Raw genomic sequence first — 72089 nt, 5'->3', positions numbered from 1 at the left:
GATTTTTTTTCTCATCGTTAAGGAGAGAAAATCATGAGATGTAGGTTCCGTGTTTTCTGTGATGAAGCGAAGACAGTCGACTTCTGTACTCGCTGAGACAGGGATGGATCCGGTAGCGGTACGAATTTTTGTCGTAGTTCCAATGCCAGAGGGAACCACACGCTATTTGGCCACTTGTGGGGCACTATTGCTGCTTTCCCTTTGAAGAATCTCAGCTTGTCGAGGACCTTCAAAAGGAGGTTGTGCAGAGGGAAAAGGTAAATACTGGACCATGTGTTCCAGTTTAGGGACATGGCGTCCACTGCCTCCGCTAGCGGATCCTTCTATGGGGACACGTAACGATCTATTTTCTTGTTGTCTTTCGTCGCAAAGAGGTCTATTTTCAGCTCCGGGACTTGACTCAAGATGAAGGAGAACGATCCTGCGTCAATTGACCATTCTGACTCTATAGGTGTAAACCTGGATAGAGCGTCCGCTGTCACATTGCGGAACCCTTGAATGTGAACTGCTGACTGGTGCCATTTCTTCCTTTCCGCTGAACGGAATATGGCCAACATCACTTGGTTGATTTGAGGTGACATAGACCCTTGTCGATTCAGGCCTCTCACTATCACCTGCCTGTCTAGAACCAGTTTTTTATGGGTCGAGTGGCGAGGAGATACTTTATTTAGTGTCAGAAGTACTGCCATGGCTTCTAGAAAGTTGATGTGAAATGACTTGAAAAGATTGGACCAAGCTCCTTGGACTCTCTTCTACTAAGAGTGTCCTCCCCAGCCTTCCTTTGAAGCGTCTCTGTGGATAGTTACTGACGGGGAGGTGGTTGAAGAAATATTGATCTCTTCAATTGCTTGGCATTGGACCATGGCTTGAGAAGCGTTCGCAGTCGAGTCGGTAGTGGTCTTATTAGATCTCTTCGCGCGTTTGTTGCGTATTTTCTCCAGACTCCTGTTGCATCCTTTAGCTGTGCTCTTAGCACTGGATCTGTTATCGAAGCAAACTGTAGAGAGCCCAGCACTCTCTCCTGTTCACGTCTTGATATCTGTTTGAATTTCAATAGTCTCTTGACAGATCCTGCTATTTCTTTCCTCATCTTCCCAGGAATGGAAAGTCGACGTGACTCCAAATTCCAGTGGATTCCCAACCACTGAAATCTTTGAGCTGGAGAAAGTCGAGACTTTTTTATGTTGATCTTGAATCCCAGATGTTCCAGGAACTGGATCACTATGTTAGAAGCTTGCATGCATTCTGTCCAGGATGATGCCCACACCAGCCAGTCGTCCAAGTAGGCTACTACTTGGACCAGCTTTAGGCATAATTGATGGACGGCTGCGTTCGCGAGCTTCGTGAAAATCCTTGGGGCTGTGTTTAGCCCGAAAGGCATGGCTCTGAAGGCGTAAAGTTTTCTATGTAACTTGAAGCCTAGGTAGGAGGAGAGGTGACGATTAATTGGAACGTGCCAATAAGCGTCAGACAAGTCTATAGAGACAGCATATGCCCTTTTGGGCAGTAGGGTCCTTATGTGTTGAAGTGTGAGCATTCTGAACTTGAAGTTCACTATGAACTTGTTGAGTGGCGACAAGTCTTGACTGACTCTGAGTTTTTCTGAGTCCTTCTTTGGAACACAAAACAGCCTTCCTTGGAATTTGATGGACTTAACTTTCCGGATTACTCTTTTTTTCTAAGAGCTCTCGGACATATTATTCCAGAACGGGGGTTGAGTGTTGGGAGAATTGAGGAAATTGAGGTGGAGGACTGCTCCAGCTCCAACCTAGTCCATTCTTTATTAGGCTGTGGGCCCAGGGACCGAAGGTCCAACGATCCTTAAATAGCTGTAGTCTCCCTCCTACTGGAATTATCTCACTTCTGGTGTTGTGGACCTGAGGCCTTGCCTCCTTGACTGCATCCTCCCCTGGATCCCCTTCCTCTTGAAGGGCGTCTAGAAGAACCTCTGGCTGTTCCTCTAGCTTTCGAACGAAAGGAAGAAGTCTGCCTTTCGAAGGCTGGGTTAAAAACTGGCGACTGTGTCGCCAATTGTTGAGGTACCAGCTGGTACGTGGTTGGAGGTTGTGCCACTATCTGAGGCACTGAGGTCACAGGAAGTTGTTGTTGTTGTTGCGGTCGGTAGGGTTTAGCCAGCCGAGAGGATGGCCTAGGCCTTTTTGTCTTCTTCCGGAAAAGACTTTCTCTTAAGATCCAAGCACCACTTTTTGAGAAGGTTCCTATTCTCTGTGGCAGCCTTGTCTACTACCTCTTTAACCACTTCGTTGGGAAAGAGGTCTTTACCCCAGATACGAGAGGATATCAGTTTCCTCGATTCGTGCCTCGCCACAGCCGAGGCTCTCCTAGCTTTAATAAAGCTATAGAGATCCTTCGTAACTGTGGCCAGATGGGTTTTGGCCACTACCATGAACTTGTCCTGGTTCTTGGGGTCACTTACCATTGTTTCCAATGTCGTTTGCATTGAAATCGATGCCGCAAGTCTTTCCTTCGTCTCTTGCTCTCTGCGCAAGAGAACATCCGACAGTTTTGGGAAATCCTCACTAAACTGACGTTCAGCAATATCAGCTTCCAGCTTCCAGACTGAGAAGGTAAGGTGGACGTCCTTCCAGTCTTCTTGGTCCAAGGGCAAGGTCAGAGATAACAGCTTGCACTCCTCCAAGGAGGGGCATGGTTTCCCTGCCTCCACCGCCTTTAAGGCTGCTTATATCCCTTTTCCATGAAGGGAAAGGCTCTGGTTGGAGAGGCCACAAAGGAGGGAAGCTTCTTACTCAAGGCTGGCACCTTTGAGTTCGTGAAGCCCCTCTCTTTCATGGAGCCCGCTAGTAACGCCTGTGCTTTACTATGGTCAAGAACTATGACCTCCCTCGGCTTTGTCACCTCCTTTGAGGCTGGCTCCTTCCTAAGACGGACATAGCCCGGATAAGAATGTTTGTTGGGCCAAAATTCCACTTCTTCCAGGGGAATTGCTCCCAACTTTTCTGATATCACGACCTTCCCGGTTGTCATTGGCATGTGTTCGGCATACCTCCAAGTATTGGTGTCCGAGTAAAAAGGAAGATCCTTCATGCTGAGTCGCTTCTGGGGCCCACGTGATGCTGCAAGTCTACGTATCTCCAGTTGCATTGCAGCTTCCTTCTCATCATTCTTTCTTTGAATTTGTTGGATCATCTCAACAATAAAAGAAAGAGTCCTTCCCAATTCATCTGGGATAGCAGACGATGTAGAGGGAACAGGTTCTGGGTCCGGAACCGATGTAACTGACACCTCGTCGATTTCTTCCTCTTCTACTTGAGGAGCCTGGGACAGCTCCTCCTCCTGACCTTCTCCTAGAAGGTCCTTCTCTGTAGAATCTGACACCTTCGACATCTTATCGTCCAATTGGATGTCTTGAAGGGCGGCCGAGACTTCAGAATATACCGGATTCTGGGCAGTTGGTATATCCAACTGAGGCTGAGGAATGACTGCATCAGCCGATGCTTTAGGGAAAAGGTAGGCCCTCATCTTCTCATTTGGAAGGTAGGGGCCTGAGGTGTTTTTTTCTGAAAACCCCTCACCCAGGTTCGTAACTTTTCCCTGGCAGCATCCCTTGACTACGTCGACTTAGGGTTGTCAAATGCCTCGGTAATCAGGTTAGAAAATACAGTACAAACCTCAGGGTCCCAATACCGGAGATCACCTCTGGAGGCTGCGCATGCTGTGTGCCTCCTGCAAAACTGATGCCCACAGAAGTTCTTACTGCAGACATTGCAGAATTTACTCCCGCACTACGGATGGTCCTCCTGTAAAGAGAAGAAAAATCCATGAGTATCAAGTGAAGGCTTTTCACTTAGATTAAAACATGTAGCTTACACAGTAAAGCTATAAGAGAAAGAAGGATAGACATACTTGTATTTCCTGCCCAGCCAATTGCTGTACCCTCCCAAGATATTAAAACTAAGGTTAATTCTATCCTGGAATACCTTATGTAATTTCCTAAACGGAAATTTAAGGTGTAGCTCACACCTTGAAATAAAGTTTTAATATACGGGATAGAATGAATACAGAAAGAACTCACTTTCTATATATTGTACGGTCTCAACAAAAGGCTGTACAAGATAATATTAAGTATGTTGAGAGAACTTTAGTGTCACAACAAACTCTGTACTGTAGTTTTATTAATGTAGTGTGTACTACAATACAAATATAGTAACTACTGTACATCGAATGCTGCTGCGCCTGCCAGCACGCGCCGGTACGTGCCGGCGTGTGCCAGCACGTGCCGGCATGTGCCAGCACGTGCCGGCCGACATTTACCCCTGTATAGTTAAAAAACATACTACCTTTAACTAATAGGCGGCAGGTCACTGGTTCGCAAATGTGTGCCGGCCGGCAATCATTACCGGCCGGCAGCTGAAAACACTAACACACGGCTGCCGGACGCTAATCGTAGTGGCCAGCAGATTTCGGGATGTATTTCCACTGCCGGTAGGCAAAGGTAGCAATGCCCATGTCTGCCGAGAGTGGCTAAGAACCAGAGAACCTCCACCTGCCCAGCTGCCGGCTGTTAAGCCGGCAGCCGGGGTAGGGGTACAAAACACTAGTAAAAGAAACAGTATGGATGTAAGGTTATAAGGCGGCATTGCCAAACGACCTTCCATGCAGAAAGAGTGAACATATAGAAGGGGAGAATGTAGCATTCAGGCTTCCAAGAAATCCATAGCCTGCCGGACTCTACCGGCAGACATGGAAGGGAGACCAAGGGAGGTCTGGGGTTCACTCTGCAAAAGAAAAAGGGTCTCTGCCGGCCGGCAAGTAATTGCCGGTCGGCAGAGAGCTGAGCCGGTCCTCCATCCTAACCTACACTAGGTACGGAAGTAGGACTGCGGCTAAAAGAAAGAAAGAGAGGGGGGGAAAGGGATAAGGGTCTTATAACTTCGTTCTAGCAAGGGACACATTCAGCAGTTAAGGAAGCTCATCCTAACCTAGACTTGTCCATTAGGGAGAAAGACTGGCAATACTTGCTATCCTCCTCCAAACCAGAACAAAGTTAGGTGTAGTTATTTCGCCGGGCAACGAATAAAACTCATTCTCCAGCCCGAGAAAAACAACACAGGACAGTCTGCTAGACCACTAGAGTAAGGAGTCAACTTGTACAGAATCCTTCAGACGTGGACTAGGGAAGCAAAGCTTTCTGTGTCTGCACCTAACCTAGCAAAGGAAACTCATTCTCTATGCTAGGAAGATGCAGACCATAGACTAGAAACTCTGATATTCTGACCCAACCCAAAAAACCAGTCACTCTGGTTATCCGGTCAGGACAGACATATCCTAGTATAGTTATACCTGAATATTATTCAGATAGAACCGCTAGGATTAAGCCTAAGGCTTACTCAGAGGGAGAGAGGGATTGAAATTAGTCTCCGGAGAAGAAAAAAACAATCGGGGATGTGCGAAAGTATACTACTGTACCATAGGCTACTAGCCTAGGTGCGATGAGAATCGATTACCTAAATCACCGAAACTCTCTCGTATACAATATTGGAAACAAAATTCAACAATATCTTACATGTATAAAATATTTGCCAGTAGCTTCAATAACATAACACTCGGAAAAACTTATATCATGCATGAAAGTACTAGGGCCAGACGCCAAGGCTACTAAGCCTCGCGAAGGGCAAGATCGCTTACCCTAAATCGCCGAACTAAAAACTAACGGCATCATATAAGCATTCCTAGAGGAGCTAAATAGCTAGATTATTAAAGCATAACAAACCGGGAACGTCGCTCTAGCTAACTAAATGACCCATATATAGTGGGCAACAGCATCCAGGATACCTCCGGTAGGCAACAGCTCTTGTTTACGTTAATATCACTTTTGATTTAATTCAAAACGACAAGAGCTTACACTTATACACAGTAAAGATAATACTCAACTTTCCAGAGGTAGAAGAGGCCGGAGAAGGCATCAAAATGTTGAATTATATCCAAAATAATGATAGAACACAAGGGAAAACACCGAGTAGTAGAGTTACATGAAAAGGAATAAAGAGGGCGCTACCGCCTTCATCAGATACACTTCTGGAAAGGGAATAGGAGAGAGGCCTTATGATCGGCTCTCTTTTCATTCTCGTTTCAGATTCTTGTCACTGTAACCCCTCGAAGCGTTAATACTGTTCGGGGTAAAGATAGCTATGTGACGTGTCAAAAATACATCCTCTGATATTATGCGATATCCCTGTGAGATTTATTTTGGGATATTCGCTCCAGGAGTTAGAATTCTGGATACCTTAAGGTAAAATTCTCTGGGAATATCACTGTAGTCAAATATACCCTAGGAAGCTACCTATTGGGAACTTCCATCAGGACGACATGGCCTGAGCTCTATATATATATATATATATATATATATATATATATATATATATATATATATATATATATATATATATATATATATATATATATATAAATAAACGTGTGTATATGGAGATTTTTTTACGTATATATATATATATATATATATATATATATATATATATATATATATATATATATATATATATATATATATATATATATATATATATATATATACAAAAAACTTTTTTTTTTGTTTGTTTATATTTGTGTGTTTCTCTTCTGGAAGTAAGTCCGATGAAAAAAAAGATGTTTGTTTTGTTCCGAGATGATATTTTTTTTATTTACATAACAACTTTTATATCAAGTAATTATCTTTCTGCCCATTCTATCTAATATGGTAAACGGAAGAAATGTCATGAAAATAACCGATATTACTTGATTACAAACATGGAATATTTTTTTAGCTTCTTAAGGTGGCTTCAGGAGCAAAGAAAAGTAACTCTATTCATTATTACATACCCATGGAACTTTGTGTAATTGTTTAGAGTATATAGAGCTTCTCTCATGCCAAATTTGAGAAATATTGGTTAATGATTTTTTGTTTTTTTCATTCATATTTTTTTAGAACTTGTAGTACCTTTTATTTCCTGTAATTTGATTATTTAATATTTTTTTTTTGGTAATTTTTACAACACGCTCTCGATTCACTCCAAAATAATGCAATCCTGCAGTTCTTATCTTCTTGCACAGTAACTAGGTGGTTATTTAAATTCTGGGGAAGCAATAATTAGCAAGATATGTTGAGGAAGAAGGAAGGAGTTATAAAAAGAAAATAGCTCGGTTTCCTCACTAAACAACCTGGAACTGGAATGTCAACATAGTCAACCTAAAAGAATTCATGATGCCAGTGTACATATAGAGAAGTTCGTGATGCTAGCGTACATTTGATATGCTGTATATTCAAAGTATACTTAATTAAAAATTAATTAATTACTCAAAAGTGTCCATAAAACATGTAATTTACAAATAATGACACTTTTGAGTAATCACTCAATATCAATTTCCGATAACTATCCATTGCTGCACATGGACCAACTATTTGACATCATACGATTGAGTTGTTAAAAGGCTCTTATCCATTTCCTTTGTACAACAAAGCAAAGTTATTATCAGCTTTTATAACCCTTTTGGGTTATATCAATACACAGTCATTCCAATTTGGTCTAATGAACACACCCGCTACCTTTCAATGAGTGATGGATAACCTTCTAGGGTGAATTGAAGGAGTATGCGTATATGTTGACGATATTGTGATATATTCATTGACCTGGGAAGAGCATCTCCGAAGCCTCGAGAAGGTATTTCAGAAGATGCGGGGAGTATCCCAAACAATTAACCTGGAGAAGAGCGAATTTGGAAAGGCAACAGTTTGGTACTAGGGATTTGTAGTCGGAAGAGGACAAATCCCACAGGCAGCCACTAACGTTGAAGGAATAAGGAAGGCTTCACCCCCACAACGAGAAATTTTTTTTTAATGATTTTTGGGGATGGCAGGATATTAGAGACGTTTTTGCGCAAGTTTTTTTGGGCTGTATTCGCTCCCTTGACGGAGTTGACTAGACCTAAAAAAAAAATTGTATGGACCAGCGAGTGCCAGGAATCTTTTGACAGGATAAAGGCTATATTAACTTCAAAACCCATACTGCAAGCGTAGAATTTCAACAAGAAATTCTTGATCCAAGTGGATTCTTCGGACAATGAGTTAAGATCTGTCCTATTACAAGAAGGCAAGGAAAGAATTCTTCTTCCCGTCTTGTTTATGTCATCAACTGTCGAGCTTGATCAACAGTTGAAAAGGAACTGCTAGCACTAATCACAGCGGTAAAAAGTTTTGAAGTTTCTGTGAACACACCACAGAATAAAGAAATTGCTGTTTACTCGGATCACAATTCTTTGAAATTTTTTGATAAAATAATAAGAGTTTAACTAGAGTGTCATTATGTTTGTTATAATAGTTTATTAATGTAAATAACATATCAGGTAAAGATGACATTGTTGCAGATTATTTATTGTGGCTGAATCAGTGGATTTAGGCCAAGAATAAATAATCTTTTTGCGGAAAGCTTTCTTACGAAGATGGTCTAGTATAAGTGTAAATATATTTTTGGGCTCAGGCCATGTCGTCCTGATGGAAGTTCCTTCTTAGTAGCTTCCTAGGTTATATTTAACTACAGTGATATATCCCAGAGAATTTTACTAAAGGTATCCAGAATTCTAACTCCTGGTGCGAGTATCCCTTTTATTATCTTATAGGGATATCGCATAAGATCAGAGGACATATTCTTGACACGCCACATAGCTATCTACACCCCTAATAACGTTTACGCTTCGCGAGGGGAAGGTGGCAAGAATTGTAGGAGAGCCGTTTTCAAGGCAATAGTCCTACTCGTACTGTAATTGGGCACCAGCATGCTGCCGCGTGGCGCCATCTAGTCATTCTTTCGTTCGTAGCATTCCTGACCGGTATTTATCCCGTGTTATCTCTCACTATTTTGGATTGTTTTGCTACGATGATGTCTTACCCAGCCTTATCTGCCTCTGGAATGTTAAGTATTATCTTTGAATTGTATAAATGTAAGCTCTAGCCAGTTTTTTCCTCGATATCAGTTCGTAATTAAGTAACAAGAGCTGTTGCCAGCCTGATGGCATCTTGGACGCGGTCGTTCTTTGCATGTACATTTAGTTAACCAGAACGACTTTTCCCGGCATTGACTGCTTTAATAACTTTTAGCTATCTAGCAATTTGGCTAGGAATTCTTATATTATGCCATTGTTTTCGTGGATTTGGCAAATTTATGACCGAGCCCCATGAGTGCTAGGCTTCTTAGCCTAGGCACCTACATACTTCATGCATGATATAACCTTCCTGGTAAAGTTTTATTGAAGCTCCGGCAATATTTTACACAATCAAGATATTACTGCTTAAAAATTTTCCTCTTCCAAGATAGTATACGAGAGAGTTTCGGTGACCGATTCTCACTGCGCCTAGGCTACCAGCCTAGGGGCTTTAGTATACTTGCATGAATGTCTCCAATTACCCTTGTATTGTCTTTGAAGTGGAGACTGACACCTCCTATACCTTTTAAGTCGATACCAATCTCCTTGTGATTTTTAAGACCAATTCCTCCTACCTCTGACTAGCCTAGGCTAACCCTAGTTGGCTTTGCCTTGAATTGTATTCTGGCAAATCTTTACTGGAGTGTTCCCGCTTCTTTCTCTCAACCACTGAGTCGGGTTTGAGTTTAGGACGGGACATCAGAGTAGCATGTCTGCGATCAAAAACCATCCGTCTTGGTGAATTGATTTCCAAAGCCAGGTTAGGTTGCCAATGCAGGAGGTTAGACCTCCCTAGGCCATACCCTGGAGGCGTTATATGATAATTCCTCCTCTCCATAGCCTAGCAGACAGTCCTGTGCCGGCAGGTCCTAAGCTGAAGAATTGAATTCTTCCCTTGCTTAGGGTCTCCTACACTAGATTCTGTTCCTCAGTTGAGACAGCGACCTGTGTGCCGCCTTCTCACCCAATCAGACTAACCCAACCTAGGGAATTGAATTCCCTGGCCCCTAAGGTTGTCTTTACTATGGATCAGAATCTTTTAGGTTAGGTAGTGCCTTCTAGGTACTACCTCACCTGCAGGACCCTTGCCACTCCCCTGCTGTCCTTTAGTGTTGGCCTAGCCTTCACACATCCTGGCCATCATTCTACAATCGACCCTATGGGTAGTTTGCGGGATTGGCTCGGGGTTCCCCGAGCTGGCTGCCGGCTGGGATCCTCCCCTATCTTTAGAGTGTTTTTCAGTCATCCCTTGGACTGCCTTCCATGACCCTACTACCAATATGGATAGGCTAGGGATGGATGGAAGCCCAAATATAATTCCCCCTTCTATATGAACCCTCACTCCGAATGAAGGTCTGCAAGGTTGAGCCTTTGCTTTACCCCCATCCATACTTTCTCTTTATCTTACCATCAACCCTGGGCCGGCTGCTGGCAGCTTACGGCTGCTGGCAGCTTACGGCTGCTGGCAGCTTACGGCTGCCGGCAGCCAACTTGGACGACTGTCCGCCATCAGATTGCTCTGCCGCCGCTTGCCATGGGGTGTTGTTGATCGGCAACCAAACGGCAATGGGGACACACTCTGGCCAGCTGCCAGCAACTATGTTGACTGCCAGCAGCCAGTCATCCATGTCTGCAGACATTCTCTCCGCTGGCTGCCGGCGGGTCCACCTTGATAGAGGAACCCACCGCCCTTTATCCATGAAGGCTGTGTATACCTTCAATAGCCCAGGGCCGCCGGCAGGGACTACAGTACTGACTGCGGTGTCGTAGTCACTGTGATATTGATTACTCCGCATGACACATACCGATGTATGGTCTGTGCTGTAGCCCATACAAAATTTATTCCAGCCTATAAGGTGCTTCATGGGCAGCCTATTGTGAGACCACCGCTTCTAGAGAGCGATTCTCTCTGCTTAATTTAATGGTTGATAACCATTATTAAAAAATCCCCAATATTGAACCTTAGAAGACAGAGTTAAAATTACACTTTATATCCAAGGATATTATCTTCCCATATAATTTGTCAAGAATTTAGTGTTCAATATTGAAGGAAGCCATATCAATTGGCTGGACAGGAGGCACATGTGGGTGTCTTTCCCCTTTTTCTAGCTTCCACTATCCTAAGAGAAATAATGTGTATACCACTGTATGATGAAATTTGAGATTTTCACCGAATACTTATATGCTTTTCCTTCTTTACAGGAGGAGCATCCCGATTGCGGGAACCATTTCTGCAAGGTCCGCAGTAAGAACTTTTGTGGCCACGACATGTGCAGGACACATGCGCGCTGCGCAATCACGAAGGGATCTCTGAAATACTGGTACCCACAGGTATGTACCGTTTGTGAAAAACTGGTCAACGAGGCTTTTGATGATCAAAAGTCCACAGAGTCAAAGGATGCAGCAAGAGAGACGCTGTGAAAATGGGTCAGAGGTTTTCAGAAGAACACCACTGGCCCATACCTTCCTAATGAGAAGATGAGGGCTTGTCTGTTCCCTAGGGCATATTCGGATGCAGTTGTTCCCCTAACTCAACCTAAGATTCCCCTCATCCAGATTCCGATAGAATCTGATATGTCCGATGCCTTGAAGGACATCCAACTGGAAGACAACATGTCAGTTGTCTCCCAGTAGACAGAACGAAGTCTCCTAGTGGAAGAGCAGTGTGGAGGATTTATTTTTGTTTTATTTTTATTTTTGTTTTTTTTGCCAAATCCAGAGAGAGAGAGAGAGAGAGAGAGAGAGAGAGAGAGAGAGAGGGAGAGAGAGAGAGAGGGGTAGTTAGTGTATCGATTGTTTGTTGTGAGAAAGACTGTTGGTATAAATGAGGTTGTTTGTTTACTTTTAGCTAGGTTAGGAGAATGGTAAATGTTTTGGAGCGAAGGCTTTTTGATTTGACTGCTGATAGAGGCGGTTGTGTGTGTGATGCTGGATTATATTTATTATTCTTTATTACCAGCGTAGAAGTGTTCATTGGTTTTCTGAGTAAGTACAGTTTTGTTTATATTTGCTTGTCGTGATTGTGAATGATAGGAACAGTTTATTATTTATCTTTGATTATAGTGCGATAGTTTAGTTAGCTAGGAGTGTTTGTAAGTGTTTTTCTTTTTTCATTTTTCTGGCCGTAATTCCTCCTTTGGAGAGAGTTTCCTTGAGTGTTTACTTGATTGTTGACGACTTGGCCTGTAACAGAACTCGTTACGATTGCTCAGATTTATTTACTTGTTGATGACCTGGACTACGATTATGATTATGATTTGATTGCTCTTAACGATTTTATTGATATTGATGCCATAATGACCCAGCCCGTTTGAAGGATTTTCCATCTGGATCACTGATGAATAAGATTGTGATGATGATGAGGATGACTATGATTAATTTGCCCCGATATAGGAAGTGAGTGTGGCAGTTGGACTCGGGGTAGTACCGTTTGCCAATAAGTTGTGGTAGTGGGCTGTGAATGTCTTTTGGGCCTTGTATGGACAACGGTGTCCACATACAAACATATATACTGTGATTATTATTTTAGTTTGTGTTTTTTTTTTGTACTGTTTGTGAACTGTGTCGGTGTTGGGTTTGTGAGGGTTATTTTGAGTATTGGCGACAGTGTTCGTGGTCACACATATATGTACTGAATATTTTGTTTTTGAAGATTTTGGTTTGGTGATTTGTTTGTTTGTCTTTAGTATTAAGGTTTCGCGAATGACATTATTTTAGTTATTTGAATATTTTTTTTGTAATTGTTTTAGTGTGTAAGAAATATAGTATTAAGGTCATATTTTGTTTTTTGTCCTTTTGTCTATGAGTCTGGTTTTAGATAACGTAAGGGGAAAAGTTTGTTTTGTTGAGACAATTGTCAGTAGGTGTGATTCAGGGTGTGGGGCTTGTTCTTGCAACATCCTGCCACAGCAGGAGCGGGAGAATGTCTTACCTCCTGAAGGCGATGCTGAGAAAGCAGAAACTATTTCGGTTTCATCGGCTACGGTGGCTGAGCCTGTCCCGTCGACTTCTTCTTCTGGTCCCTAGGTAGACTCGATCACTAATACACTGCATTTACTTTTGTCCATGTTCCAGGACATGCAAAAGCAGTCGCCCGAGAAGGAGGCTTCTCTACGGACTGAAATGCACCAGCTCGTGTCTACACGTTTAGCCCCCAAGATGGTAAACATCAAAGACCTTCCCGCTTTTTTTGACATCAATCCTTGGAGGTATGCTGAGCACATACCTATGTCAGAGGGGAAGATCTTCCTCTCCGAGAAACTGGGCACTGTCCCAGTAGATGATGTGGTGTTCTGGCCCAGCAAAGGGGCCTACCCGGATTGTTACGTCCGCCTGAGGACGGAACCCCCTTCCAAAGAAGAAACAGAACCTTGTTTACCAAAACCTTGAAGGAGAGTGCCTTCACTAGCTCCAAGGTGCCTTCCCCTTTATGGAAAATGGGGTCAAGGCAGCCTTAAAGACAGTCAAGGCAGGAAAACCTTATCCTACACTTGAGGAGTGTAGACCCTTTTCCCTCGCCCTACCATCTGACGATGCAGACTGGAAGGATGTTTACAACACCTTCTCAGTTTGGAAGCTGGAGGCTGACATCGCCGGACGACAGTTCGGTGAAGACCTCCCAAAGTTGTCGGACTTTCACCTGCGCAGGAAGCAGGAAACGAAAGAACGACTTGCCGCCTCTATGTCTCTACAGACTGGACTAGAGAAAATGGCAAGTGTTCCAGATACCCCAGATATGTACATGGTCTTTGCCAAAGCTCATTTGGCAACGGTCACCAAAGACCTGTACTACTTCATTAAAGCCCGTTGGGATTGAAGAGAGTTCGTGTTCGCCTCGGCTGCAGTGAGGCACGAACCAAGGAAGCTGATAGCCTCCAACTTCTGGGGAAAAGACCTCTCCAAGTGGGGCTTGTTCTCCAAGAGAAAGTCTTCCGCTGAAGAGGGTCCCCAGCCGAAAAGGAAGACAAAACGATCCAGAGTGCCCTCTCGCCCTCCACGACAACAACAGCTTCCCGTGGTCACGGTGCCCCAGACGGTGGCTCAACCACCCACCACTTTTCAGCCAGTGCCCCAACCAATGGCGACTCAGTCGCCCGTCTTAACCCCAGCCTTTGAAAGGCAATCGACGACCTTTCGACCAAAGTCTCGAGGTTCCTATCGAGGTTCCTCTAGACGCCGCTCCAGAGGTAGGGGCAACATAGGTGGACGTGGCTAAGGAGGCAAATCCTCCAGCCAGCACTCCAAGTGAGATGCTACCGGTAGGAGGGAGACTTCTCCTCTTCCGGGATCGCTGGACCTTCGATCCCTGGGCCCGCAGCCTAATCAAGAACGGACTGGGGTGGAGTTGGAATTCAACTCCACCAAACTTCCCTCAGTTCTTCCAACACTCAACCCCCATATTGGAAGAATACGTTCAGGAACTCTTAGACAAAAGAGTTGTAAGGAGGGCAAAGCCCATCAAATTCCAAGGATGGCTGTTCTGTGTTCCGAAGAAAGACTCGGAAATGCTCAGAGTCATTCTGGACTTATCACCACTCAACAAGTTCATGGCGAACAACAAGTTCAGAATGCTGACGCTCCAACACATAAGGACCCTACTGCCCAAATGGGCAGACACAGTCTCTATAGACATGGCGGACGCATACTGGCATGTTCCGATCAACCGCCAAGTTTCCCCATACCTAGGATTCAAACTGCAAAAAAGGCAGTATGTTTTCAGAGCCCTGCCCTTTCGGCTAAACATATCCCGAAGGGTATTCACAAAGCTTGCGAACACAGTCATTCGTCAACTACGCTTAAAGGGGAGTTCAGGTGATTGCCTACCTGGACGACTGGCTGGTATGGGCAGCATCCGAAGAAGAATGCACGCAAGCCTCCAAGGAAGTGATCCAGCTCCTGGAATACTTAGGATTCAAGATCAACTTTGAAAAGTCTCGAATATCTCCAGCTCAGAAGTTCCAATGGCTGGGTGTCCACTGGAACTTACAGTCACACTGCGTCTCCATTCCATCAAAGAAGAGGAGAGAGATAGCGGGATCTGTCAAGAGACTTCTTCAATCCGACGGGATATCAAGAAGGCAGCAGGAGAGAGTGTTGGGGTCCCTCCAGTTCACCTCAGTGACAGACCCAGTATTGAGAGCTCAATTAAAAGATGCATCATGAGTTTAGAAAAAATACGCATCAAATACCCGAAGAGATCTGAAAAGACCGATACCAACTAGTCAGCGATCCCTCCTTAGGCCATGGTCGGAGGCCAAGTACCTGAAGAAGAATGTACCCTTACAACCGCCTCCATCTTCAGTCACCGTTCACACGGATGCCTCAAAGGAAGGGTGGGGAGGCCTCTCTCACCATCAGAAAGTCCAAGTAACCTGGTCCTCCCTCTTCAAGACCTTCCACATCAACATTCTGGAAGCCATGGCAGTTTTTCTCTCACTGAAAAAACGGAAACTTCGCTGCTCAACCCATATCCGACTGGTACTAGACAGCGAGGTTGTAATGAGATGCCTGAATCGACAGGGCTCGAGATCACCTCAAATCAACCAAGTGATATTGGCCATCTTCCGCCTGGCGGAGAAGAAGATATGGCACTTATCAGCAGTCCACCTTCAAGGGTTCCGCAATGTGACGGCGCACGCTCTATCCAGGCTCAACCCGATAGAGTCAGAATGGTCCCTAGACGCAAGATCATTCTCCATCATCTTATGCAAAGTCCCAGGACTGCAGATAGACCTCTTTGCAACGAGCGATAACAAGAAGCTACCCCGGTATGTAGCCCCGTACGAGGATCCTTTAGCGAAATCATCGGACGCGATGTCTCTAGACTGGAAGTGATGGTCCAAGATCTACCTGTTCCCTCCAACCAACCTTCTGCTGAAAGTCCTCAACAAACTGAGATCCTTTCACAGAACAGCAGCAATAGGGGCCCATAAATGGCCCAACAGCGTATGGTTCCCCCTGATAACGGAACTACGCCTGAAGCTGATCTCGTTGTCGGATTCAGTTCTGACTCAGCAAGCGCAGAAGTCGACTGTCTCAGCTTCATCACAGAAAACCCAGAACCTTTATCTCATGATTTTCTCACCTTAGCAGTCAAGAAAAGGTTTTGGATTTCAAGGGACAGTATTAACTTTCTAGAAGAATACAAGTCAAAATCAACGAGAAGACAATACGAGTCTTCCTGGAAGAAATGGGTCGCCTTTGTCAAGGCAAAGAATCCAAAGGATATTTCAACGGATTTCTGTTTATCCTTCTTCATCCATCTCCATGAACAAGGTTTAGCAGCCAACAGGATTGCCACGTGCAAATCTGCTCTGACCAGACCCTTGCTGTATGCCTTCCAGGTAGACTTCTCCAAGGATATCTTCAACAAGATTCCAAAAGCCTGCGCTAAAATTCAGCCCACAGCTCCTCCGAGGCCCATTTCATGGTCCTTGGATAAGGTTCTTCACTTGGCATCAACCTTGAAAAACGAAGACTGCTCTCTAAAAGACTTGACTCAAAAAGTGATATTCTTATTTGCAATAGCCTCAGAAGCCAGAGTTAGCGAAATAGTGGCCCTCTTGAAGGGTGATGGCCACATTCAGTTCACAGACTGCAGAGAACTGAACCTTTTTCCGGACCCAGCTTTTCTCGCCAAGAACGAGCTGTCCACTAAGAGGTGGGGTCCCTGGAGAATCTGCCCTCTGAAGGAAGAAGCATCCCTATGCCCAGTGGAATGCCTAAAGGTCTATCTTCGTAGAACTTCAGACTTTAGGGGAGGTCAGCTTTTCAGGGGAGAAACATCAGGTTCAACATTAACCTTAAAACAACTAAGGGCGAAGATCACCTACTTTATTCGCAGAGCGGATCCAGACAGTACACCCGGAGGTCATGATCCGAGAAAAGCTGCTTCGTCTCTGAATTTCTTTCAAAATATGTCTTTTGAAAGTCTTCGCACTTACACTGGATAGAAGTCATCCAGGGTCTTCTTCAAGCATTACGCGAAACAATTACAGGAAATCAAACATTATGTGGTGGCAGCAGGTAGTGTACTAAAACCTGCCGCTTGATTTCTGCGAAGAACAATGCACTAATTGTGACTTTTTAATGAAGGGTGTACATGGTGGACTCTTACGGTGTATCATGTTGAGTGATGTATCTAGTACATTGCACTATGGACTGTTGTAATTACACGGGTGACAAAAAGCATAAAAGACTGATACATGTGCCATGCATATTTATATACAAGTGTTCCTTTTGTAACAACAGAATCCATAGTGAAATATTCCATATTTCCCATAGAGTGGCTTGAGTTTCCTTTTCAGATGAAACCTTATTAATTTTTCTGTTATTACTAATTATGCTTTCTCACACAAATTTTCAGTGAAAATTGTTATTGATTTTACATGTTACAACCCTTGATTTCTATATTCTATTTGTTAATAAACATAGTTAGGAATCTTTTAGGAATCTCATTTTGCCCCAGATATCCTAAAATAAAAATAAAGGGTGTTAGAGCTACTTTTTATCCTCTTATTTTTGGAAAAATATCCAGAACAAAGGTTATTACTGTTCCAAGCAAACAATCATCAGATTATATGCTATGCTACTGAGTTTAGTCCCTAGTAATGACTGATTGTACCAACCTGTTTACCTTACTGATTCAAAGTTTCTTACATGAATGTAAACCTGTCTATCTTGTCTCCAATGAACAAACAGACTCGGGAGGTATCAGTTACCTGCACCGATCAATTCCATTCAGAGTACAAACTATGCCTCATGTATATGAGGATACTAATATACAACTTGTTTGCTAGACTTGTTCCTTGAACTCACAATCCCCGGGTTTTTCTCCTAGAGTCTTCCAAGACTCTTCCCTGTAGGGGGTAGGAAGAACTGACATAGTCCATGATCAGTTGAATGGTGTATGACGGTAACACCAGGTGTCTCTGGGTCTAGACGACCAAGGAAAATTTATCTCAAGATGATTGGCACTATTGAAAATCCACAGATACATTAATGCTCTGGTAAATTTCCATCAGGACGACATGGCCTGAGCCCAAAAAACAGATTTTGAGCGAAGCAAAAAATCTATTTTTTGGTGAGGTAGCCATATCGTCCTGATGGACCAACCCTCTTTTGACAATGGATAAATTAATCCCTCCCTAATATTCTGTATCTGTAGCACCTAAGTAATGCTACAAAGAATGACTAGATGGTGCCACGCGGCGGCGTGCTGGGGCCCAATTACAGTACGAGTAGGAGTATTGCCTTAATAACGGCTCTCCTACAATTCTTGCCACCTTCCCCTATCGAAGTGTAAATGCTATTAGGGGTGTAGATAGCTATGTGGCGTGTCAAGAATACGTCCTCTGATCTTATGCGATATCCCTATAAGATATTACAAGGGATACTCGTGCCAGGAGTTAGAATTCTGGATACCTTTAGTAAAACTCTCTGGGATATATCACTGTAGTTAAATATAATCTATGAAGCTACTAAGAAGGAAATTCCATCAACCCGACATGGCTTCCTCACCCAAAAATAGATTTTTCGCTTCGCTTAAAATCCGTTTTTTCATGTATTTCCTTTTTGGATTTAATAAATGTATAGCCAGATCGTAAGGTGGGTTCCACTGAGGGAGAATTAAGTAATGAATGTAAATTACATAAGACATTCGTTATTATGTCAGTTGTATTTTCACATAGTTCGATATTAGTAAATTAACGTTATTAATTGAGGTGATAACTTCTTATTTTAAAGCAGTTTTGATACGAAGTTTTATATAATGTTAAAGTATGCTGTATGACAAACGAGGAAAGAGTGCGAGGGATTTTGTCATGTTTCCCACATGATTAGGAAAAGTAAGAAATTTCTAAACAAAGAGAAAGTGTTGACTCGACACGTTCGTTGGGACTCGTCATTTACTTGACCAATTGGCAACGTTGGTGCCTAAAGCCTGCACTAAGCTTTCTGATAATACCCTGGAATGATCTAAAATAATTAGTTTTACATATATATATATATATATATATATATATATATATATATATTTTTATATAAATATAAATAAATAAATATATATATATATATATATATATATATATATATATATATATATATATATATATATATATATATATATATATATATATATATATATATATATATATATTTATATATATAAATATATATATATATATATATATATATATATATATATATATATATATATATATATATATATATGTATGTGTGTGTATATATATATATATATATATATATATATATATATATATATATATATATATATATATATATATATGTATATATATATATATATATATATATATATATATATATATATATATATATATATATATATATATATATATATATATATATATATATATATATTTATATATATATATATATATATATATATATATATATATATATATATATATATTTATAATTATTTATATATATATATATATATATATATATGTATATATATTTATATTTATATATAAATATATATATATATATATATATATATATATATATATATATATATATATATATATATATATATATATATATATATATATATATATTATATATATATATATATATATATATATATATATATATATATATTTGTATGTAAATATCACCCACGAACGGCATTTAATAACAAATTCTCTCTTGGGAATATATATATATATATATATATATATATATATATATATATATATATATATACTTGGAATTCATTTTATGGTATAGCTTCTGGCCGGGTGGAGATTCGAACCCCTACCTGTGCGGCTGGAAACTATGCCTACAGTGACTCTACCGAGTGAGCTATCAAGAGAGATAAAAGTTTATGACAAATCTCCGTACATATTCCTGTCGAATTCAGGAATCTGTTCATAGACTTTAAATAAACCCATCTCCACCATGATAGCTGATTTGTGAGTTTGTAACAGTTGGTTATTTTAAATGAACATATATCACAAGCACACGTGATTTCAATCAATGTAAATATCACCAACTAACAGCATTTAATACCAAATTCTATCTTGGGGATATATATCCACTTGGAATTTGTTTATGGTAATAGCTTCTGGCGGGGTGGAGATTCGAACCCCCACCTGTGCGGCTGGAAACTATGCCTGCAGTGACTCTACCAAGTGAGCTATCAAGAGAGATAAAAGTTTATGACAAATCTCCGTACATATTCCTGTCGAATTCAGGAATCTGTTCATAGACTTGAAATAAACCCATCTCCACCATGATAGCTGAATCGTGAGTTTGTAACACGTGGTTATTTTAAATGAACATATATCACAAGCACACGTGATTTCAATCAATGTAAATATCACCCACGAACGGCATTTAATACCGAATTCTATCTTGGGAATATATATCTACTTGGAATTCATTTTATGGTAACAGCTTCTGGCCGGGTGGAGACTCGAACCCCCACCTGTGCGGCTGGAAACTATGCCTGCAGTGACTCTAACAAGTGAGCTATCAAGAGAGATAAAAGTTTATGACAAATATCCATACATATTCCTGTCGAATTCAGGAATCTGTTTATAGACTTGAAATAAACCCATCTCCACCATGATAGCTGAATTTTGAGTTTGTAACACGTTGTTATTCAAAATGAACATATATCACAAGCACACATAATTCCAATCAATGTAAATATCACTCTCAAACGGCATTTAATACCGAATTCTATCTAGGGAATATATATCCACTTGGAATTCATTTTATGGTAACAGCTTCTGGCCAGGTGGAGATTCGAACCCCCACCTGTGCGGCTGGAAACTATGCCTACAGTGACTCTACTGAGTGAGCTATCAAGAGAGATAAAAGTTTATGACAAATCTCCTACATATTCCTGTCGAATTCAGGAATCTGTTCATAGACTTAAAATAAACCCATCTCCACCATGATAGCTGAATCGTGAGTTTGTAACACGTGGTTATTTTAAATGAACATATATCACAAGCACACGTGATTTCAATCAATGTAAATATCACCCACGAACGGCATTTAATACCGAATTCTCTCTTGGGAATATATATCCACTTGGAATTCATTTTATGGTAACAGCTTCTGGCCGGGTGGAGATTCGACCCCCACCTGTGCGGCTGGAAACTATGCCTACAGTGACTCTACCGAGTGAGCTATCAAGAGAGATAAAAGTTTATGACAAATCTCCGTACATATTCCTGTCGAATTCAGGAATCTGTTCATAGATTTAAAATAAATCCATCTCCACCATGATAGCTGAATCGTGAGTTTGTAACACGTGGTTATTTTAAATGAACATATATCACAAGCACACGTGATTTCAATCAATGTAAATATCACCCACGAACGGCATTTAATACCGAATTCAATCTTGGGAATATATATCCACTTGGAATTCATTTTATGGTAACAGCTTCTGGCCGGGTGGAGATTCGAACCCCCTCCTGTGCGGCTGGAAACTATGCCTAGAGTGACTCTACCGAGTGAGCTATAAAGAGAGATAAAAGTTTATGACAAATCTCCGTACATATTCCTGTCGAATTCAGGAATCTGTTCATAGACTTGAAATAAACCCATCTCCACCATGATAGCTGAATCGTGAGTTTGTAACACGTGGTTATTTTAAATGAACATATATCACAAGCACACGTGATTTCAATCAATGTAAATATCACCCACGAACGGCATTTAATACCGAATTCTATCTTGGGAATATATATCCACTTGGAATTCATTTTATGGTAACAGCTTCTGGCCGGGTGGAGATTCGAACCCCCACCTGTGCGGCTGGAAACTATGCCTACAGTGACTCTACCGAGTGAGCTATCAAGAGAGATAAAAGTTTATGACAAATCTCCGTACATATTCCTGTCGAATTCAGGAATCTGTTCATAGACTTGAAATAAACCATCTCCACCATGATAGCTGAATCGTGAGTTTGTAACACGTGGTATTTTAAATGAACATATATCACAAGCACATATGATTTCAATCAATGTAAATATCACCCACGAACGGCATTTAATACCGAATTCTATCTTGGGAATATATATCCACTTGGAATTTATTTATGGTAACAGCTTCTGGCCGGGTGGAGATTCGAACCCCCACCTGTGCGGCTGGAAACTATGCCTACAGTGACTCTACCGAGTGAGCTATCAAGAGAGATAAAAGTTTATGAAAAATCTCCGTACATATTCCTGTCGAATTCAGGAATCTGTTCATAGACTTGAAATAAACCATCTCCACCATGATAGCTGAATCGTGAGTTTGTAACACATGGTTATTTTAAATGAACATATATCACAAGCACACGTGATTTCAATCAATGTAAATATCACCCACGAACGGCATTTAATACCGAATTCTATCTTGGGAATATATATCCACTTGGAATTCATTTTATGGTAACAGCTTCTGGCCGGGTGGAGATTCGAACCCCCACCTGTGCGGCTGGAAACTATGCCTACAGTGACTCTACCGAGTGAGCTATCAAGAGAGATAAAAGTTTATGACAAATCTCCGTACATATTCCTATTGAATTCAGGAATCTGTTCATAGACTTGAAATAAACCCATCTCCACCATGATAGCTGAATCGTGAGTTTGTAACACGTGGTTATTTTAAATGAACATATATCACAAGCACACGTGATTTCAATCAATGTAAATATCACCCACGAACGGCATTTAATACCGAATTCTATCTTGGGAATATATATCCACTTGGAATTCATTTTATGGTAACAGCTTCTGGCCGGGTGGAGATTCGAACCCCCACCTGTGCGGCTGGAAACTATGCCTACAGTGACTCTACCGAGTGAGCTATCAAGAGAGATAAAAGTTTATGACAAATCTCCGTATATATTCCTGTCGAATTCAGGAATCTGTTCATAGACTTGAAATAAACCCATCTCCACCATGATAGCTGAATTGTGAGTTTGTAACACGTTGTTATTTTAAATGAACATATATCACAAGCACACGTGATTTCAATCAATGTAAATATCACCACGAACAGCATTTAATACCGAATTCTATCTTGGGAATATATATCCACTTGGAATTCATTTTATGGTAACAGCTTCTGGCCGGGTGGAGATTCGAACCCCCACCTGTGCGGCTGGAAACTATGCCTACAGTGACTCTACCGAGTGAGCTATCAAGAGAGATAAAAGTTTATGACAAATCTCCGTACATATTCCTGTCGAATTCAGGAATCTGTTCATAGACTTGAAATAAACCATCTCCACCATGATAGCTGAATCGTGAGTTTGTAACACGTGGTTATTTTAAATGAACATATATCACAAGCACACGTGATTTCAATCAATGTAAATATCACCCACGAACGGCATTTAATACCGAATTCTATCTTGGGAATATATATCCACTTGGAATTCATTTTAGGTAACAGCTTCTGGCCGGGTGGAGATTCAAACCCCCACCTGTGCGGCTGGAAACTATGCCTACAGTGACTCTACCGAGTGAGCTATCAAGAGAGATAAAAGTTTATGACAAATCTCCGTACATATTCCTGTCGAATTCAGGAATCTGTTCATAGACTTGAAATAAATCCATCTCCACCATGATAGCTGAATTGTGAGTTTGTAACACGTGGTTATTTTAAATGAACATATATCACAAGCACACGTGATTTCAATCAATGTAAATATCACCCACGAACGGCATTTAATACCGAATTCTATCTTGGGAATATATATCCACTTAGAATTCATTTATGGTAACAGCTTCTGGCCGGGTGGAGATTCGAACCCCCACCTGTGCGGCTGGAAACTATGCCTACAGTGACTCTACCGAGTGAGCTATCAAGAGAGATAAAAGTTTATGACAAATCTCCGTACATATTCCTGTCGAATTCAGGAATCTGTTCATAGACTTGAAATAAACCCATCTCCACCATGATAGCTGAATTGTGAGTTTGTAACACGTTGTTATTTTAAATGAACATATATCACAAGCACACGTGATTTCAATCAATGTAAATATCACCCACGAACGGCATTTAATACCGAATTCTATCTTGGGAATATATATCCACTTGGAATTCATTTTATGGTAACAGCTTCTGGCCGGGTGGAGATTCGAACCCCCACCTGTGCGGCTGGAAACTATGCCTACAGTGACTCTACCGAGTGAGCTATCAAGAGAGATAAAAGTTTATGACAAATCTCCGTACATATTCCTGTCGAATTCAGGAATCTGTTCATAGACTTGAAATAAACCCATCTCCACCATGATAGCTGAATCGTGAGTTTGTAACACGTGGTTATTTTAAATGAACATATATCACAAGCACAAGTGATTTCAATCAATGTAAATATCACCCACGAACGGCATTTAATACCGAATTCTATCTTGGGAATATATATCCACTTGGAATTCATTTTATGGTAACAGCTTCTGGCCGGGTGGAGATTCGAACCCCCACCTGTGCGGCTGGAAACTATGCCTACAGTGACTCTACGAGTGAGCTATCAAGAGAGATAAAAGTTTATGACAAATCTCCGTACATATTCCTGTCGAATTCAGGAATCTGTTCATAGACTTAAAATAAACCCATCTCCACCATGATAGCTGAATCGTGAGTTTGTAACACGTGGTTATTTTAAATGAACATATATCACAAGCACACGTGATTTCAATCAATGTAAATATCACCCACGAACGGCATTTAATACCGAATTCTATCTTGGGAATATATATCCACTTGGAATTCATTTTATGGTAACAGCTTCTGGCCGGGTGGAGATTCGAACCCCCACCTGTGCGGCTGGAAACTATGCCTACAGTGACTCTACCGAGTGAGCTATCAAGAGAGATAAAAGTTTATGACAAATCTCCGTACATATTCCTGTCGAATTCAGGTATCTGTTCAAGACTTGAAATAAACCCATCTCCACCATGATAGCTGAATTGTGAGTTTGTAACACGTGGTTATTTTAAATGAACATATATCACAAGCACACGTGATTTCAATCAATGTAAATATCACCCACGAACGGCATTTAATACCGAATTCTATCTTGGGAATATATATCCACTTGGAATTCATTTTATGGTAACAGCTTCTGGCCGGGTGGAGATTCGAACCCCCACCTGTGCGGCTGGAAACTATGCCTACAGTGACTCTACCGAGTGAGCTATCAAGAGAGATAAAAGTTTATGACAAATCTCCGTACATATTCCTGTCGAATTCAGGAATCTGTTCATAGACTTAAAATAGACCCATCTCCACCATGATAGCTGAATCGTGAGTTTGTAACACGTGGTTATTTTAAATGAACATATATCACAAGCACACGTGATTTCAATCAATGTAAATATCACCCACGAACGGCATTTAATACCGAATTCTATCTTGGGAATATATATCCACTTGGAATTAATTTTATGGTAACAGCTTCTGGCCGGGTGGAGATTCGAACCCCCACCTGTGCGGCTGGAAACTATGCCTACAGTGACTCTACCGAGTGAGCTATCAAGAGAGATAAAAGTTTATGACAAATCTCCGTACATATTCCTGTCGAATTCAGGAATCTGTTCATAGACTTGAAATAAACCCATCTCCACCATGATAGCTGAATCGTGAGTTTGTAACACGTGGTTATTTTAAATGAACATATATCACAAGCACACGTGATTTCAATCAATGTAAATATCACCCACGAACGGCATTTAATACCGAATTCTATCTTGGGAATATATATCCACTTGGAATTCATTTTATGGTAACAGCTTCTGGCCGGGTGGAGATTCGAACCCCCACCTGTGCGGCTGGAAACTATGCCTACAGTGACTCTACCGAGTGAGCTATCAAGAGAAATAAAAGTTTATGACAAATCTCCGTACATATTCCTGTCGAATTCAGGAATCTGTTCATAGACTTGAAATAAACCCATCTCCACCATGATAGCTGAATTGTGAGTTTGTAACACGTGGTTATTTTAAATGAACAATATATCACAAGCACACGTGATTTCAATCAATGTAAATATCACCCACGAACGGCATTTAATACCGAATTCTATCTTGGGAATATATATCCACTTAGAATTATTTTATGGTAACAGCTTCTGGCTGGGTGGAGATTCGAACCCCCACCTGTGCGGCTGGAAACTATGCCTACAGTGACTCTACCGAGTGAGCTATCAAGAGAGATAAAAGTTTATGACAAATCTCCGTACATATTCCTGTTGAATTCAGGAATCTGTTCATAGACTTGAAATAAACCCATCTCCACCATGATAGCTGAATCGTGAGTTTGTAACACGTGTTTATTTTAAATGAACATATATCACAAGCACACGTGATTTCAATCAATGTAAATATCACCCACGAACGGCATTTAATACCGAATTCTATCTCGGAATATATATCCACTTGGAATTCATTTTATGGTAACAGCTTCTGGCCGGGTGGAGATTCGAACCCCCACCTGTGCGGCTGGAAACTATGCCTACAGTGACTCTACCGAGTGAGCTATCAAGAGAGATAAAAGTTTATGACAAATCTCCGTACATATTCCTGTCGAATTCAGGAATCTGTTCATAGACTTGAAATAAAACCCATCTCCACCATGATAGCTGAATCGTGAGTTTGTAACACGTGGTTATTTTAAATGAACATATATCACAAGCACAAGTGATTTCAATCAATGTAAATATCACCCCTCGAACGGCATTTAATACCGAATTCTATCTTGGGAATATATATCCACTTGGAATTAATTTTATGGTAACAGCTTCTGGCCGGGTGGAGATTCAAACCCCCACCTGTGCGGCTGGAAACTATGCCTACAGTGACTCTACCGAGTGAGCTATCAAGAGAGATAAAAGTTTATGACAAATCTCCGTACATATTCCTGTCGAATTCAGGAATCTGTTCATAGACTTAAAATAAACCCATCTCCACCATGATAGCTGAATCGTGAGTTTGTAACACGTGGTTATTTTAAATGAACATATATCACAAGCACACGTGATTTCAATCAATGTAAATATCACCCACGAACGGCATTTAATACCGAATTCTATCTTGGGAATATATATCCACTTGGAATTCATTTTATGGTAACAGCTTCTGGCCGGGTGGAGATTCGAACCCCCACCTGTGCGGCTGGAAACTATGCCTACAGTGACTCTACCGAGTGAGCTATCAAGAGAGATAAAAGTTTATGACAAATCTCCGTACATATTCCTGTCGAATTCAGGAATCTGTTCATAGACTTGAAATAAACCATCTCCACCATGATAGCTGAATTGTGAGTTTGTAACACGTTATTTTAAATGAACATATATCACAAGCACACGTGATTTCAATCAATGTAAATATCACCCACGAACGGCATTTAATACCGAATTCTATCTTGGGAATATATATCCACTTGGAATTCATTTTATGGTAACAGCTTCTGGCCGGGTGGAGATTCGAACCCCCACCTGTGCGGCTGGAAACTATGCCTACAGTGACTCTACCGAGTGAGCTATCAAGAGAGATAAAAGTTTATGACAAATCTCCGTACATATTCCTGTCGAATTAAGGAATCTGTTCATAGACTTGAAATAAACCCATCTCCACCATGATAGCTGAATTGTGAGTTTGTAACACGTTGTTATTTTAAATGAATATATATCACAAGCACACGTGATTTCAATCAATGTAAATATCACCCACGAACGGCATTTAATACCGAATTCTATCTTGGGAATATATATCCACTTAGAATTAATTTTTTGGTAACAGCTTCTGGCCGGGTGGAGATTCGAACCCCCACCTGTGCGGCTGGAAACTATGCCTACAGTGACTCTACCGAGTGAGCTATCAAGAGAGATAAAAGTTTATGACAAATCTCCGTACATATTCCTGTCGAATTCAGGAATCTGTTCATAGACTTGAAATAAACCCATCTCCACCATGATAGCTGAATCGTGAGTTTGTAACACGTGTTTATTTTGAATGAACATATATCACAAGCACAAGTGATTTCAATCAATGTAAATATCACCCACGAACGGCATTTAATACCGAATTCTATCTTCGGAATATATATCCACTTGGAATTCATTTTATGGTAACAGCTTCTGGCCGGGTGGAGATTCAAACCCCCACCCCACCTGTGCGGCTGGAAACTATGCTTGCAGTGACTCTACAGAGTGAGCTATCAAGAGAAATAAAAGTTTATGACAAATCTCCATACATATTCCTGTCGAATTCAGGAATCTGTTCATAGACATGAAATAAATCCATCTCCACCATGATAGCTGAATTGTGAGTTTGTAACACGTTATTTTAAATGAATATATATCACAAGCACACGTGATTTCAATCAATGTAAATATCACCCACGAACGGCATTTAATACCGAATTCTATCTTGGGAATATATATCCACTTAGAATTAATATTTTGGTAACAGCTTCTGGCTGGGTGGAGATTCGAACCCCCACCTGTGCGGCTGGAAACTATGCCTACAGTGACTCTACCGAGTGAGCTATCAAGAGAGATAAAAGTTTATGACAAATCTCCGTACATATTCCTGTTGAATTCAGGAATCTGTTCATAGACTTGAAATAAACCCATCTCCACCATGATAGCTGAATCGTGAGTTTGTAACACGTGTTTATTTTGAATGAACATATATCACAAGCACAAGTGATTTCAATCAATGTAAATATCACCCATGAACGGCATTTAATACCGAATTCTATCTTCGGAATATATATCCACTTGGAATTCATTTTATGGTAACAGCTTCTGGCCGGGTGGAGATTCGAACCGCCACCTTTGCGGCTGGAAACTATGCCTACATTGACTCTACCGAGTGAGCTATCAAGAGAGATAAAAGTTTATGACAAATCTCCGTATATATTCAAGTCGAGTTCAGGAATCTGTTCATAGACTTAAAATAGACCCATCTCCACCATGATAGCTGAATCGTGAGTTTGCAACACGTGGTTATTTTAAATGAACATATATCACAAGCACAAGTGATTTCAATCAATTTAAATATCCCCCTCGAACAGCATTTAATACCGAATTCTATCTTGGGAATATATATCCACATGGAATTAATTTTATGGTAACAGCTTCTGGCCGGGTGGAGATTCGAACCCCCACTTGTGCGGCTGGAAACTATGCCTACAGTGACTCTACCGAGTGAGCTATCAAGAGAGATAAAAGTTTATGACAAATCTCCGTACATATTCCCGTCGAATTCAGGAATCTGTTCATAGACTTAAAATAAACCCATCTCCACCATGATAGCTGAATCGTGAGTTTCTAGCACGTGGTTATTTTTAATGAACATATATCAAAAGCACACGTGATTTCAATCAATGTAAATATCACCCACGACCGGCATTTAATACCGAATTCTATCTTGGGAATATATATCTACTTGGAATTCATTTTATTGTAACAGCATTTGGCCGGTTGGAGATTCGAGCCCCCACCTGTGCGGCTAGAAACTATGCCTACAGTGACTCTACCGAGTGAGCGATCAAGAGAAATAAAAGTTTATGACAAATCTCCGTACATACTCCTGTCGAATTCAGGTATCTGTTAAAAGACTTGAAATAAACCAATCTCCGCCATGATAGCTGAATTGTGATTTTGTAACACGTGGTTATTTTAAATGAACATATATCACAAGCACACGTGATTTCAATCTATGTGAATATCACCCACGAACGGCATTTAATACCGAATTCTATCTTGGGAATATATATCCACTTGGAATTCATTTTATGGTAACAGCTTCTGGCTGGGTGGAGATTTGAACCCCCACCTGTTCGGCTGGAAACTATGCCAACAGTGACTCTACCGAGAGAGCTATCAGGAGAGATAAAAGTTTATGACAAATCTCCGTACATATTCCTGTCGAATTAAGGAATCTGTTCATAGACTTGAAATAAACCCATCTCCACCATGATAGCTGAATTGTGAGTTTGTAACACGTTGTTTTTTTAAATGAATATATATCACAAGCACACGTGATTTCAATCAATGTAAATATCACCCACGAACGGCATTTAATACCGAATTCTATCTTGGGAATATATATCCACTTAGAATTAATTTTTTGGTAACAGCTTCTGGCCGGGTGGAGATTCGAACCCCCACCTGTGCGGCTGGAAACTATGCCTACAGTGACTCTACCGAGTGAGCTATCAAGAGAGATAAAAGTTTATGACAAATCTCCGTACATATTCCTGTCGAATTCAGGAATCTGTTCATAGACTTGAAATAAACCCATCTCCACCATGATAGCTGAATCGTGAGTTTGTAACACGTGTTTATTTTGAATGAACATATATCACAAGCACAAGTGATTTCAATCAATGTAAATATCACCCACGAACGGCATTTAATACCGAATTCTATCTTCGGAATATATATCCACTTGGAATTCATTTTATGGTAACAGCTTCTGGCCGGGTGGAGATTCAAACCCCCACCCCACCTGTGCGGCTGGAAACTATGCTTGCAGTGACTCTACAGAGTGAGCTATCAAGAGAAATAAAAGTTTATGACAAATCTCCATACATATTCCTGTCGAATTCAGGAATCTGTTCATAGACATGAAATAAATCCATCTCCACCATGATAGCTGAATTGTGAGTTTGTAACACGTTATTTTAAATGAATATATATCACAAGCACACGTGATTTCAATCAATGTAAATATCACCCACGAACGGCATTTAATACCGAATTCTATCTTGGGAATATATATCCACTTAGAATTAATATTTTGGTAACAGCTTCTGGCTGGGTGGAGATTCGAACCCCCACCTGTGCGGCTGGAAACTATGCCTACAGTGACTCTACCGAGTGAGCTATCAAGAGAGATAAAAGTTTATGACAAATCTCCGTACATATTCCTGTTGAATTCAGGAATCTGTTCATAGACTTGAAATAAACCCATCTCCACCATGATAGCTGAATCGTGAGTTTGTAACACGTGTTTATTTTGAATGAACATATATCACAAGCACAAGTGATTTCAATCAATGTAAATATCACCCATGAACGGCATTTAATACCGAATTCTATCTTCGGAATATATATCCACTTGGAATTCATTTTATGGTAACAGCTTCTGGCCGGGTGGAGATTCGAACCGCCACCTTTGCGGCTGGAAACTATGCCTACATTGACTCTACCGAGTGAGCTATCAAGAGAGATAAAAGTTTATGACAAATCTCCGTATATATTCAAGTCGAGTTCAGGAATCTGTTCATAGACTTAAAATAGACCCATCTCCACCATGATAGCTGAATCGTGAGTTTGCAACACGTGGTTATTTTAAATGAACATATATCACAAGCACAAGTGATTTCAATCAATTTAAATATCCCCCTCGAACAGCATTTAATACCGAATTCTATCTTGGGAATATATATCCACTTGGAATTAATTTTATGGTAACAGCTTCTGGCCGGGTGGAGATTCGAACCCCCACTTGTGCGGCTGGAAACTATGCCTACAGTGACTCTACCGAGTGAGCTATCAAGAGAGATAAAAGTTTATGACAAATCTCCGTACATATTCCCGTCGAATTCAGGAATCTGTTCATAGACTTAAAATAAACCCATCTCCACCATGATAGCTGAATCGTGAGTTTCTAGCACGTGGTTATTTTTAATGAACATATATCAAAAGCACACGTGATTTCAATCAATGTAAATATCACCCACGAACGGCATTTAATACCGAATTCTATCTTGGGAATATATATCTACTTGGAATTCATTTTATTGTAACAGCATTTGGCCGGTTGGAGATTCGAGCCCCCACCTGTGCGGCTAGAAACTATGCCTACAGTGACTCTACCGAGTGAGCGATCAAGAGAAATAAAAGTTTATGACAAATCTCCGTACATATTCCTGTCGAATTCAGGTATCTGTTCAAGACTTGAAATAAACCATCTCCACCATGATAGCTGAATTGTGAGTTTGTAACACGTGGTTATTTTAAATGAACATATATCACAAGCACACGTGATTTCAATCAATGTAAATATCACCCACGAACGGCATTTAATACCGAATTCTATCTTGGGAATATATATCCACTTGGAATTCATTTTATGGTAACAGCTTCTGGCTGGGTGGAGATTCGAACCCCCACCTGTGCGGCTGGAAACTATGCCTACAGTGACTCTACCGAGTGAGCTATCAAGAGAGATAAAAGTTTATGACAAATCTCCGTACATATTCCTGTCGAATTCAGGAATCTGTTCATAGACTTGAAATAAACCCATCTCCACCATGATAGCTGAATTGTGAGTTTGTAACACGTTGTTATTTTAAATGAATATATATCACAAGCACACGTGATTTCAATCAATGTAAATATCACCCACGAACGGCATTTAATACCGAATTCTATCTTGGGAATATATATCCACTTGGAATTCATTTTATGGTAACAGCTTCTGGCCGGGTGGAGATTCGAACCCCCACCTGTGCGGCTGGAAACTATGCCTACAGTGACTCTACCGAGTGAGCTATCAAGAGAGATAAAAGTTTATGACAAATCTCCGTACATATTCCTGTCGAATTCAGGAATCTGTTCATAGACTTAAAATAGACCCATCTCCACCATGATAGCTGAATCGTGAGTTTGTAACACGTGGTTATTTTAAATGAACATATATCACAAGCACAAGTGATTTCAATCAATGTAAATATCACCCACGAACGGCATTTAATACCGAATTCTATCTTGGGAATATATATCCACTTGGAATTCATTTTATGGTAACAGCTTCTGGCCGGGTGGAGATTCGAACCCCCACCTGTGCGGCTGGAAACTATGCTACAGTGACTCTACCGAGTGAGCTATCAAGAGAGATAAAAGTTTATGACAAATCTCCGTACATATTCCTGTCGAATTCAGGAATCTGTTCATAGACTTGAAATAAACCCATCTCCACCATGATAGCTGAATCGTGAGTTTCTAACACGTGGTTATTTTAAATGAACATATATCACAAGCACACGTGATTTCAATCAATGTAAATATCACCCACGAACGGCATTTAATACCGAATTCTATCTTGGGAATATATATCCACTTGGAATTCATTTTATTGGTAACAGCTTCTGGCCGGTGGAGATTCGAACCCCCACCTGTGCGGCTGGAAACTATGCCTACAGTGACTCTACCGAGTGAGCTATCAAGAGAGATAAAAGTTTATGACAAATCTCCGTACATATTCCTGTCGAATTCAGGAATCTGTTCAAGACTTGAAATAAACCCATCTCCACCATGATAGCTGAATTGTGAGTTTGTAACACGTGGTTATTTTAAATGAACATATATCACAAGCACACGTGATTTCAATCAATGTAAATATCACCCACGAACGGCATTTAATACCGAATTCTATCTTGGGAATATATATCCACTTGGAATTCATTTTATGGTAACAGCTTCTGGCCGGGTGGAGATTCGAACCCCACCTGTGCGGCTGGAAACTATGCCTACAGTGACTCTACCGAGTGAGCTATCAAGAGAGATAAAAGTTTATGACAAATCTCCGTATATATTCCTGTCGAATTCAGGAATCTGTTCATAGACTTAAAATAAACCCATCTCCACCATGATAGCTGAATCGTGAGTTTGTAACACGTGGTTATTTTAAATGAACATATATCACAAGCACACGTGATTTCAATCAATGTAAATATCACCCACGAACGGCATTTAATACCGAATTCTATCTTGGGAATATATATCCACTTGGAATTAATTTTATGGTAACAGCTTCTGGCCGGGTGGAGATTCGAACCCCCACCTGTGCGGCTGGAAACTATGCCTACAGTGACTCTACCGAGTGAGCTATCAAGAGAGATAAAAGTTTATGACAAATCTCCGTACATATTCCTGTCGAATTCAGGAATCTGTTCATAGACTTGAAATAAACCCATCTCCACCATGATAGCTGAATCGTGAGTTTGTAACACGTGGTTATTTTAATGAACATATATCACAAGCACACGTGATTTCAATCAATGTAAATATCACCCACGAACGGCATTTAATACCGAATTCTATCTTGGGAATATATATCCACTTGGAATTCATTTTATGGTAACAGCTTCTGGCCGGGTGGAGATTCGAACCCCCACCTGTGCGGCTGGAAACTATGCCTACAGTGACTCTACCGAGTGAGCTATCAAGAGAAATAAAAGTTTATGACAAATCTCCGTACATATTCCTGTCGAATTCAGGAATCTGTTCATAGACTTGAAATAAACCCATCTCCACCATGATAGCTGAATTGTGAGTTTGTAACACGTGGTTATTTTAAATGAACATATATCACAAGCACACGTGATTTCAATCAATGTAAATATCACCCACGAACGGCATTTAATACCGAATTCTATCTTGGGAATATATATCCACTTGGAATTCATTTTATGGTAACAGCTTCTGGCTGGGTGGAGATTCGAACCCCCACCTGTGCGGCTGGAAACTATGCCTACAGTGACTCTACCGAGTGAGCTATCAAGAGAGATAAAAGTTTATGACAAATCTCCGTACATATTCCTGTCGAATTCAGGAATCTGTTCATAGACTTGAAATAAACCCATCTCCACCATGATAGCTGAATCGTGAGTTTGTAACACGTGGTTATTTTAAATGAACATATATCACAAGCACACGTGATTTCAATCAATGTAAATATCACCCACGAACGGCATTTAATACCGAATTCTATCTTGGGAATATATATCCACTTGGAATTCATTTTATGGTAACAGCTTCTGGCCGGGTGGAGATTCGAACCCCCACCTGTGCGGCTGGAAACTATGCCTACAGTGACTCTACCGAGTGAGCTATCAAGAGAGATAAAAGTTTATGACAAATCTCCGTACATATTCCTGTCGAATTCAGGAATCTGTTCATAGACTTAAAATAGACCCATCTCCACCATGATAGCTGAATCGTGAGTTTGTAACACGTGGTTATTTTAAATGAACATATATCACAAGCACACGTGATTTCAATCAATGTAAATATCCCCCTCGAACAGCATTTAATACCGAATTCTATCTTGGGAATATATATCCACTTGGAATTAATTTTATGGTAACAGCTTCTGGCCGGGTGGAGATTCGAACCCCCACCTGTGCGGCTGGAAACTATGCCTACAGTGACTCTACCGAGTGAGCTATCAAGAGAGATAAAAGTTTATGACAAATCTCCGTACATATTCCTGTCGAATTCAGGAATCTGTTCATAGACTTAAAATAAACCCATCTCCACCATGATAGCTGAATCGTGAGTTTCTAACACGTGGTTATTTTAAATGAACATATATCACAAGCACACGTGATTTCAATCAATGTAAATATCACCCACGAACGGCATTTAATACCGAATTCTATCTTGGGAATATATATCCACTTGGAATTCATTTTATGGTAACAGCTTCTGGCCGGGTGGAGATTCGAACCCCCACCTGTGCGGCTGGAAACTATGCCTACAGTGACTCTACCGAGTGAGCTATCAAGAGAGATAAAAGTTTATGACAAATCTCCGTACATATTCCTGTCGAATTCAGGAATCTGTTCATAGACTTGAAATAAACCATCTCCACCATGATAGCTGAATTGTGAGTTTGTAACACGTGGTTATTTTAAATGAACATATATCACAAGCACACGTGATTTCAATCAATGTAAATATCACCCACGAACGGCATTTAATACCGAATTCTATCTTGGGAATATATATCCACTTGGAATTCATTTTATGGTAACAGCTTCTGGCCGGGTGGAGATTCGAACCCCCACCTGTGCGGCTGGAAACTATGCCTACAGTGACTCTACCGAGTGAGCTATCAAGAGAGATAAAAGTTTATGACAAATCTCCGTACATATTCCTGTCGAATTCAGGAATCTGTTCATAGACTTGAAATAAACCCATCTCCACCATGATAGCTGAATTGTGAGTTTGTAACACGTTGTTATTTTAAATGAATATATATCACAAGCACACGTGATTTCAATCAATGTAAATATCACCCACGAACGGCATTTAATACCGAATTCTATCTTGGGAATATATATCCACTTGGAATTAATTTTTATGGTAACAGCTTCTGGCCGGGTGGAGATTCGAACCCCCACCTGTGCGGCTGGAAACTATGCCTACAGTGACTCTACCGAGTGAGCTATCAAGAGAGATAAAAGTTTATGACAAATCTCCGTACATATTCCTGTCGAATTCAGGAATCTGTTCATAGACTTGAAATAAACCCATCTCCACCATGATAGCTGAATCGTGAGTTTGTAACACGTGTTATTTTGAATGAACATATATCACAAGCACAAGTGATTTCAATCAATGTAAATATCACCCACGAACGGCATTTAATACCGAATTCTATCTTCGGAATATATATCCACTTGGAATTCATTTTATGGTAACAGCTTCTGGCCGGGTGGAGATTCAAACCCCCACCCCACCTGTGCGGCTGGAAACTATGCTTACAGTGACTCTACCAGAGTGAGCTATCAAGAGAAATAAAAGTTTATGACAAATCTCCATACATATTCCTGTCGAATTCAGGAATCTGTTCATAGACATGAAATAAATCCATCTCCACCATGATAGCTGAATTGTGAGTTTGTAACACGTTATTTTAAATGAATATATATCACAAGCACACGTGATTTCAATCAATGTAAATATCACCCACGAACGGCATTTAATACCGAATTCTATCTTGGGAATATATATCCACTTAGAATTAATATTTTGGTAACAGCTTCTGGCTGGGTGGAGATTCGAACCCCCACCTGTGCGGCTGGAAACTATGCCTACAGTGACTCTACCGAGTGAGCTATCAAGAGAGATAAAAGTTTATGACAAATCTCCGTACATATTCCTGTTGAATTCAGGAATCTGTTCATAGACTTGAAATAAACCCATCTCCACCATGATAGCTGAATCGTGAGTTTGTAACACGTGTTTATTTTGAATGAACATATATCACAAGCACAAGTGATTTCAATCAATGTAAATATCACCCATGAACGGCATTTAATACCGAATTCTATCTTCGGAATATATATCCACTTGGAATTCATTTTATGGTAACAGCTTCTGGCCGGGTGGAGATTCGAACCGCCACCTTTGCGGCTGGAAACTATGCCTACATTGACTCTACCGAGTGAGCTATCAAGAGAGATAAAAGTTTATGACAAATCTCCGTATATATTCAAGTCGAGTTCAGGAATCTGTTCATAGACTTAAAATAGACCCATCTCCACCATGATAGCTGAATCGTGAGTTTGCAACACGTGGTTATTTTAAATGAACATATATCACAAGCACAAGTGATTTCAATCAATTTAAATATCCCCCTCGAACAGCATTTAATACCGAATTCTATCTTGGGAATATATATCCACTTGGAATTAATTTTATGGTAACAGCTTCTGGCCGGGTGGAGATTCGAACCCCCACTTGTGCGGCTGGAAACTATGCCTACAGTGACTCTACCGAGTGAGCTATCAAGAGAGATAAAAGTTTATGACAAATCTCCGTACATATTCCCGTCGAATTCAGGAATCTGTTCATAGACTTAAAATAAACCCATCTCCACCATGATAGCTGAATCGTGAGTTTCTAGCACGTGGTTATTTTTAATGAACATATATCAAAAGCACACGTGATTTCAATCAATGTAAATATCACCCACGACCGGCATTTAATACCGAATTCTATCTTGGGAATATATATCTACTTGGAATTCATTTTATTGTAACAGCATTTGGCCGGTTGGAGATTCGAGCCCCCACCTGTGCGGCTAGAAACTATGCCTACAGTGACTCTACCGAGTGAGCGATCAAGAGAAATAAAAGTTTATGACAAATCTCCGTACATACTCCTGTCGAATTCAGGTATCTGTTAAAAGACTTGAAATAAACCAATCTCCGCCATGATAGCTGAATTGTGATTTTGTAACACGTGGTTATTTTAAATGAACATATATCACAAGCACACGTGATTTCAATCTATGTGAATATCACCCACGAACGGCATTTAATACCGAATTCTATCTTGGGAATATATATCCACTTGGAATTCATTTTATGGTAACAGCTTCTGGCTGGGTGGAGATTTGAACCCCCACCTGTTCGGCTGGAAACTATGCCAACAGTGACTCTACCGAGAGAGCTATCAGGAGAGATAAAAGTTTATGACAAATCTCCGTACATATTCCTGTCGAATTCAGGAATCTGTTCATAGACTTGAAATAAACCCATCTCCACCATGATAGCTGAATTGTGAGTTTGTAACACGTGGTTATTTTAAATGAACATATATCACAAGCACACGTGATTTCAATCAATGTAAATATCACCCACGAACGGCATTTAATACCGAATTCTATCTTGGGAATATATATCCACTTGGAATTCATTTTATGGTAACAGCTTCTGGCCGGGTGGAGATTCGAACCCCCACCTGTGCGGCTGGAAACTATGCCTACAGTGACTCTACCGAGTGAGCTATCAAGAGAGATAAAAGTTTATGACAAATCTCCGTACATATTCCTGTCGAATTCAGGAATCTGTTCATAGACTTGAAATAAACCCATCTCCACCATGATAGCTGAATCGTGAGTTTGTAACACGTGGTTATTTTAAATGAACATATATCACAAGCACACGTGATTTCAATCAATGTAAATATCACCCACGAACGGCATTTAATACCGAATTCTATCTTGGGAATATATATCCACTTGGAATTCATTTTATGGTAACAGCTTCTGGCCGGGTGGAGATTGAACCCCCACCTGTGCGGCTGGAAACTATGCCTACAGTGACTCTACCGAGAGTGAGCTATCAAGAGAGATAAAAGTTTATGACAAATCTCCGTACATATTCCTGTCGAATTCAGGAATCTGTTCATAGACTTAAAATAAACCCATCTCCACCATGATAGCTGAATTGTGAGTTTGTAACACGTGGTTATTTTAAATGAACATATATCACAAGCACACGTGATTTCAATCAATGTAAATATCACCCACGAACGGCATTTAATACCGAATTCTATCTTGGGAATATATATCCACTTAGAATTAATTTTATGGTAACAGCTTCTGGCCGGGTGGAGATTCGAACCCCCACCTGTGCGGCTGGAAACTATGCCTACAGTGACTCTACCGAGTGAGCTATCAAGAGAGATAAAAGTTTATGACAAATCTCCGTACATATTCCTGTTGAATTCAGGAATCTGTTCATAGACTTGAAATAAACCCATCTCCACCATGATAGCTGAATCGTGAGTTTGTAACACGTGTTTATTTTGAATGAACATATATCACAAGCACAAGTGATTTCAATCAATGTAAATATCACCCACGAACGGCATTTAATACCGAATTCTATCTTCGGAATATATATCCACTTGGAATTCATTTTATGGTAACAGCTTCTGGCCGGGTGGAGATTCGAACCCCCACCTGTGCGGCTGGAAACTATGCCTACAGTGACTCTACCGAGTGAGCTATCAAGAGAGATAAAAGTTTATGACAAATCTCCGTACATATTCCTGTCGAATTCAGGAATCTGTTCATAGACTTGAAATAAACCCATCTCCACCATGATAGCTGAATCGTGAGTTTGTAACACGTGGTTATTTTAAATGAACATATATCACAAGCACACGTGATTTCAATCAATGTAAATATCACCCACGAACGGCATTTAATACCGAATTCTATCTTGGGAATATATATCCACTTGGAATTAATTTTATGGTAACAGCTTCTGGCCGGGTGGAGATTCGAACCCCCACCTGTGCGGCTGGAAACTATGCCTACAGTGACTCTACCGAGTGAGCTATCAAGAGAGATAAAAGTTTATGACAAATCTCCGTACATATTCCTGTCGAATTCAGGAATCTGTTCATAGACTTAAAATAAACCCATCTCCACCATGATAGCTGAATCGTGAGTTTGTAACACGTGGTTATTTTAAATGAACATATATCACAAGCACACGTGATTTCAATCAATGTAAATATCACCCACGAACGGCATTTAATACCGAATTCTATCTTGGGAATATATATCCACTTGGAATTCATTTTATGTAACAGCTTCTGGCCGGGTGGAGATTCGAACCCCCACCTGTGCGGCTGGAAACTATGCCTACAGTGACTCTACCGAGTGAGCTATCAAGAGAGATAAAAGTTTATGACAAATCTCCGTACATATTCCTGTCGAATTCAGGTATCTGTTCAAGACTTGAAATAAACCCATCTCCACCATGATAGCTGAATTGTGAGTTTGTAACACGTGGTTATTTTAAATGAACATATATCACAAGCACACGTGATTTCAATCAATGTAAATATCACCCACGAACGGCATTTAATACCGAATTCTATCTTGGGAATATATATCCACTTGGAATTCATTTTATGGTAACAGCTTCTGGCCGGGTGGAGATTCGAACCCCCACCTGTGCGGCTGGAAACTATGCCTACAGTGACTCTACCGAGTGAGCTATCAAGAGAGATAAAAGTTTATGACAAATCTCCGTACATATTCCTGTCGAATTCAGGAATCTGTTCATAGACTTGAAATAAACCCATCTCCACCATGATAGCTGAATTGTGAGTTTGTAACACGTGTTATTTTAAATGAACATATATCACAAGCACACGTGATTTCAATCAATGTAAATATCACCCACGAACGGCATTTAATACCGAATTCTATCTTGGGAATATATATCCACTTGGAATTCATTTTATGGTAACAGCTTCTGGCCGGGTGGAGATTCGACCCCCACCTGTGCGGCTGGAAACTATGCCTACAGTGACTCTACCGAGTGAGCTATCAAGAGAGATAAAAGTTTATGACAAATCTCCGTACATATTCCTGTCGAATTCAGGAATCTGTTCATAGACTTGAAATAAATCCATCTCCACCATGATAGCTGAATCGTGAGTTTGTAACACGTGGTTATTTTAAATGAACATATATCACAAGCACACGTGATTTCAATCAATGTAAATATCACCCACGAACGGCATTTAATACCGAATTCTATCTTGGGAATATATATCCACTTGGAATTAATTTTATGGTAACAGCTTCTGGCCGGGTGGAGATTCGAACCCCCACCTGTGCGGCTGGAAACTATGCCTACAGTGACTCTACCGAGTGAGCTATCAAGAGAGATAAAAGTTTATGACAAATCTCCGTACATATTCCTGTCGAATTCAGGAATCTGTTCATAGACTTGAAATAAACCCATCTCCACCATGATAGCTGAATCGTGAGTTTGTAACACGTGGTTATTTTAAATGAACATATATCACAAGCACACGTGATTTCAATCAATGTAAATATCACCCACGAACGGCATTTAATACCGAATTCTATCTTGGGAATATATATCCACTTGGAATTCATTTTATTGGTAACAGCTTCTGGCCGGGTGGAGATTCGAACCCCCACCTGTGCGGCTGGAAACTATGCCTACAGTGACTCTACCGAGTGAGCTATCAAGAGAGATAAAAGTTTATGACAAATCTCCGTACATATTCCTGTCGAATTCAGGAATCTGTTCATAGACTTGAAATAAACCCATCTCCACCATGATAGCTGAATCGTGAGTTTGTAACACGTGGTTATTTTAAATGAACATATATCACAAGCACACGTGATTTCAATCAATGTAAATATCACCCACGAACGGCATTTAATACCGAATTCTATCTTGGGAATATATATCCACTTGGAATTCATTTTATGGTAACAGCTTCTGGCCGGGTGGAGATTCGAACCCCACCTGTGCGGCTGGAAACTATGCCTACAGTGACTCTACCGAGTGAGCTATCAAGAGAGATAAAAGTTTATGACAAATCTCCGTACATATTCCTGTCGAATTCAGGAATCTGTTCATAGACTTAAAATAAACCCATCTCCACCATGATAGCTGAATCGTGAGTTTGTAACACGTGGTTATTTTAAATGAACATATATCACAAGCACACGTGATTTCAATCAATGTAAATATCACCCACGAACGGCATTTAATACCGAATTCTATCTTGGGAATATATATCCACTTGGAATTCATTTTATGGTAACAGCTTCTGGCCGGGTGGAGATTCGAACCCCCACCTGTGCGGCTGGAAACTATGCCTACAGTGACTCTACCGAGTGAGCTATCAAGAGAGATAAAAGTTTATGACAAATCTCCGTACATATTCCTGTCGAATTCAGGAATCTGTTCATAGACTTGAAATAAACCCATCTCCACCATGATAGCTGAATCGTGAGTTTGTAACACGTGGTTATTTTAAATGAACATATATCACAAGCACACGTGATTTCAATCAATGTAAATATCACCCACGAACGGCATTTAATACCGAATTCTATCTTGGGAATATATATCCACTTGGAATTCATTTTATGGTAACAGCTTCTGGCCGGGTGGAGATTCGAACCCCCACCTGTGCGGCTGGAAACTATGCCTACAGTGACTCTACCGAGTGAGCTATCAAGAGAGATAAAAGTTTATGACAAATCTCCGTACATATTCCTGTCGAATTCAGGAATCTGTTCATAGACTTGAAATAAACCCATCTCCACCATGATAGCTGAATCGTGAGTTTGTAACACGTGGTTATTTTAAATGAACATATATCACAAGCACACGTGATTTCAATCAATGTAAATATCACCCACGAACGGCATTTAATACCGAATTCTATCTTGGGAATATATATCCACTTGGAATTCATTTTATGGTAACAGCTTCTGGCCGGGTGGAGATTCGAACCCCCACCTGTGCGGCTGGAAACTATGCCTACAGTGACTCTACCGAGTGAGCTATCAAGAGAGATAAAAGTTTATGACAAATCTCCGTACATATTCCTGTCGAATTCAGGAATCTGTTCATAGACTTGAAATAAACCCATCTCCACCATGATAGCTGAATCGTGAGTTTGTAACACGTGGTTATTTTAATGAACATATATCACAAGCACACGTGATTTCAATCAATGTAAATATCACCCACGAACGGCATTTAATACCGAATTCTATCTTGGGAATATATATCCACTTGGAATTCATTTTATGGTAACAGCTTCTGGCCGGGTGGAGATTCGAACCCCCACCTGTGCGGCTGGAAACTATGCCTACAGTGACTCTACCGAGTGAGCTATCAAGAGAGATAAAAGTTTATGACAAATCTCCGTACATATTCCTGTCGAATTCAGGAATCTGTTCATAGACTTGAAATAAACCCATCTCCACCATGATAGCTGAATCGTGAGTTTGTAACACGTGGTTATTTTAAATGAACATATATCACAAGCACACGTGATTTCAATCAATGTAAATATCACCCACGAACGGCATTTAATACCGAATTCTATCTTGGGAATATATATCCACTTGGAATTATTTTATGGTAACAGCTTCTGGCTGGGTGGAGATTCGAACCCCCACCTGTGCGGCTGGAAACTATGCCTACAGTGACTCTACCGAGTGAGCTATCAAGAGAGATAAAAGTTTATGACAAATCTCCGTACATATTCCTGTCGAATTCAGGAATCTGTTCATAGACTTGAAATAAACCCATCTCCACCATGATAGCTGAATCGTGAGTTTGTAACACGTGGTTATTTTAAATGAACATATATCACAAGCACACGTGATTTCAATCAATGTAAATATCACCCACGAACGGCATTTAATACCGAATTCTATCTTGGGAATATATATCCACTTGGAATTCATTTTATGGTAACAGCTTCTGGCCGGGTGGAGATTCGAACCCCCACCTGTGCGGCTGGAAACTATGCCTACAGTGACTCTACCGAGTGAGCTATCAAGAGAGATAAAAGTTTATGACAAATCTCCGTACATATTCCTGTCGAATTCAGGAATCTGTTCATAGACTTGAAATAAACCCATCTCCACCATGATAGCTGAATCGTGAGTTTGTAACACGTGGTTATTTTAAATGAACATATATCACAAGCACACGTGATTTCAATCAATGTAAATATCACCCACGAACGGCATTTAATACCGAATTCTATCTTGGGAATATATATCCACTTGGAATTCATTTTATGGTAACAGCTTCTGGCCGGGTGGAGATTCGAACCCCCACCTGTGCGGCTGGAAACTATGCCTACAGTGACTCTACCGAGTGAGCTATCAAGAGAGATAAAAGTTTATGACAAATCTCCGTACATATTCCTGTCGAATTCAGGAATCTGTTCATAGACTTAAAATAAACCCATCTCCACCATGATAGCTGAATCGTGAGTTTGTAACACGTGGTTATTTTAAATGAACATATATCACAAGCACACGTGATTTCAATCAATGTAAATATCACCCACGAACGGCATTTAATACCGAATTCTATCTTGGGAATATATATCCACTTGGAATTCATTTTATGGTAACAGCTTCTGGCCGGGTGGAGATTCGAACCCCCACCTGTGCGGCTGGAAACTATGCCTACAGTGACTCTACCGAGTGAGCTATCAAGAGAGATAAAAGTTTATGACAAATCTCCGTACATATTCCTGTCGAATTCAGGAATCTGTTCATAGACTTGAAATAAACCATCTCCACCATGATAGCTGAATGTGAGTTTGTAACACGTGGTTATTTTAAATGAACATATATCACAAGCACACGTGATTTCAATCAATGTAAATATCACCCACGAACGGCATTTAATACCGAATTCTATCTTGGGAATATATATCCACTTGGAATTCATTTTATGGTAACAGCTTCTGGCCGGGTGGAGATTCGAACCCCCACCTGTGCGGCTGGAAACTATGCCTACAGTGACTCTACCGAGTGAGCTATCAAGAGAGATAAAAGTTTATGACAAATCTCCGTACATATTCCTGTCGAATTCAGGAATCTGTTCATAGACTTGAAATAAACCCATCTCCACCATGATAGCTGAATTGTGAGTTTGTAACACGTTGTTATTTTAAATGAACATATATCACAAGCACACGTGATTTCAATCAATGTAAATATCACCCACGAACGGCATTTAATACCGAATTCTATCTTGGGAATATATATCCACTTAGAATTAATTTTTGGTAACAGCTTCTGGCCGGGTGGAGATTCGAACCCCCACCTGTGCGGCTGGAAACTATGCCTACAGTGACTCTACCGAGTGAGCTATCAAGAGAGATAAAAGTTTATGACAAATCTCCGTACATATTCCTGTCGAATTCAGGAATCTGTTCATAGACTTGAAATAAACCCATCTCCACCATGATAGCTGAATCGTGAGTTTGTAACACGTGTTATTTTGAATGAACATATATCACAAGCACAAGTGATTTCAATCAATGTAAATATCACCCACGAACGGCATTTAATACCGAATTCTATCTTCGGAATATATATCCACTTGGAATTCATTTTATGGTAACAGCTTCTGGCCGGGTGGAGATTCAAACCCCCACCTGTGCGGCTGGAAACTATGCCTACAGTGACTCTACCGAGTGAGCTATCAAGAGAAATAAAAGTTTATGACAAATCTCCATACATATTCCTGTCGAATTCAGGAATCTGTTCATAGACATGAAATAAATCCATCTCCACCATGATAGCTGAATTGTGAGTTTGTAACACGTTATTTTAAATGAATATATATCACAAGCACACGTGATTTCAATCAATGTAAATATCACCCACGAACGGCATTTAATACCGAATTCTATCTTGGGAATATATATCCACTTAGAATTAATATTTTGGTAACAGCTTCTGGCTGGGTGGAGATTCGAACCCCCACCTGTGCGGCTGGAAACTATGCCTACAGTGACTCTACCGAGTGAGCTATCAAGAGAGATAAAAGTTTATGACAAATCTCCGTACATATTCCTGTTGAATTCAGGAATCTGTTCATAGACTTGAAATAAACCCATCTCCACCATGATAGCTGAATCGTGAGTTTGTAACACGTGTTTATTTTGAATGAACATATATCACAAGCACAAGTGATTTCAATCAATGTAAATATCACCCATGAACGGCATTTAATACCGAATTCTATCTTCGGAATATATATCCACTTGGAATTCATTTTATGGTAACAGCTTCTGGCCGGGTGGAGATTCGAACCGCCACCTTTGCGGCTGGAAACTATGCCTACATTGACTCTACCGAGTGAGCTATCAAGAGAGATAAAAGTTTATGACAAATCTCCGTATATATTCAAGTCGAGTTCAGGAATCTGTTCATAGACTTAAAATAGACCCATCTCCACCATGATAGCTGAATCGTGAGTTTGCAACACGTGGTTATTTTAAATGAACATATATCACAAGCACAAGTGATTTCAATCAATTTAAATATCCCCCTCGAACAGCATTTAATACCGAATTCTATCTTGGGAATATATATCCACTTGGAATTAATTTTATGGTAACAGCTTCTGGCCGGGTGGAGATTCGAACCCCCACTTGTGCGGCTGGAAACTATGCCTACAGTGACTCTACCGAGTGAGCTATCAAGAGAGATAAAAGTTTATGACAAATCTCCGTACATATTCCCGTCGAATTCAGGAATCTGTTCATAGACTTAAAATAAACCCATCTCCACCATGATAGCTGAATCGTGAGTTTCTAGCACGTGGTTATTTTTAATGAACATATATCAAAAGCACACGTGATTTCAATCAATGTAAATATCACCCACGAACGGCATTTAATACCGAATTCTATCTTGGGAATATATATCTACTTGGAATTCATTTTATTGTAACAGCATTTGGCCGGTTGGAGATTCGAGCCCCCACCTGTGCGGCTAGAAACTATGCCTACAGTGACTCTACCGAGTGAGCGATCAAGAGAAATAAAAGTTTATGACAAATCTCCGTACATACTCCTGTCGAATTCAGGTATCTGTTAAAAGACTTGAAATAAACCAATCTCCGCCATGATAGCTGAATTGTGATTTTGTAACACGTGGTTATTTTAAATGAACATATATCACAAGCACACGTGATTTCAATCTATGTGAATATCACCCACGAACGGCATTTAATACCGAATTCTATCTTGGGAATATATATCCACTTGGAATTCATTTTATGGTAACAGCTTCTGGCTGGGTGGAGATTTGAACCCCCACCTGTTCGGCTGGAAACTATGCCAACAGTGACTCTACCGAGAGAGCTATCAGGAGAGATAAAAGTTTATGACAAATCTCCGTACATATTCCTGTCGAATTCAGGAATCTGTTCATAGACTTGAAATAAACCCATCTCCACCATGATAGCTGAATTGTGAGTTTGTAACACGTGGTTATTTTAAATGAACATATATCACAAGCACACGTGATTTCAATCAATGTAAATATCACCCACGAACGGCATTTAATACCGAATTCTATCTTGGGAATATATATCCACTTGGAATTAATTTTTATGGTAACAGCTTCTGGCCGGGTGGAGATTCGAACCCCCACCTGTGCGGCTGGAAACTATGCCTACAGTGACTCTACCGAGTGAGCTATCAAGAGAGATAAAAGTTTATGACAAATCTCCGTACATATTCCTGTCGAATTCAGGAATCTGTTCATAGACTTGAAATAAACCCATCTCCACCATGATAGCTGAATCGTGAGTTTGTAACACGTGGTTATTTTAAATGAACATATATCACAAGCACAGTGATTTCAATCAATGTAAATATCACCCACGAACGGCATTTAATACCGAATTCTATCTTGGGAATATATATCCACTTGGAATTCATTTTATGGTAACAGCTTCTGGCCGGGTGGAGATTCAAACCCCCACCCCACCTGTGCGGCTGGAAACTATGCCTACAGTGACTCTACCGAGTGAGCTATCAAGAGAAATAAAAGTTTATGACAAATCTCCGTACATATTCCTGTCGAATTCAGGAATCTGTTCATAGACTTGAAATAAATCCATCTCCACCATGATAGCTGAATTGTGAGTTTGTAACACGTTATTTTAAATGAACATAATATCACAAGCACACGTGATTTCAATCAATGTAAATATCACCCACGAACGGCATTTAATACCGAATTCTATCTTGGGAATATATATCCACTTGGAATTAATATTTTGGTAACAGCTTCTGGCTGGGTGGAGATTCGAACCCCCACCTGTGCGGCTGGAAACTATGCCTACAGTGACTCTACCGAGTGAGCTATCAAGAGAGATAAAAGTTTATGACAAATCTCCGTACATATTCCTGTTGAATTCAGGAATCTGTTCATAGACTTGAAATAAACCCATCTCCACCATGATAGCTGAATCGTGAGTTTGTAACACGTGTTTATTTTAAATGAACATATATCACAAGCACAACGTGATTTCAATCAATGTAAATATCACCCACGAACGGCATTTAATACCGAATTCTATCTTCGGAATATATATCCACTTGGAATTCATTTTATGGTAACAGCTTCTGGCCGGGTGGAGATTCGAACCCCACCTTGTGCGGCTGGAAACTATGCCTACAGTGACTCTACCGAGTGAGCTATCAAGAGAGATAAAAGTTTATGACAAATCTCCGTATATATTCCTGTCGAATTCAGGAATCTGTTCATAGACTTGAAATAACCCATCTCCACCATGATAGCTGAATCGTGAGTTTGTAACACGTGGTTATTTTAAATGAACATATATCACAAGCACAAGTGATTTCAATCAATGTAAATATCCCCCTCGAACGGCATTTAATACCGAATTCTATCTTGGGAATATATATCCACTTGGAATTAATTTTATGGTAACAGCTTCTGGCCGGGTGGAGATTCGAACCCCCACCTGTGCGGCTGGAAACTATGCCTACAGTGACTCTACCGAGTGAGCTATCAAGAGAGATAAAAGTTTATGACAAATCTCCGTACATATTCCCTGTCGAATTCAGGAATCTGTTCATAGACTTAAAATAAACCCATCTCCACCATGATAGCTGAATCGTGAGTTTGTAACACGTGGTTATTTTAAATGAACATATATCACAAGCACACGTGATTTCAATCAATGTAAATATCACCCACGAACGGCATTTAATACCGAATTCTATCTTGGGAATATATATCTACTTGGAATTCATTTTATTGTAACAGCTTCTGGCCGGTGGAGATTCGACCCCCACCTGTGCGGCTGGAAACTATGCCTACAGTGACTCTACCGAGTGAGCTATCAAGAGAGATAAAAGTTTATGACAAATCTCCGTACATATTCCTGTCGAATTCAGGTATCTGTTAAAAGACTTGAAATAAACCATCTCCACCATGATAGCTGAATTGTGAGTTTGTAACACGTGGTTATTTTAAATGAACATATATCACAAGCACACGTGATTTCAATCAATGTAAATATCACCCACGAACGGCATTTAATACCGAATTCTATCTTGGGAATATATATCCACTTGGAATTCATTTTATGGTAACAGCTTCTGGCTGGGTGGAGATTGAACCCCCACCTGTGCGGCTGGAAACTATGCCTACAGTGACTCTACCGAGTGAGCTATCAAGAGAGATAAAAGTTTATGACAAATCTCCGTACATATTCCTGTCGAATTCAGGAATCTGTTCATAGACTTGAAATAAACCCATCTCCACCATGATAGCTGAATTGTGAGTTTGTAACACGTTGTTATTTTAAATGAATATATATCACAAGCACACGTGATTTCAATCAATGTAAATATCACCCACGAACGGCATTTAATACCGAATTCTATCTTGGGAATATATATCCACTTGGAATTAATTTTTTGGTAACAGCTTCTGGCCGGGTGGAGATTCGAACCCCCACCTGTGCGGCTGGAAACTATGCCTACAGTGACTCTACCGAGTGAGCTATCAAGAGAGATAAAAGTTTATGACAAATCTCCGTACATATTCCTGTCGAATTCAGGAATCTGTTCATAGACTTGAAATAAACCCATCTCCACCATGATAGCTGAATCGTGAGTTTGTAACACGTGGTTATTTTGAATGAACATATATCACAAGCACAAGTGATTTCAATCAATGTAAATATCACCCACGAACGGCATTTAATACCGAATTCTATCTTGGGAATATATATCCACTTGGAATTCATTTTATGGTAACAGCTTCTGGCCGGGTGGAGATTCAAACCCCCACCCCACCTGTGCGGCTGGAAACTATGCTTACAGTGACTCTACCAGAGTGAGCTATCAAGAGAAATAAAAGTTTATGACAAATCTCCATACATATTCCTGTCGAATTCAGGAATCTGTTCATAGACATGAAATAAATCCATCTCCACCATGATAGCTGAATTGTGAGTTTGTAACACGTTATTTTAAATGAATATATATCACAAGCACACGTGATTTCAATCAATGTAAATATCACCCACGAACGGCATTTAATACCGAATTCTATCTTGGGAATATATATCCACTTAGAATTAATATTTTGGTAACAGCTTCTGGCTGGGTGGAGATTCGAACCCCCACCTGTGCGGCTGGAAACTATGCCTACAGTGACTCTACCGAGTGAGCTATCAAGAGAGATAAAAGTTTATGACAAATCTCCGTACATATTCCTGTTGAATTCAGGAATCTGTTCATAGACTTGAAATAAACCCATCTCCACCATGATAGCTGAATCGTGAGTTTGTAACACGTGTTTATTTTGAATGAACATATATCACAAGCACAAGTGATTTCAATCAATGTAAATATCACCCATGAACGGCATTTAATACCGAATTCTATCTTCGGAATATATATCCACTTGGAATTCATTTTATGGTAACAGCTTCTGGCCGGGTGGAGATTCGAACCGCCACCTTTGCGGCTGGAAACTATGCCTACATTGACTCTACCGAGTGAGCTATCAAGAGAGATAAAAGTTTATGACAAATCTCCGTATATATTCAAGTCGAGTTCAGGAATCTGTTCATAGACTTAAAATAGACCCATCTCCACCATGATAGCTGAATCGTGAGTTTGCAACACGTGGTTATTTTAAATGAACATATATCACAAGCACAAGTGATTTCAATCAATTTAAATATCCCCCTCGAACAGCATTTAATACCGAATTCTATCTTGGGAATATATATCCACTTGGAATTAATTTTATGGTAACAGCTTCTGGCCGGGTGGAGATTCGAACCCCCACTTGTGCGGCTGGAAACTATGCCTACAGTGACTCTACCGAGTGAGCTATCAAGAGAGATAAAAGTTTATGACAAATCTCCGTACATATTCCCGTCGAATTCAGGAATCTGTTCATAGACTTAAAATAAACCCATCTCCACCATGATAGCTGAATCGTGAGTTTCTAGCACGTGGTTATTTTTAATGAACATATATCAAAAGCACACGTGATTTCAATCAATGTAAATATCACCCACGACCGGCATTTAATACCGAATTCTATCTTGGGAATATATATCTACTTGGAATTCATTTTATTGTAACAGCATTTGGCCGGTTGGAGATTCGAGCCCCCACCTGTGCGGCTAGAAACTATGCCTACAGTGACTCTACCGAGTGAGCGATCAAGAGAAATAAAAGTTTATGACAAATCTCCGTACATACTCCTGTCGAATTCAGGTATCTGTTAAAAGACTTGAAATAAACCAATCTCCGCCATGATAGCTGAATTGTGATTTTGTAACACGTGGTTATTTTAAATGAACATATATCACAAGCACACGTGATTTCAATCTATGTGAATATCACCCACGAACGGCATTTAATACCGAATTCTATCTTGGGAATATATATCCACTTGGAATTCATTTTATGGTAACAGCTTCTGGCTGGGTGGAGATTTGAACCCCCACCTGTTCGGCTGGAAACTATGCCAACAGTGACTCTACCGAGAGAGCTATCAGGAGAGATAAAAGTTTATGACAAATCTCCGTACATATTCCTGTCGAATTCAGGAATCTGTTCATAGACTTGAAATAAACCCATCTCCACCATGATAGCTGAATTGTGAGTTTGTAACACGTGTTATTTTAAATGAACATATATCACAAGCACACGTGATTTCAATCAATGTAAATATCACCCACGAACGGCATTTAATACCGAATTCTATCTTGGGAATATATATCCACTTGGAATTATTTTATGGTAACAGCTTCTGGCCGGGTGGAGATTCGAACCCCCACCTGTGCGGCTGGAAACTATGCCTACAGTGACTCTACCGAGTGAGCTATCAAGAGAGATAAAAGTTTATGACAAATCTCCGTACATATTCCTGTCGAATTCAGGAATCTGTTCATAGACTTGAAATAAACCCATCTCCACCATGATAGCTGAATCGTGAGTTTGTAACACGTGGTTATTTTAAATGAACATATATCACAAGCACAGTGATTTCAATCAATGTAAATATCACCCACGAACGGCATTTAATACCGAATTCTATCTTGGGAATATATATCCACTTGGAATTCATTTTATGGTAACAGCTTCTGGCCGGGTGGAGATTCAAACCCCCAACCTGTGCGGCTGGAAACTATGCTACAGTGACTCTACCAGAGTGAGCTATCAAGAGAGATAAAAGTTTATGACAAATCTCCGTACATATTCCTGTCGAATTCAGGAATCTGTTCATAGACTTAAAATAAACCCATCTCCACCATGATAGCTGAATGTGAGTTTGTAACACGTGGTTATTTTAAATGAACATATATCACAAGCACACGTGATTTCAATCAATGTAAATATCACCCACGAACGGCATTTAATACCGAATTCTATCTTGGGAATATATATCCACTTGGAATTCATTTTATGGTAACAGCTTCTGGCCGGGTGGAGATTCGAACCCCCACCTGTGCGGCTGGAAACTATGCCTACAGTGACTCTACCGAGTGAGCTATCAAGAGAGATAAAAGTTTATGACAAATCTCCGTACATATTCCTGTTGAATTCAGGAATCTGTTCATAGACTTGAAATAAACCCATCTCCACCATGATAGCTGAATCGTGAGTTTGTAACACGTGGTTATTTTAAATGAACATATATCACAAGCACACGTGATTTCAATCAATGTAAATATCACCCACGAACGGCATTTAATACCGAATTCTATCTTGGGAATATATATCCACTTGGAATTCATTTTATGGTAACAGCTTCTGGCCGGGTGGAGATTCGAACCCCACCTTGTGCGGCTGGAAACTATGCCTACAGTGACTCTACCGAGTGAGCTATCAAGAGAGATAAAAGTTTATGACAAATCTCCGTATATATTCCTGTCGAATTCAGGAATCTGTTCATAGACTTAAAATAAACCCATCTCCACCATGATAGCTGAATCGTGAGTTTGTAACACGTGGTTATTTTAAATGAACATATATCACAAGCACACGTGATTTCAATCAATGTAAATATCACCCACGAACGGCATTTAATACCGAATTCTATCTTGGGAATATATATCCACTTGGAATTAATTTTATGGTAACAGCTTCTGGCCGGGTGGAGATTCGAACCCCCACCTGTGCGGCTGGAAACTATGCCTACAGTGACTCTACCGAGTGAGCTATCAAGAGAGATAAAAGTTTATGACAAATCTCCGTACATATTCCTGTCGAATTCAGGAATCTGTTCATAGACTTAAAATAAACCCATCTCCACCATGATAGCTGAATCGTGAGTTTGTAACACGTGGTTATTTTAAATGAACATATATCACAAGCACACGTGATTTCAATCAATGTAAATATCACCCACGAACGGCATTTAATACCGAATTCTATCTTGGGAATATATATCCACTTGGAATTCATTTTATGTAACAGCTTCTGGCCGGGTGGAGATTCGAACCCCCACCTGTGCGGCTGGAAACTATGCCTACAGTGACTCTACCGAGTGAGCTATCAAGAGAGATAAAAGTTTATGACAAATCTCCGTACATATTCCTGTCGAATTCAGGTATCTGTTCAAAGACTTGAAATAAACCCATCTCCACCATGATAGCTGAATTGTGAGTTTGTAACACGTGGTTATTTTAAATGAACATATATCACAAGCACACGTGATTTCAATCAATGTAAATATCACCCACGAACGGCATTTAATACCGAATTCTATCTTGGGAATATATATCCACTTGGAATTCATTTTATGGTAACAGCTTCTGGCTGGGTGGAGATTCGAACCCCCACCTGTGCGGCTGGAAACTATGCCTACAGTGACTCTACCGAGTGAGCTATCAAGAGAGATAAAAGTTTATGACAAATCTCCGTACATATTCCTGTCGAATTCAGGAATCTGTTCATAGACTTGAAATAAACCCATCTCCACCATGATAGCTGAATTGTGAGTTTGTAACACGTTGTTATTTTAAATGAATATATATCACAAGCACACGTGATTTCAATCAATGTAAATATCACCCACGAACGGCATTTAATACCGAATTCTATCTTCGGAATATATATCCACTTGGAATTCATTTTATGGTAACAGCTTCTGGCCGGGTGGAGATTCGAACCCCCACCTGTGCGGCTGGAAACTATGCCTACAGTGACTCTACCGAGTGAGCTATCAAGAGAGATAAAAGTTTATGACAAATCTCCGTACATATTCCTGTCGATTCAGGAATCTGTTCATAGACTTAAAATAGACCCATCTCCACCATGATAGCTGAATCGTGAGTTTGCAACACGTGGTTATTTTAAATGAACATATATCACAAGCACACAGTGATTTCAATCAATGTAAATATCCCCTCGAACAGCATTTAATACCGAATTCTATCTTGGGAATATATATCCACTTGGAATTAATTTTATGGTAACAGCTTCTGGCCGGGTGGAGATTCGAACCCCCACCTGTGCGGCTGGAAACTATGCCTACAGTGACTCTACCGAGTGAGCTATCAAGAGAGATAAAAGTTTATGACAAATCTCCGTACATATTCCCTGTCGAATTCAGGAATCTGTTCATAGACTTGAAATAAACCCATCTCCACCATGATAGCTGAATCGTGAGTTTCTAGCACGTGGTTATTTTTAATGAACATATATCAAAAGCACACGTGATTTCAATCAATGTAAATATCACCCACGAACGGCATTTAATACCGAATTCTATCTTGGGAATATATATCCACTTGGAATTCATTTTATTGGTAACAGCTTCTGGCCGGTTGGAGATTCGAAGCCCCCACCTGTGCGGCTGGAAACTATGCCTACAGTGACTCTACCGAGTGAGCTATCAAGAGAGATAAAAGTTTATGACAAATCTCCGTACATATTCCTGTCGAATTCAGGAATCTGTTCATAGACTTGAAATAAACCATCTCCACCATGATAGCTGAATCGTGATTTTGTAACACGTGGTTATTTTAAATGAACATATATCACAAGCACACGTGATTTCAATCTATGTAAATATCACCCACGAACGGCATTTAATACCGAATTCTATCTTGGGAATATATATCCACTTGGAATTCATTTTATGGTAACAGCTTCTGGCCGGGTGGAGATTCGAACCCCACCTGTGCGGCTGGAAACTATGCCTACAGTGACTCTACCGAGTGAGCTATCAAGAGAGATAAAAGTTTATGACAAATCTCCGTATATATTCCTGTCGAATTCAGGAATCTGTTCATAGACTTAAAATAAACCCATCTCCACCATGATAGCTGAATCGTGAGTTTGTAACACGTGGTTATTTTAAATGAACATATATCACAAGCACACGTGATTTCAATCAATGTAAATATCACCCACGAACGGCATTTAATACCGAATTCTATCTTGGGAATATATATCCACTTGGAATTCATTTTATGGTAACAGCTTCTGGCCGGGTGGAGATTCGAACCCCCACCTGTGCGGCTGGAAACTATGCCTACAGTGACTCTACCGAGTGAGCTATCAAGAGAGATAAAAGTTTATGACAAATCTCCGTACATATTCCTGTCGAATTCAGGAATCTGTTCATAGACTTGAAATAAACCCATCTCCACCATGATAGCTGAATCGTGAGTTTGTAACACGTGGTTATTTTAAATGAACATATATCACAAGCACACGTGATTTCAATCAATGTAAATATCACCCACGAACGGCATTTAATACCGAATTCTATCTTGGGAATATATATCCACTTGGAATTCATTTTATGGTAACAGCTTCTGGCCGGGTGGAGATTCGAACCCCCACCTGTGCGGCTGGAAACTATGCCTACAGTGACTCTACCGAGTGAGCTATCAAGAGAGATAAAAGTTTATGACAAATCTCCGTACATATTCCTGTCGAATTCAGGAATCTGTTCATAGACTTAAAATAAACCCATCTCCACCATGATAGCTGAATTGTGAGTTTGTAACACGTGGTTATTTTAAATGAACATATATCACAAGCACACGTGATTTCAATTAATGTAAATATCACCCACGAACGGCATTTAATACCGAATTCTATCTTGGGAATATATATCCACTTGGAATTCATTTTATGGTAACAGCTTCTGGCTGGGTGGAGATTTGAACCCCCACCTGTGCGGCTGGAAACTATGCCTACAGTGACTCTACCGAGTGAGCTATCAAGAGAGATAAAAGTTTATGACAAATCTCCGTACATATTCCTGTCGAATTCAGGAATCTGTTCATAGACTTGAAATAAACCCATCTCCACCATGATAGCTGAATGTGAGTTTGTAACACGTGGTTATTTTAAATGAACATATATCACAAGCACACGTGATTTCAATCAATGTAAATATCACCCACGAACGGCATTTAATACCGAATTCTATCTTGGGAATATATATCCACTTGGAATTCATTTTATGGTAACAGCTTCTGGCCGGGTGGAGATTCGAACCCCCACCTGTGCGGCTGGAAACTATGCCTACAGTGACTCTACCGAGTGAGCTATCAAGAGAGATAAAAGTTTATGACAAATCTCCGTACATATTCCTGTCGAATTCAGGAATCTGTTCATAGACTTAAAATAGACCCATCTCCACCATGATAGCTGAATCGTGAGTTTGTAACACGTGGTTATTTTAAATGAACATATATCACAAGCACACGTGATTTCAATCAATGTAAATATCACCCACGAACGGCATTTAATACCGAATTCTATCTTGGGAATATATATCCACTTGGAATTCATTTTATGGTAACAGCTTCTGGCCGGGTGGAGATTCGAACCCCCACCTGTGCGGCTGGAAACTATGCCTACATTGACTCTACCGAAGTGAGCTATCAAGAGAGATAAAAGTTTATGACAAATCTCCGTACATATTCCTGTCGAGTTCAGGAATCTGTTCATAGACTTAAAATAGACCCATCTCCACCATGATAGCTGAATCGTGAGTTTCTAACACGTGGTTATTTTAAATGAACATATATCACAAGCACACGTGATTTCAATCAATGTAAATATCACCCACGAACAGCATTTAATACCGAATTCTATCTTGGGAATATATATCCACTTGGAATTCATTTTATGGTAACAGCTTCTGGCCGGGTGGAGATTCGAACCCCCACCTGTGCGGCTGGAAACTATGCCTACAGTGACTCTACCGAGTAGCTATCAAGAGAGATAAAAGTTTATGACAAATCTCCGTACATATTCCTGTCGAATTCAGGAATCTGTTCATAGACTTGAAATAAACCCATCTCCACCATGATAGCTGAATCGTGAGTTTGTAACACGTGGTTATTTTAAATGAACATATATCACAAGCACACGTGATTTCAATCAATGTAAATATCACCCACGAACGGCATTTAATACCGAATTCTATCTTGGGAATATATATCCACTTGGAATTCATTTTATGGTAACAGCTTCTGGCCGGGTGGAGATTCGAACCCCCACCTGTGCGGCTGGAAACTATGCCTACAGTGACTCTACCGAGTGAGCTATCAAGAGAGATAAAAGTTTATGACAAATCTCCGTACATATACTCCTGTCGAATTCAGGAATCTGTTCATAGACTTGAAATAAACCATCTCCACCATGATAGCTGAATTGTGAGTTTGTAACACGTGGTTATTTTAAATGAACATATATCACAAGCACACGTGATTTCAATCAATGTAAATATCACCCACGAACGGCATTTAATACCGAATTCTATCTTGGGAATATATATCCACTTGGAATTCATTTTATGGTAACAGCTTCTGGCCGGGTGGAGATTCGAACCCCCACCTGTGCGGCTGGAAACTATGCCTACAGTGACTCTACCGAGTGAGCTATCAAGAGAGATAAAAGTTTATGACAAATCTCCGTACATATTCCTGTCGAATTCAGGAATCTGTTCATAGACTTGAAATAAACCCATCTCCACCATGATAGCTGAATGTGAGTTTGTAACACGTGGTTATTTTAAATGAACATATATCACAAGCACACGTGATTCAATCAATGTAAATATCACCCACGAACGGCATTTAATACCGAATTCTATCTTGGGAATATATATCCACTTGGAATTCATTTTATGGTAACAGCTTCTGGCCGGGTGGAGATTCGAACCCCCACCTGTGCGGCTGGAAACTATGCCTACAGTGACTCTACCGAGTGAGCTATCAAGAGAGATAAAAGTTTATGACAAATCTCCGTACATATTCCTGTCGAATTCAGGAATCTGTTCATAGACTTGAAATAAACCCATCTCCACCATGATAGCTGAATCGTGAGTTTGTAACACGTGGTTATTTTAAATGAACATATATCACAAGCACACGTGATTTCAATCAATGTAAATATCACCCACGAACGGCATTTAATACCGAATTCTATCTTGGGAATATATATCCACTTGGAATTCATTTTATGGTAACAGCTTCTGGCCGGGTGGAGATTCGAACCCCCACCTGTGCGGCTGGAAACTATGCCTACAGTGACTCTACCGAGTGAGCTATCAAGAGAGATAAAAGTTTATGACAAATCTCCGTACATATTCCTGTCGAATTCAGGAATCTGTTCATAGACTTGAAATAAACCCATCTCCACCATGATAGCTGAATCGTGAGTTTGTAACACGTGGTTATTTTAAATGAACATATATCACAAGCACACGTGAGTTCAATCAATGTAAATATCACCCACGAACGGCATTTAATACCGAATTCTATCTTGGGAATATATATCCACTTGGAATTCATTTTATGGTAACAGCTTCTGGCCGGGTGGAGATTCGAACCCCCACCTGTGCGGCTGGAAACTATGCCTACAGTGACTCTACCGAGCGAGCTATCAAGAGAGATAAAAGTTTATGACAAATCTCCGTACATATTCCTGTTGAATTCAGGAATCTGTTCATAGACTTAAATAGACCCATCTCCACCATGATAGCTGAATCGTGAGTTTGTAACACGTGGTTATTTTAAATGAACATATATCACAAGCACACGTGATTTCAATCAATGTAAATATCACCCACGAACGGCATTTAATACCGAATTCTATCTTGGGAATATATATCCACTTGGAATTCATTTTATGGTAACAGCTTCTGGCCGGGTGGAGATTCGAACCCCCACCTGTGCGGCTGGAAACTATGCCTACAGTGACTCTACCGAGTGAGCTATCAAGAGAGATAAAAGTTTATGACAAATCTCCGTACACATTCCTGTCGAATTCAGGAATCTGTTCATAGACTTGAAATAACCCATCTCCACCATGATAGCTGAATCGTGAGTTTGTAACACGTGGTTATTTTAAATGAACATATATCACAAGCACACGTGATTTCAATCAATGTAAATATCACCCACGAACGGCATTTAATACCGAATTCTATCTTGGGAATATATATCCACTTGGAATTCATTTTATGGTAACAGCTTCTGGCCGGGTGGAGATTCGAACCCCCACCTGTGCGGCTGGAAACTATGCCTACAGTGACTCTACCGAGTGAGCTATCAGAGAGATAAAAGTTTATGACAAATCTCCGTACATATTCCTGTCGAATTCAGGAATCTGTTCATAGACTTGAAATAAACCCATCTCCACCATGATAGCTGAATCGTGAGTTTGTAACACGTGGTTATTTTAAATGAACATATATCACAAGCACACGTGATTTCAATCAATGTAAATATCACCCACGAACGGCATTTAATACCGAATTCTATCTTGGGAATATATATCCACTTGGAATTCATTTTATGGTAACAGCTTCTGGCCGGGTGGAGATTCGAACCCCCACCTGTGCGGCTGGAAACTATGCCTACAGTGACTCTACCGAGTGAGCTATCAAGAGAGATAAAAGTTTATGACAAATCTCCGTACATATTCCTGTCGAATTCAGGAATCTGTTCATAGACTTAAAATAACCCATCTCCACCATGATAGCTGAATCGTGAGTTTGTAACACGTGGTTATTTTAAATGAACATATATCACAAGCACACGTGATTTCAATCAATGTAAATATCACCCACGAACGGCATTTAATACCGAATTCTATCTTGGGAATATATATCCACTTGGAATTCATTTTATGGTAACAGCTTCTGGCCGGGTGGAGATTCGAACCCCCACCTGTGCGGCTGGAAACTATGCCTACAGTGACTCTACCGAGTGAGCTATCAAGAGAGATAAAAGTTTATGACAAATCTCCGTACATATTCCTGTCGAATTCAGGAATCTGTTCATAGACTTGAAATAAACCCATCTCCACCATGATAGCTGAATCGTGAGTTTGTAACACGTGGTTATTTTAAATGAACATATATCACAAGCACACGTGATTTCAATCAATGTAAATATCACCCACGAACGGCATTTAATACCGAATTCTATCTTGGGAATATATATCCACTTGGAATTCATTTTATGGTAACAGCTTCTGGCCGGGTGGAGATTCGAACCCCACCTGTGCGGCTGGAAACTATGCCTACATTGACTCTACCGAGAGAGCTATCAAGAGAGATAAAAGTTTATGACAAATCTCCGTACATATTCCTGTCGAATTCAGGAATCTGTTCATAGACTTAAAATAACCCATCTCCACCATGATAGCTGAATCGTGAGTTTGTAACACGTGGTTATTTTAAATGAACATATATCACAAGCACACGTGATTTCAATCAATGTAAATATCACCCACGAACGGCATTTAATACCGAATTCTATCTTGGGAATATATATCCACTTGGAATTCATTTTATGGTAACAGCTTCTGGCCGGGTGGAGATTCGAACCCCCACCTGTGCGGCTGGAAACTATGCCTACAGTGACTCTACCGAGTGAGCTATCAAGAGAGATAAAAGTTTATGACAAATCTCCGTACATATTCCTGTCGAATTCAGGAATCTGTTCATAGACTTGAAATAAACCCATCTCCACCATGATAGCTGAATCGTGAGTTTGTAACACGTGGTTATTTTAAATGAACATATATCACAAGCACACGTGATTTCAATCAATGTAAATATCACCCACGAACGGCATTTAATACCGAATTCTATCTTGGGAATATATATCCACTTGGAATTCATTTTATGGTAACAGCTTCTGGCCGGGTGGAGATTCGAACCCCCACCTGTGCGGCTGGAAACTATGCCTACAGTGACTCTACCGAGTGAGCTATCAAGAGAGATAAAAGTTTATGACAAATCTCCGTACATATTCCTGTGAATTCAGGAATCTGTTCATAGACTTGAAATAAACCCATCTCCACCATGATAGCTGAATCGTGAGTTTGTAACACGTGGTTATTTTAAATGAACATATATCACAAGCACACGTGATTTCAATCAATGTAAATATCACCCACGAACGGCATTTAATACCGAATTCTATCTTGGGAATATATATCCACTTGGAATTCATTTTATGGTAACAGCTTCTGGCCGGGTGGAGATTCGAACCCCCACCTGTGCGGCTGGAAACTATGCCTACAGTGACTCTACCGAGTGAGCTATCAAGAGAGATAAAAGTTTATGACAAATCTCCGTACATATTCCTGTCGAATTCAGGAATCTGTTCATAGACTTGAAATAAACCCATCTCCACCATGATAGCTGAATCGTGAGTTTGTAACACGTGGTTATTTTAAATGAACATATATCACAAGCACACGTGATTTCAATCAATGTAAATATCACCCACGAACGGCATTTAATACCGAATTCTATCTTGGGAATATATATCCACTTGGAATTCATTTTATGGTAACAGCTTCTGGCCGGGTGGAGATTCGAACCCCCACCTGTGCGGCTGGAAACTATGCCTACAGTGACTCTACCGAGTGAGCTATCAAGAGAGATAAAAGTTTATGACAAATCTCCGTACATATTCCTGTCGAATTCAGGAATCTGTTCATAGACTTGAAATAAACCCATCTCCACCATGATAGCTGAATCGTGAGTTTGTAACACGTGGTTATTTTAAATGAACATATATCACAAGCACACGTGATTTCAATCAATGTAAATATCACCCACGAACGGCATTTAATACCGAATTCTATCTTGGGAATATATATCCACTTGGAATTCATTTTATGGTAACAGCTTCTGGCCGGGTGGAGATTCGAACCCCCACCTGTGCGGCTGGAAACTATGCCTACAGTGACTCTACCGAGTGAGCTATCAAGAGAGATAAAAGTTTATGACAAATCTCCGTACATATTCCTGTCGAATTCAGGAATCTGTTCATAGACTTAAATAGACCCATCTCCACCATGATAGCTGAATCGTGAGTTTGTAACACGTGGTTATTTTAAATGAACATATATCACAAGCACACGTGATTCAATTAATGTAAATATCACCCACGAACGGCATTTAATACCGAATTCTATCTTGGGAATATATATCTACTTGGAATTCATTTTATTGTAACAGCTTCTGGCCGGGTGGAGATTCGAGCCCCCACCTGTGCGGCTGGAAACTATGCCTACAGTGACTCTACCGAGTGAGCTATCAAGAGAGATAAAAGTTTATGACAAATCTCCGTACATATTCCTGTCGAATTCAGGAATCTGTTCAAAGACTTGAAATAACCCATCTCCACCATGATAGCTGAATTGTGAGTTTGTAACACGTGGTTATTTTAAATGAACATATATCACAAGCACACGTGATTTCAATCAATGTAAATATCACCCACGAACGGCATTTAATACCGAATTCTATCTTGGGAATATATATCCACTTGGAATTCATTTTATGGTAACAGCTTCTGGCCGGGTGGAGATTCGAACCCCCACCTGTGCGGCTGGAAACTATGCCTACAGTGACTCTACCGAGTGAGCTATCAAGAGAGATAAAAGTTTATGACAAATCTCCGTACATATTCCTGTCGAATTCAGGAATCTGTTCATAGACTTGAAATAAACCCATCTCCACCATGATAGCTGAATCGTGAGTTTGTAACACGTGGTTATTTTAAATGAACATATATCACAAGCACACGTGATTTCAATCAATGTAAATATCACCCACGAACGGCATTTAATACCGAATTCTATCTTGGGAATATATATCCACTTGGAATTCATTTTATGGTAACAGCTTCTGGCCGGGTGGAGATTCGAACCCCCACCTGTGCGGCTGGAAACTATGCCTACAGTGACTCTACCGAGAGAGCTATCAGGAGAGATAAAAGTTTATGACAAATCTCCGTACATATTCCTGTCGAGTTCAGGAATCTGTTCATAGACTTAAAATAGACCCATCTCCACCATGATAGCTGAATCGTGAGTTTGTAACACGTGGTTATTTTAAATGAACATATATCACAAGCACACGTGATTTCAATCAATGTAAATATCACCCACGAACGGCATTTAATACCGAATTCTATCTTGGGAATATATATCCACTTGGAATTCATTTTATGGTAACAGCTTCTGGCCGGGTGGAGATTCGAACCCCCACCTGTGCGGCTGGAAACTATGCCTACAGTGACTCTACCGAGTGAGCTATCAAGAGAGATAAAAGTTTATGACAAATCTCCGTACATATTCCTGTCGAATTCAGGAATCTGTTCATAGACTTGAAATAAACCCATCTCCACCATGATAGCTGAATCGTGAGTTTGTAACACGTGGTTATTTTAAATGAACATATATCACAAGCACACGTGATTTCAATCAATGTAAATATCACCCACGAACGGCATTTAATACCGAATTCTATCTTGGGAATATATATCCACTTGGAATTCATTTTATGGTAACAGCTTCTGGCCGGGTGGAGATTCGAACCCCACCTGTGCGGCTGGAAACTATGCCTACAGTGACTCTACCGAGTGAGCTATCAAGAGAGATAAAAGTTTATGACAAATCTCCGTACATATTCCTGTCGAATTCAGGAATCTGTTCATAGACTTGAAATAACCCATCTCCACCATGATAGCTGAATCGTGAGTTTGTAACACGTGGTTATTTTAAATGAACATATATCACAAGCACACGTGATTTCAATCAATGTAAATATCACCCACGAACGGCATTTAATACCGAATTCTATCTTGGGAATATATATCCACTTGGAATTCATTTTATGGTAACAGCTTCTGGCCGGGTGGAGATTCGAACCCCCACCTGTGCGGCTGGAAACTATGCCTACAGTGACTCTACCGAGTGAGCTATCAAGAGAGATAAAAGTTTATGACAAATCTCCGTACATATTCCTGTCGAATTCAGGAATCTGTTCATAGACTTGAAATAAACCCATCTCCACCATGATAGCTGAATCGTGAGTTTGTAACACGTGGTTATTTTAAATGAACATATATCACAAGCACACGTGATTTCAATCAATGTAAATATCACCCACGAACGGCATTTAATACCGAATTCTATCTTGGGAATATATATCCACTTGGAATTCATTTTATGGTAACAGCTTCTGGCCGGGTGGAGATTCGAACCCCCACCTGTGCGGCTGGAAACTATGCCTACAGTGACTCTACCGAGTGAGCTATCAAGAGAGATAAAAGTTTATGACAAATCTCCGTACATATTCCTTGAATTCAGGAATCTGTTCATAGACTTGAAATAAACCCATCTCCACCATGATAGCTGAATGTGAGTTTGTAACACGTGGTTATTTTAAATGAACATATATCACAAGCACACGTGATTCAATCAATGTAAATATCACCCACGAACGGCATTTAATACCGAATTCTATCTTGGGAATATATATCCACTTGGAATTCATTTTATGGTAACAGCTTCTGGCCGGGTGGAGATTCGAACCCCCACCTGTGCGGCTGGAAACTATGCCTACAGTGACTCTACCGAGTGAGCTATCAAGAGAGATAAAAGTTTATGACAAATCTCCGTACATATTCCTGTCGAATTCAGGAATCTGTTCATAGACTTGAATAAATCCATCTCCACCATGATAGCTGAATCGTGAGTTTGTAACACGTGGTTATTTTAAATGAACATATATCACAAGCACACGTGATTTCAATCAATGTAAATATCACCCACGAACGGCATTTAATACCGAATTCTATCTTGGGAATATATATCCACTTGGAATTCATTTTATGGTAACAGCTTCTGGCCGGGTGGAGATTTGAACCCCCACCTGTGCGGCTGGAAACTATGCCTACAGTGACTCTACCGAGTGAGCTATCAAGAGAGATAAAAGTTTATGACAAATCTCCGTACATATTCCTGTCGAATTCAGGAATCTGTTCATAGACTTGAAATAAACCCATCTCCACCATGATAGCTGAATCGTGAGTTTGTAACACGTGGTTATTTTAAATGAACATATATCACAAGCACACGTGATTTCAATCAATGTAAATATCACCCACGAACGGCATTTAATACCGAATTCTATCTTGGGAATATATATCCACTTGGAATTCATTTTATGGTAACAGCTTCTGGCCGGGTGGAGATTCGAACCCCCACCTGTGCGGCTGGAAACTATGCCTACAGTGACTCTACCGAGTGAGCTATCAAGAGAGATAAAAGTTTATGACAAATCTCCGTACATATTCCTGTTGAATTCAGGAATCTGTTCATAGACTTTAAATAGACCCATCTCCACCATGATAGATGAATCGTGAGTTTATAACACGTGGTTATTTTAATTGAACATATATCACAAGCACATGTGATTGCCAATTAATGTAAATATCAGCCACGAACGGCATTTAATACCAAATTATATCTTGGGAATATATATCTACTTGGAATTCATTTTATTGTAACAGCTTCTTGCCGGGTGGAGATTCGAGCCCCCACCTCTGCGGCTGGAAACTATGCCTACAGTGACTCTACCGAGTAAGCTACCAAGAGAAATAAAAGTTTATGACAAATCTCCGTACATATCCTGTCGAATTCAGGTAGCTGTTCAAAGACTTGAAATAACCCCATCTCCACCATGATAGCTGAATTGTGAGTTTGTAACACGTGGTTATTTTAAATGAACATATATCACAAGCACACGTGATTTCGATCAATGTAAATATCACCCACGAACGGCATTTAATACCGAATTCTATCTTGGGAATATATATCCACTTGGAATTCATTTTATGGTAACAGCTTCTGGCCGGGTGGAGATTCGAACCCCCACCTGTGCGGCTGGAAACTATGCCTACAGTGACTCTACCGAGAGAGCTATCAGGAGAGATAAAAGTTTATGACAAATCTCCGTACATATTCCTGTCGAATTCAGGAATCTGTTCATAGACTTGAAATAAACCCATCTCCACCATGATAGCGGAATCGTGAGTTTGTAACACGTGGTTATTTTAAATGAACATATATCACAAGCACACGTGATATCAATCAATGTAAATATCACCCACAAACGGCATTTAATACCGAATTCTATCTTGGGAATATAAATCCACTTGGAATTCATTTTATGGTAACAGCTTCTGGCCGGGTGGAGATTTGAACCCCCACCTGTGCGGCTGGAAACTATGCCTACAGTGACTCTACCAAGAGAGCTATCAGGAGAGATAAAAGTTTATGACAAATCTCCATACATATTCCCGTCGAGTTCAGGAATCTGTTCATAGACTTAAAATAGACCCATCTCCACCATGATAGCTGAATCGTGAGTTTCTAACACGTGGTTATTTTAAATGAACATATATCACAAGCACACTTGATTTCAATCAATGTAAATATCACCCACGAATGGCATTTAATACCGAATTCTTTCTTGGGAATATATATCCACTTGGAATTCATTTTATGGTAACAGCTTCTGGCCGGGTGAAGATTCAAACCCCCACCTGTTCGGCTGGAAACTATGCCTACAGTGACTCTACCGAGTGAGCTATCAAGAGAGATAAAAGTTTATGACAAATCTCCGTATATATTCCTGTCGAATTCAGGAATCTGTTCATAGACTTGTATAAACCCATCTCCACCATGATAGCTGAATCGTGAGTTTGTAATACGTGGTTATTTTAAATGAACATATATCACAAGCACAGGTGATTTCAATCAATATAAATATCACCCACGAACGGCATTTATACCGAATTCTATCTTGGGAATATATATCCACTTGGAATTCATTTTATGGTAACAGCTTCTGGCCGGGTGGAGATTCGAACCCCACCTGTGCGGCTGGAAACTATGCCTACATTGACTCTACCGAGTAGCTATCAAGAGAGATAAAAGTTTATGACAAATCTCCGTACATATTCCTGTCGAATTCAGGAATCTGTTCATAGACTTAAAATAACCCATCTCCACCATGATAGCTGAATCGTGAGTTTGTAACACGTGGTTATTTTAAATGAACATATATCACAAGCACACGTGATTTCAATCAATGTAAATATCACCCACGAACGGCATTTAATACCGAATTCTATCTTGGGAATATATATCCACTTGGAATTCATTTTATGGTAACAGCTTCTGGCCGGGTGGAGATTCGAACCCCCACCTGTGCGGCTGGAAACTATGCCTACAGTGACTCTACCGAGTGAGCTATCAAGAGAGATAAAAGTTTATGACAAATCTCCGTACATATTCCTATTGAATTCAGGAATCTGTTCATAGACTTGAAATAAACCCATCTCCACCATGATAGCTGAATGTGAGTTTGTAACACGTGGTTATTTTAAATGAACATATATCACAAGCACACGTGATTTCAATCAATGTAAATATCACCCACGAACGGCATTTAATACCGAATTCTATCTTGGGAATATATATCCACTTGGAATTATTTTATGGTAACAGCTTCTGGCCGGGTGGAGATTCGAACCCCCACCTGTGCGGCTGGAAACTATGCCTACAGTGACTCTACCGAGTGAGCTATCAAGAGAGATAAAAGTTTATGACAAATCTCCGTACATATTCCTGTCGAATTCAGGAATCTGTTCATAGACTTGAAATAAACCCATCTCCACCATGATAGCTGAATGTGAGTTTGTAACACGTGGTTATTTTAAATGAACATATATCACAAGCACACGTGATTCAATCAATGTAAATATCACCCACGAACGGCATTTAATACCGAATTCTATCTTGGGAATATATATCCACTTGGAATTCATTTTATGGTAACAGCTTCTGGCCGGGTGGAGATTCGAACCCCCACCTGTGCGGCTGGAAACTATGCCTACAGTGACTCTACCGAGTGAGCTATCAAGAGAGATAAAAGTTTATGACAAATCTCCGTACATATTCCTGTCGAATTCAGGAATCTGTTCATAGACTTAAAATAAACCCATCTCCACCATGATAGCTGAATCGTGAGTTTCTAACACGTGGTTATTTTAAATGAACATATATCACAAGCACACGTGATTTCAATCAATGTAAATATCACCCACGAATGGCATTTAATACCGAATTCTATCTTGGGAATATATATCCACTTGGAATTCATTTTATGGTAACAGCTTCTGGCCGGGAGGAGATTTGAACCCCCACCTGTGCGGCTGGAAACTATGCCTACAGTGACTCTACCGAGTGAGCTATCAAGAGAGATAAAAGTTTATGACAAATCTCCGTACATATTCCTGTGAATTCAGGAATCTGTTCATAGACTTGAAATAAACCCATCTCCACATGATAGCTGAATCGTGAGTTTGTAACACGTGGTTATTTTAAATGAACATATATTCACAAGCACACGTGAGTTCAATCAATGTAAATATCACCCACGAACGGCATTTAATACCGAATTCTATCTTGGGAATATATATCCACTTGGAATTCATTTTATGGTAACAGCTTCTGGCCGGGAGGAGATTCGAACCCCCACCTGTGCGGCTGGAAACTATGCCTACAGTGACTCTACCGAGCGAGCTATCAAGAGAGATTAAAGTTTATGACAAATCTCCGTACATATTCCTGTCAAATTCAGGAATCTGTTCATAGACTTTAAATAGACCCATCTCCACCATGATAGATGAATCGTGAGTTTGTAACACGTGGTTATTTTAATTGAACATATATCACAAGCACACGTGATTGCAATTAATGTAAATATCAGCCACGAACGGCATTTAATACCGAATTCTATCTTGGGAATATATATCCACTTGGAATTCATTTTATTGTAACAGCTTCTGGCCGGGTGGAGATTCGAGCCCCCACCTGTGCGGCTGGAAACTATGCCTACAGTGACTCTACCGAGTGAGCTATCAAGAGAGATAAAAGTTTATGACAAATCTCCGTACATATTCCTGTCGAATTCAGGAATCTGTTCATAGACTTGAAATAACCCATCTCCACCATGATAGCTGAATTGTGAGTTTGTAACACGTGGTTATTTTAAATGAACATATATCACAAGCACACGTGATTTCAATCAATGTAAATATCACCCACGAACGGCATTTAATACCGAATTCTATCTTGGGAATATATATCCACTTGGAATTCATTTTATGGTAACAGCTTCTGGCCGGGTGGAGATTCGAACCCCCACCTGTGCGGCTGGAAACTATGCCTACAGTGACTCTACCGAGAGAGCTATCAGGAGAGATAAAAGTTTATGACAAATCTCCGTACATATTCCTGTCGAATTCAGGAATCTGTTCATAGACTTGAAATAAACCCATCTCCACCATGATAGCGGAATCGTGAGTTTGTAACACGTGGTTATTTTAAATGAACATATATCACAAGCACACGTGATATCAATCAATGTAAATATCACCCACAAACGGCATTTAATACCGAATTCTATCTTGGGAATATAAATCCACTTGGAATTCATTTTATGGTAACAGCTTCTGGCCGGGTGGAGATTTGAACCCCCACCTGTGCGGCTGGAAACTATGCCTACAGTGACTCTACCGAGAGAGCTATCAGGAGAGATAAAAGTTTATGACAAATCTCCATACATATTCCCGTCGAGTTCAGGAATCTGTTCATAGACTTAAAATAGACCCATCTCCACCATGATAGCTGAATCGTGAGTTTCTAACACGTGGTTATTTTAAATGAACATATATCACAAGCACACTTGATTTCAATCAATGTAAATATCACCCACGAATGGCATTTAATACAGAATTCTTTCTTGGGAATATATATCCACTTGGAATTCATTTTATGGTAACAGCTTCTGGCCGGGTGAAGATTCAAACCCCCACCTGTTCGGCTGGAAACTATGCCTACAGTGACTCTACCGAGTGAGCTATCAAGAGAGATAAAAGTTTATGACAAATCTCCGTATATATTCCTGTCGAATTCAGGAATCTGTTCATAGACTTGTAGTAAACCCATCTCCACCATGATAGCTGAATCGTGAGTTTGTAATACGTGGTTATTTTAAATGAACATATATCACAAGCACAGGTGATTTCAATCAATATAAACATCACCCACGAACGGCATTGTATACCGAATTCTATCTTGGGAATATATATCCACTTGGAATTCATTTTATGGTAACAGCTTCTGGCCGGGTGGAGATTCGAACCCCTACCTGTGCGGCTGGAAACTATGCGTACATTGACTCTACCGAGTTAGCTATCAAGAGAGATAAAAGTTTATGACAAATCTCCGTACATATTCCTGTCGAGTTCAGGAATCTGTTCATAGACTTAAAATAGACCCATCTCCACCATGATAGCTGAATCGTGAGTTTGTAACACGTGGTTATTTTAAATGAACATATATCACAAGCACACGTGATTTCAATCAATGTAAATATCACCCTCGAACAGCATTTAATACCGAATTCTATCTTGGGAATATATATCCACTTGGAATTCATTTTATGGTAACAGCTTCTGGCCGGGTGGAGATTCGAACCCCCACCTGTGCGGCTGGAAACTATGCCTACAGTGACTCTACCGAGTGAGCTATCAAGAGAGATAAAAGTTTATGACAAATCTCCGTACATATTCCTGTCGAATTCAGGAATCTGTTCATAGACTTGAAATAAACCCATCTCCACCATGATAGCTGAATCGTGAGTTTGTAACACGTGGTTATTTTAAATGAACATATATCACAAGCACACGTGATTTCAATCAATGTAAATATCACCCACGAACGGCATTTAATACCGAATTCTATCTTGGGAATATATATCCACTTGGAATTCATTTTATGGTAACAGCTTCTGGCCGGGTGGAGATTCGAACCCCCACCTGTGCGGCTGGAAACTATGCCTACAGTGACTCTACCGAGTGAGCTATCAAGAGAGATAAAAGTTTATGACAAATCTCCGTACATATTCCTGTCGAATTCAGGAATCTGTTCATAGACTTGAAATAAACCCATCTCCACCATGATAGCTGAATCGTGAGTTTGTAACACGTGGTTATTTTAAATGAACATATATCACAAGCACACGTGATTTCAATCAATGTAAATATCACCCACGAACGGCATTTAATACCGAATTCTATCTTGGGAATATATATCCACTTGGAATTCATTTTATGGTAACAGCTTCTGGCCGGGTGGAGATTCGAACCCCCACCTGTGCGGCTGGAAACTATGCCTACAGTGACTCTACCGAGTGAGCTATCAAGAGAGATAAAAGTTTATGACAAATCTCCGTACATATTCCTGTCGAATTCAGGAATCTGTTCATAGACTTGAAATAAACCCA

This window comes from Palaemon carinicauda, chromosome 20, assembly GCF_036898095.1.
Source record: "Palaemon carinicauda isolate YSFRI2023 chromosome 20, ASM3689809v2, whole genome shotgun sequence".
Classification (NCBI taxonomy): domain Eukaryota; kingdom Metazoa; phylum Arthropoda; class Malacostraca; order Decapoda; family Palaemonidae; genus Palaemon; species Palaemon carinicauda.
This window is presented reverse-complemented; position numbering follows the sequence as displayed.